The 72,089-nt window shown below is 34.9% G+C and overlaps 4 protein-coding genes and 1 pseudogene across 4 annotated transcripts; 4 read left to right on the forward strand and 1 right to left on the reverse strand.

Annotated features, from left to right (window-relative positions):
- Positions 1 to 32,283: 32,283 nt before the first annotated feature.
- Positions 32,284 to 38,040, forward strand: LOC114748602 (putative receptor-like protein kinase At4g00960; annotated as a pseudogene).
- Positions 38,041 to 44,203: 6,163 nt separating this feature from the next.
- Positions 44,204 to 46,099, forward strand: LOC114748603 (uncharacterized). The gene has a single exon (XM_028937043.1). The coding sequence runs from the start codon at positions 44,204 to 44,206 to the stop codon at positions 46,097 to 46,099; it is 1,896 nt and encodes a 631-aa protein (XP_028792876.1).
- A 4,419-nt stretch (positions 46,100 to 50,518) lies between these two features.
- LOC114748605 (uncharacterized) lies at positions 50,519 to 53,439 on the reverse strand. Its single transcript, XM_028937044.1, has 8 exons — positions 52,600 to 53,439; positions 52,318 to 52,509; positions 51,713 to 52,242; positions 51,448 to 51,616; positions 51,107 to 51,373; positions 50,911 to 51,014; positions 50,738 to 50,810; positions 50,519 to 50,656 (listed from the first exon to the last, which is right to left on the reverse strand). Exons 1-8 carry the CDS (start codon positions 53,437 to 53,439, stop codon positions 50,519 to 50,521), a joined length of 2,313 nt encoding a protein of 770 aa, XP_028792877.1.
- A 10,863-nt stretch (positions 53,440 to 64,302) lies between these two features.
- LOC114748606 (cysteine-rich repeat secretory protein 38-like) lies at positions 64,303 to 64,887 on the forward strand. The gene has a single exon (XM_028937045.1). It carries the CDS (start codon positions 64,303 to 64,305, stop codon positions 64,885 to 64,887), a length of 585 nt encoding a protein of 194 aa, XP_028792878.1.
- A 60-nt stretch (positions 64,888 to 64,947) lies between these two features.
- On the forward strand, positions 64,948 to 68,874 carry LOC114748607 (cysteine-rich receptor-like protein kinase 27). Its single transcript, XM_028937046.1, has 6 exons — positions 64,948 to 65,054; positions 65,587 to 65,591; positions 67,325 to 67,447; positions 67,536 to 67,672; positions 67,755 to 67,887; positions 68,615 to 68,874. The coding sequence occupies exons 1-6, from the start codon at positions 64,948 to 64,950 to the stop codon at positions 68,872 to 68,874; spliced, it is 765 nt and encodes a 254-aa protein (XP_028792879.1).
- Positions 68,875 to 72,089: the final 3,215 nt, after the last annotated feature.

The following is a 72,089-nucleotide window of genomic DNA, read 5'->3' on the forward strand; positions in this document are numbered from 1 at the left end:
CATGGCTATGGACGATCTCATAACTGTAGACCCCCACATGGGAAAGGGGCTCAGGCAATCATGGTCAAGGATGTCACTACCAAAATAATGATAGAGTTCAATGCTAGTTGTGCTGTAAGTTTGGTCACTCTGCTAAGACTTGTTATCACAGGTATGACAGGTCATATGATGACGGGTCAAATACTGCGAAATCCACTCCCTATCACTTTGCTTTCACAGCTACTCTAAGACTCTTAATGACTCAGATTGGCACATTGACAGTGGTTGCCCAACCCATGTCACCATAACATGAACCAGCTAGACAATCCTCGTTCTTACTCTGGTAAGTCACCCCTTTATGTGGTAATAGTAACACTGTAAAGGTGTCTCATATTGGTTCTAAGAATTTGTTGATAAATAATGGCACAAATTTGAAACTTAAGGATATCTACAAGCCCCTCATGTGATGAAAAACTTACTTGATGTTTGGAAGATTGCAAATGACAATGGTGTTTATGTTGAGTTTTATGCCTCTGTCTATTTTGTGAAGGACGAGAGGACAGGAAAATACTACTTCAAGTAACTCTTGAAGGAGGAGGACTTTACAAGTTGATTCGAACAATTGCAGCAAATAACAGTGCTTCATAGCATGATAATTGTATTTTTTTCTCTTCTTGTTGAGAATAAAGCTGGCTCTAGTGATGAACTAGAAGTATGGCATACGTGCTTAGGACATCCTTTGTATGGTATTTTTGTCTAAAGTTTTGCAACGCTGTAATTTTCCAGTTCCAAGTAGCAATAAAACCCCTTTTGTAAGGCTTGTCAATTTGGAAAAATGAAAAATTTGCCTTTCGACAGATCTGAATCACATGCAAAAAATCCTCTTGATCTTATACATTCTGATGTTTGGGGCTAGCACCTATTCATTTGATTAATGGCTTTGATTTTATGTTCATTTTATAGACGATTACAGTCGCTTTACATGGATATATCCTCTTAAAATAAAAGTGATGTGAAAGCTGCCTTTATCCATTTTAAAATATGGCAGAGACTATGTTTGAATGAAAAATTAAATCCCTGCAGAGTGATGGAGATGGAGAGTTTAAGAGCTTGGCTAATATTGTTAATGACTCAGGCATACAATTTCATTCTTCATGCCCATACATGTCTCCGCAAAATGGTCAAGCAGAACAAAAGCACAGTCATATAGTTGAATTTGGCCTTTCTATGTTAGCTCAAGTAAATATGGCTTTGAGGTACTAGTGGGAAGCCTTTCAAACTACTGTTTATCTCATTAACTTACTTCCTACACCTGTTCTTGCAAGAAAATCTCCTTTTTATACACTCTAGGTTCCAGATTATAGTAGATTAAAGATTCTCAGTTGTGCCTGTTACCCTTGTCTTAAACCATATAACAAGCACAAATTGGAGTTCCACACTACACGGTGTGTTTTCTTTGGCTACAGTGGTGTTCATAAAGGATTTAAGTACCTCTCTACACAGGAAAAATCTTTATTTCTCAGCATGTGGTATTTAATGAAAAGGACTTCCCTTTCAAGGATGGATTCCTTTATCACACACTCAGCCTACTGAAGTTCAAACCTTTTCAATTTCAACTTTCCCAACAAGTCTTCAACACTCACAACCCATCCATCATGCTTCTAATAACGAGTTATATACACCAAATCACTCTCTTGGGCTAACATTGTAGACCCACCTAAACCACAGGCAGAGACCACATTCTCTCAATCCAATACTGATGATTCTCTCCCAAGCAGTGTATTTATGTCATCTCCTCTGTCATCCTTGTCTTTCCTCAATCTACTGAACAACATACTGGCCATCAAATGGTCACACGTTCAAAAGTGGAGTTTTTCAAGCCTAAATATCCGTTTATGGTGTCCTTTCACACTCCTTAGTAGAAAATGATGAACCTACTAAAGCTTCTGATGCTTTGTAGATCCCACAATGGTATGAGGCTATGAAATTGATTATGATGCTGTCATTCAAAATGAAACTTGGGAACTTGGGTTTTCAAGAATAATATAATGCTAATGGGTCTCTTAACAAACGAAAGGCAAGACTTGTTGCAAAGGGATTCCACAAGACGCTGGTGTGAACGTTGGAGCTACCTTCATCCTGTTGCTAAAATCACAACCATCAGACTTGTTCTATCTATTGTTGTTTCTTTTAACTGGCCAATCAAGCAATTAGATATTAATAACGCCTTTCTTAATGGTTGGATTACATAGGATGTTTACATGGCTCAGCCGAAAGGATTTTTTGATCCCACAAAACCAAACCATGTTTATAAACTAAAAAAGGCATTGTATGGGCCCAAGCAAGCTCCAAGAGCTTGTTTCGAACAACTTCATAATGTGTTGCTCCAGTAGGGTTTCTACAACACTAAGAGTGATAATCTCTTTTCATTCTATGGCATTCAGACTATATCATTATTACTCTTATATATGTTGATGATATTTTGATTACCGGGCAACAATCTCTCTCACCTATATGAGTTTACATCAAGATTTCATGCAATTTTTAGTCTAAAGGACTTGGGTGATGCTCATTACTTCTTGGGTCTTGAGATACAGAGAGACTCAAACAAACTACACCTTAGTTATGCAAAATATGCAACAGACATTAAATTCACATGCTCTACTCGCACCGTGGAAGACCCAATGGTTACTGAAAGCTACTTCCAGTAGCTGAAGGAGAACATTTTACAGACCCAACTAAGTTTCAAAGTGGTATTGGAGCCTTGCAATACTTGACAAACACACACCCCGACATCTCTTACACTATTAACCATCTTAGCTAATTTCTTAGCAGTCCCACTATAGCACATTAGCAAGCTATAAAGTGGATTTTACGTTACATCAAAGGTACTGTTTTGCATGGGTTATGGTTGAGAAGATCAAAGCACCTTGACCTTGTGTCATACTCGATACAAATTGGGCTGCCTGCCCAAGTGATAGACTGTCTATGACTGGGTATTGTGTATACATTGGAGGATCCCTTGTCTCATGGTCATCCAAGAAGCAAAGCATCATTTCTCAATCAAGCCAGAGTCAAATATTGAGCATTGGCAAATTGGCAGCTGAGATTGCTTGACTTGAGTCCCTTTTAACAGAGTTGAAGTTCCCACTTAAACAAACTCTGATCATATGATTGTGATAATGTAAGTGTTGCGGCACTCGCTGAGAACCTGTTTACCGCTCTCGTACAAAGCATATTGAGATTGATATTCACTTTGTGTGAGATCAAGGGCTTGCTTATCAACTTTCTATACACTATGTTCCTACTCATGAACAGATAATTGACCTGCTCACTAAACCTCTCGGTCGCACTCAGTTTGTCTATCTACGTAACAAGCTCAGGGTATGTTTGGGACCCTCTCGCTTGAGGGCGGCTATTAGCAGATCACTAGATCTATCTCTCTTGGCCCAGTATAATAAAACTCGCATGCATAACAACATGATATCAAGACTGGTTCAAATTAGAATTATAGGATATTATATGATATATATCACATTGTAATCATGCAACAATAGTATCGCGAGATTATCTTAATGTATATATGATATTTATTGTAGCTCTCTCAATGAATAGATCATCACAAATTCATCTCAGTTTTATTTCTTTACTTTCTTTTTCTTTTTCTCAGTGCACTTTTGATCTATCTCAGTAAGATTGCTCAAACTGCTTGACATTAGCTATTTCAGAAGTTCCAAGTTGTTGGTCGTCTAAGATCGGTGGTAGGGTTATCAAACCCAACTGCAATATTAGGTATGAGAACACCTATTTCTACAATTCCCTTCCTGAGGATTTGTCACCATAATCACCGCCTTCTCCTCCTCCTATGAACTCTACATCAACAGCTATTAATCAATTGGTTGGTCTCATCAATTGTTAATATGTTGCACTTAGAATTTTCATTTTTAGATAATAAAATCATGTATATTAAGATATAACTTCCTTCCAGCTTTGATAATTGCAGGGTAAGCTCTATAATGGAGAAGTTTCTGTGAAAAGGTTGATAAAGCCCAATTTTTATATGTTTTATCCCACATTAATTCAGAATTTAAGTGATAATTTTAAGCTTAATTGGATTTTTATGCATAATTGATTAATTGGTTGATTTTTGGATTTTGCAGAAAATTGAGATTTTGGATAAAAATATAAATATTTTGTGATTTCCTTTTTTTTGACTTGGAAGTATTTTTCCTATTTCTTTCGCAACAAGTCTCATATTTTTTAGAAAGATATTTTTTAGAAAGTTTTGCACTTTCTTGCTTAATTTTTGTGCATATCTAATATTTAATTTTTGATATATATATTTTTATATTTGGATATAATCTACATTAATGGATGCACACTGAATTCTTATAGGTCAAGAAAGCATAGGAAATCCAATGGTGCAAGATTATTTCTTGGGATTCAAACATAATCCAATGGCTAATATCAAATGGGCCAATTAATTACTAATGGGCTTGAGCTTTGGATCCATAAAATTTTCTTTTTCCCATCAAAATAATCCCTCTAGACACGCCTAGCATCACTTTTCCTTCTGTATTCATATAATTTTAATGTCAAATCCCCTCCTTCAACAATATTCCTCTAGCCGTACCCCTCTCTCTCTCATTTTCATTGATTCCATTCCATATTCACCTAACAATTTCAATCAATTTCCTCTCCTTTCTCACTCCACAACGCCAAATTCCCATTTACACCTCATCATTCATGGCTATGGCATCTAACAACTTTGGAGGAGGGAACATTTTGATGGCAGCTTAAGCTTGCTTGGGAGACAACTTAGGAGGAGCATGGAAGAAGCTGGAGCCTTGGCTAACACTTGAAACCACAGGGAAGTGATTTCCATTTACTTTTTAATTCAAGGACTTGAAATTATTTAGTTTTAAATAATTTTAAGTTGTATTTTTGTTGAGACAATTTAGTTCTAGATTGTCATTTTTATTCTTAGATTGGATTGATATTTGGATCTTATTTGTGCTAAGATACTTGTTGGAATTTATGTTTAGAACCTTTGCATTGTTAATTGAATTTATAATTGAGTTTTCATTATAAATTTAATTATCAGTGTGGTTCAAATTGTAAAATTTGGGTTCTTTTGCCTCTTAATTGTTTAATTAAGTTGGTTGATTATCTGATCATTTAATTAGATAATTTCAAACATAATTTCTAGAATTAATTTGAATTATTTTCATTGGTTTTAATAAGTTTAATTAACCAACCTTACACTGTTATGAGTTCTCTAATGGTTTTAGGGTTTTTGAAGTTGAGGGTTTCCTTTATTTCAAGTAGGTAATTAATTTATTAATTCCACTCTCTTATCACCTCCCTTGGGTAATTAATTGATTAAGGTTGTGAAGGTTAAATTCATGCAAATCCTGAGTTGTCCTATCTACCGGACCTGAAGAGAAATTTCTGAATTTTTACTTGCTAATTCTCTTTGCTTTCTGATTAATTTCCTTTATTCATCATTTTTATTTTCCTTCTAAAAAAACACCCCCCAAAAATTGCATTGCATTCATTTAGTTTAATTTAATTTTCATATAGATTTTAGGACATTTGCATCTTGCATTTAGAATTAAAATTTTGCATTTTAGTTTAGGTCTATTTTATTACATTTTTCATCACCTAAATTTTTACCTAAAGAAACCCATAACTTGCTCCTTGAAAGTAATGACCTAGGTTAATCCTAAATACAAATTAATTAGGACCTAGTTTAATTGAGTGCTTTAACGACAGAGGCATCATCAATTTTGGCGCCGTTGCCGGGAGCAATGGTTAGACCTTAGGTTTGAGTTCTAGGTGATTTTGCATATTTTCTCTGCGCGTTTTTTTTTGTGCATTTTTTTTTCTTTTTCATTTCACTTTGATTTGTGATAACATCTTAGTGCATGACTAGATCCTCTAGTAAAGAATTGCTTGAATTTGACCTGAGATTAAGAGGACTTTTTATCAAAGATAGAGAGCTCAAGCTAGTAATCTTATAGGAAGTGATTCTTCTGTTAAGTTAATTGCTGATTCCTCTAACTCTTCTGATTCTGACAGTAGCATGGCTACCCCTACTAGGACTATCAAGGATTGGTTTCACCTGATTTGCTTTTTCAAAATTGGTGCATTAATTATCCTGATATTAACACTGATTTTGAGTTAAAGTCTGGATTGATTCACTTACTCCCAAAATTTAATGGTCTTGCAGGTGAGGATCCATACAATCACTTGAAGACTTTTCATATGATCTGTACTGCTATGAAGCCTACTGGTGTGTCTGAGGATCATATTAAGATGCGTGCCTTCCCACTTTCTTTGGAAAGTTCTGCAAAGAATTGTCTTCTTCGGTTACCTCCTGGATTCATTACTTCATAGGACCTGCTAAAAAAGTTATTTTGGGAAAAGTATTTCCCAGCATCTCGTACATCCTCCATCAGAAGGATATTTGTGGTTGCCAACAAATGTCTGGGAAATCCTTATATGAGTATTATGAGCGCTTTAAGTCATTGTTATCTAGTTGCCCTCACCACCAAAATTTCAGATACATTGCTGATTCAATATTTTCATGAAGGGCTCTGCCTCTTGAGAGAGATTTACTAGATTCTGCTGCTGGAGGTGCTCTTCTTGACTTGACTATTGAAGCTGCTTGGAGATTGATTGAAAAAAAAAGCTGAAAATACCCAACAATTTGGTACTAGGCAGCAAGTTAGAGTAAATGAAGTTGGATTGCATTCATCTTATTCTCAGTCTCACCTTGAGAGCAAAATTGATAAGTTAGCATCTGCTATGGAGAAAATAGTTGTATTTCAGATGAAAAACTCCCAGAATATGGCTCCATCTGTGGGATCTTCTTCCCCTTTCACCCTACAAGCTGACTCTATAGCTCTAATTGGGCCACTTTGCTCTATTTGTTTTCTAGCTACTCACACTACTGACTCTTGCCCTTACCTAAATGATGGAGTTGACTCATGTAATGCAATATACCACAGTAAGCCTATGACACAAGGGGCCAGAAATATGATCCTTATCAAATACATACAGTTCTGGATGGCGTGACCATCCAAATCTTAAATATGGAAGTGGCCAGCCTCAACAATCACAGTTCAATCAAGGTGTAAACTCTTCTAGTGTTAAAATGTTCCAACAAGTTAGGCAAACCGTGCCAAATTAACATGAGATTCAAAGTTAGAAGGCATGATGAAAATCCTGATTGATAAGTTTGAACAAAAGCATTTGCAACATAGCCAAGAGATTCAGAATCTTCAAACTCAGATTGGGCAGTTATCTAATACACTTAGTAACATGCAAAGTCAAGGCTCAAGAAAGCTACCATCTTAAGTAGTAGTTAACCCTAATATTGGCACTCGGCTGAATCCTAACATTGGTGGAGTTAATGCTATATCTCTCATAAGCGAAAATTCAATTACCTTCACAGATCCCATCACTAACTATGCTTCAAAGGATGAGGAAGCTATCATTAAAGATTCTTCCCCTGCTTCCATATCACATGATGAGTCCACTTTATCAAAACCACATGTGGCATAGCAAAAAGAGCAAGAAAAAAATGGGGAAGGGAAGAAAGTGAGTAAGTCTTACCTTTTCCTACAGGCGTGATGAGGGCTGAAAGGAAAAAGAAAGAATCTGAGATGTTTAAAAAGAGGTTTATGATATCTTCAAAAAAGTGGTGATCAATATTCCATTAGTTGATCTAGTTGCACAAGTGCCTAAGTATGCGAAGTTTTTGAAGGAGTTGTGTACCACCAAGAGAATGTTTAAGCATGACGGTAAGGTTGACTGAGGGGAAGTAGTCTCTTCTCTTTATCAGAGGCCAATGTGAGTAAAGTGCAAGGATCCTGGCCTCATACCCTTGCACCATTGGTAACATTGAGTTTTCAGATGCCTTGACAGATCTAGGAGCAGCCATCAATGTCATGCCAAAATCATTTTTACTTAACTTCAAGGTGTGGATCTTAAGCCTACAAATCTAATTGCTTCCCTTGCTGACAGACGCTGTGTAGTTCCAGAAGGAGTCTTGGAGGATGTCTTAGTGAAGGTAAAAGATCTCATATTTCCTGTAGACTTCTATGTTCTTGATATGGATGATGCTAGATTTAGGCAAAAGGGACATTCATCTTTGATTTGGGTAGGCCATTTCTTAAGATTGCCAGGGATATGATAGATGTGCATGCTGGTACTCTTACTATGGAATTTGCTGGTAAATTTATTAGATTTGATGTGCTTGACTCTATGAGACATCCACCTGATAGTTGTGGTAAGATTGATGTTAGTTTTGTTGACATTATTACTGATGCTCTGTCATAGATTTTAGAGATAGTATGATAAGTAGATCATGTGATATTGTTGACTTATGATTCTATCTCCTGTTCATGTTCTGGAATTAGTAGTTGTGATACTTTTACTGGTATAGATATTGCTGATATTGATGTTTTCAGTAATTTCATTGAGATTGTTAGACACTCTAGTATTGATTCTTCTGTACCTGTCCATAGACTTAGCACTTTCAGTTATTCCTCATCTAGTACTTCTATTGATTCATATGGCTTTCTCAGTTACTTAGTGTGATTGATGCTATAGATGCAACGATTCATCTTCATTACTTGATTATGAGCTATTAGCTTACATTGATCATGTTCCTAATATAGAGGTCTTTGATTTTGACCCCGATGTTACTTCTGACATGAGTGCCACTGATAGCACTTCTTTTGTGAATTGTGGTGTATTACCTAATTCTTTTGCTATTATTGTTCCTGCTAATGGTCCCAAGTTAGAAAAGTCTACTCTTCTGCTTGTGAGTCTTCGGTGCAGGTTTCTAGTTTGACTAACATTGATTTAAACCCCTCATACCTTCAACTAGGAAGCTCCCCTCTAGAGTAAAGCCACTTCCTATTCTCTGAATATCCTATTTGGGGAAATTATGCCATTGTGTGATGTGGCCATATGCTATGCCTGATGAGTAAATAGCTACATAGCTATTGAAAGAAATTACTCCTATGCTAGAGCTATTGAGAAATAGGATGATGCATCTGTCAGTGTAGATATTCTTAGAATTAGCCCTAATTGCATGTGCATGCACCGGATTTGTTAGAGGATGAATAGTGCCAAAGCTGTGCACAGAGGCGACTCCCCCTGATTCTTAATGTGTGTAAAGAAAGAGGTTTCTAAGGTTATTCTTCTGCAGTATAATCTATCCCTTTCTGATAGCGAGTGGGTTAGTCCGGTTCAGGTAGTTCCTCCGAAAAGACTTGTATTACTATTATCATATGATAAAGGTGAGCTTGTTCCAACTAGAGTCCATAATAGCTGGAGGGTATGTATTGATTATAGGAAGTTGAATTCTGTGACAGAAAAGATCATTACCCCTTTCCCTTTATAGATCAAATACTTGAAAGATTGGCTGGTAGATCCCATTATTGTTTTTTGGATGGTTTTTCGGGATATTTTCAAATTTCTATTGCACCTGAGGATCAGGATAAGACCACATTCACATGTCCATTTGGAACCTTTACATATAGACGCATGCCATTTGGATTATGTAATGCACCTGGTTTTCAGTCAGTTACATGGTCTCTATATTTTCTGATTTTCTTGAGCATTGCATAAAGTATTTATGGATGATTTTACTATCTATAGTGACTCTTTTGATGCATGCTTAGCTAGTTTAGATAGGGTTTTGGAAAGATGCATTGAATATAATTTTGTGCTGAATTTTGAAAAATGTCATTTTATGGTTAAAAAAGGCATTGTTTTAGGACATGTTGTTTCACGTGATGGCATTGAGGTTGACAAAGCCGAAATTGATATTATTTCAACTCTTCCATATCCCTCTTATGTGAAAGATGTGCGCTCTTTTCTTGGACATGCTAGATTTTACAGGCGATTCATTCAAGACTTTAGTAAAATTGCATTACCATTGTCTCATTTACCGTAGAAAGATGTGGGCTTTGTTTTTTATGATGCTTGCAGGTATGCTTGGGATGAGTTGAAAAAGCGACTCACTACACCTCCTATCATTCAGCCACCTAATTAGAGCCTTCCATTTGAGCTCTTGTGTGATGCTTTTGATTATGCATTGGGTACAATTCTTGCTCAGAGAATAGAAAAGCGACAACATATCATAACATATGCATCACGGACACTAGATGCCACCTTGGCTAATTACACAACACCACAGAGAAAGAGCTGTTTACAATTATGTTTGGGCTTGAAAAATTTTGTTCCTACATCCTCCACACAAAAGTAACTGTCTTTACAAATAATTCAGCTATCAAGTACTTGTTCAAGAAGCTAGACTCCAAACTCCTCCACTTGATTAGATGGGTAATGCTGATACAAAGTTTGATATAGAGATCCGTGATAAGAGCGATACAGAGAACATGGTAGCTACACTAAGTAGGATTGAGGCTCCTGTGGTAACATCTTCTTTACCCTTAGATTATTTTCCTGATAATAGACCTTGTTGGAGTTGATATGACTGTTCTGTAATATGCTGACATTGCTAATTATCTGGCTACATCTCTGTTCTCACAACTGATATAACTAAGCATCAATTAAACAAGTTTAAGAGTGATGCTAGGTTCTATATATGGGATGATCCCTACTTGTGGCACATTTGCAATGACCAGGTTATAAGCGACGCATTCCTAATAGTGAATTTGAATCTGTCTTGATGTTTTTCCACACCCTTGCTTGTGAGAGGGCACTTTAGTGCTAGGCGTACTGCTAGGAAGGTTTTGGAAAGTGGGTTATTCTCACCTACTTTATTCCATGATGCCCACGAGTTTTGTAAGAAGTGCTCTAGGTGCCAATTTGTTGGCAATATCTCTAGGAAGCATGAGATGCCTTAACAACCTCTATTGTTCTGTGAAGTTTTTGATGTTTGGGATATTGATTTCATGGGGCCTTTTCCTACTTTATTTCGGTTATGTTTACATTTTATTTGCTATGGATTATGTCTCTAAGTGGGTTGAGGCAATCCCCACTCGTACTAATGACTCTTCTGTAGTGGTTTCTTTTGTTAGGTCTCACATTTTCTGCAGGTTTGGAATCCCAAGAGCTATCATTAGCAATCAAGGTACTCATTTTTGCAACCGAAGTATGCAGAGCTTACTTATCAAGTATGGTGTGATGTATAAGATGGCTACTCCATACCACCCTCAGACAAATGTCAAGCGAACTCTCGAACAAAGAAATTAAGCTCATTCTTGAAAAGACAATGCAACCTAACAGAAAGGATTGGAGCAAGAGGTTGGATGATAACTCTGGGCATATCATATAGAATATAAAAGCCTGATTGGCATGTCTCCATATCGGATTGTCTTTGGTAAGGCTTGTTATTTCCAGTAGAGGTGGAGCACAAGGCATATTGGGCCATCAAAAGCTGCAATCTTGATCTTGTTAGTGCTAGTGCTGAAAGAAAGTTACAATTGCAAGAACTTGAAGAGCTTAAGAGAGAAGCATCTGAGAATGCTCGGATCTACGAGGACAAAACTAAGGCTATCCATGATAAGCTCATCTTGAGAAGGGAGTTTCACGTGGGACAAAAAGTTCTACTTTATGTCTCTAGACTTAAACTCATACCTAGTAAGCTCCGTTCTAGATGGGAGGGACCTTTCATTGTCACTAATATTTTTCCCTATGGAGCTGTAGAGATTAAGAGAGAGCCAACAAGAAGATGCTTCACAGTCAATGGTCATCGCTTGAAGCCTTACTATGAGGGATTCTCCACCCAAGACGTAAGATTATCACACTACGAGATGCCACGTAGCCCCGTTGTATTCCTTCCCTTCACTCTTTTTGCTGTGCATTGTCATATTATTAAGCTGGGCTGTGCTGGATACCACTTATTTTTGTGATTTGCCCTATGTGTTATGCATTGAGGATAATGCATTGTTTAAATATGGGGGAGGGATTTCATTCTTTTCATTCTTTTTCTTTTTTGTGTGTTTTTACTTTTTTTTTTAGTTTTCCTCTTTAAAAAAAAAAAAAAACAGGAAAAAAAAGTGTTTTGTTTTGAGTGTGAAGATTGCAAATTTGAAGTGATTCAAGTACGATACATTCTTAATTTGAAAAGTGATTGATCATGTCTTGAGTGGATAAACTAAGTGGCAATTGATTTGACTTAGGTGAGTTTAAGCTAGTAATCATGTACCTAGTGAGGTTTTGAGCATGATGCATTTCTTCTTTTCATGTGTGTATACTCCTATCTCTTTCCTCAATCTAGAACTTGACTTGAATCTTGTTTGAGACCATGTTTGTGCATTTGCATTCATAAAGATGATAAAGGCATTCATTTCCATTTTTCTAGCCAGATAAGCGAAAAACCTACCTTTTCATGCATTTATCCTTCGCTTACCCCTTTTTCATGCTTTATCCTTCGCTTAACCCCTTTTGAGCCTTCATCATTTTTTCCCCCTTAACCTATAGCCCAAAAAAAAATCCTACTTTTTCTGAATGTCTTAAGAGTTGAAGAGTACTAAATTACATGTGCTTGGGATGGAAGAACACATTTAGAGTCATGGTTTGGGTCAATTTGGAAAAAAAAACAAGAGAGAAAAAAAAAGAATATGTAATAAGATTCCGCTCCTTTAGTTTAAGCTTGTGCTTAGTAACCGGGGATCTTCATCACACTACTACAATGAAGGCCTTTTACTTCTGTTTTGCATGACTTTTTACTTCTGTTTTGCGGGAGACATGAAAAGAAGGGACATAAAAAGTACCCCCTTTTTTACTTCTGTTTCGAACAGAAGAGAATAATGGTATTATTTACATCTGTTTTTAAACAGAAGTAAAAAATCACTTTTTTTACTTCTGTTTCTCCAAAAACAGACATAAACTCACGTCTGTTTTGGTGTAAAACAAGGTTAAAAATATGATTTTTTTTTACTTCTATTTCGTAAAACAGACGTGAATGTGCTCTTTTTTAAAAAAAAAAATTCACTTCGTATATACCACTTCCCCTATAGCCATAATAGCCACTTTCCAGCAAGTTGAAATAGTATGAACCAGTCAATATTTTCAGCCAAGACATATCAACATCATACCTTCATCAATATATTGACATATTAACTAACTAGTAAAAAAGAAGAACAAATTGCAAAAGTCAAAATTGATAACCTATTATCCTTAAACATAAACTTGATCAATCCCTAGACCACATTTTTGAAGTAGTTGCTATGCCAAAGGTCTCGATGAAGTCAATATCATCAACAGTATATGAGCAGTCATTATCAAAAATCTGTAAATTGACAAATGAACAAATTTAAAATATGAAACAAATAAAATAAGTAACAATTCAATTTAAAATTCAACTATTACCTCATCAAATTTTGTAGTACATCTACTCTCAGTAATTTCAAACATATAACGGATAATGTAATATCCGCACTCTGTTGACCATCATTGCTTAGTACACTGCAAATCACATGGAAATGATAATCCAAGTTCATATATAAAATAACTGCCATCAATGAAAGAACTTCAATTCAAAGTACTCATGTTGGGATAGACCCAAGTTGTTGGGCCATTTTTGTTAGAACACTTCCCACCGGTTATATAATAAGTCTTTAAAGCCCTATAAGCAAATGAAAGCACAAGTTAAATAATTTATAGTGAAAACAAAATTATTAATTTACATTAAGCTACTTACGTGTTGAAAACACCCCTCATCTCAGTGCTTGGACGATGATCCAAGGGATCAAACTAGTAGATGACATTATCGATAGGACAAGAAACACACAAACTCCAATGACAACTGCATCATAGAGTAAGACTTATACATTATTGGATATCATAATAATTCTTAGCAATTTAAGTATGTATAAATAAATATAATTAAGCTCCTTGCCCTTCAATAATTGGTACCAAATAACAAGGTAATTTAGTGTCTCCAATCGTATTGCCCACATATTTGATTCTCATATCTAGTGGGTTGTTATTCTTGTAGACACTTGCAGGCATAATATCCCATACAAATTTCTCTTCTCCATTGATGACATGCATTTGTTATGGAAGAAGCTATCATTGAATTGAAATATTATTATATGTGCAAAGTAAGAAATTAGAAGTTTAAGTTAGAAATGAAAAAATAAACTTTCATGATTGCTAATTGAACCCATGCTATGTCCAACTCCTTCAAAGATAAGAATTCCCTGATACCTTTGTTGTCAAGTCCAAAGAAATATGATTTTTCTTCACCCACAATCCCTACAGGCATTTTTATGTTGACCTTGTTAATTGTTTTATATTCCTCATATAATTGTGCTAAGCAGGGATATCTATTAACATCTTTCTGGTCCTAATGAAACATCAAATAAACATAACAAGTATTATAAGTATTATGTTAAAAAAATTCACACAATATAGCATGACATTTTCTTACCATCACAGGTATTATCTCCTCATCAATAAGGTGTCTAGGCCAAAGAATGAAAGTTCCAATTGCCTAACCTAACTTCACAACTTAAGCAGTCAGAAATGGCACATCCGTACCTGTCTCTCCCTCTCGAACAGTCGTAACTATAATCCTCACTTGGTCCTCTTGAATTTGTTGGTGATGGATGGTGCTCCCTTGATTGTAGAGGAGAGCGTCAGCAACAACACGCATCCTTGGGACCTATAAACGAAGACAACAAGGTTGTCCAAAGTCCAGCATGGGACTACTAGGATCATGCTCTCCCAATACTCCCAGTGGATTACAACTATCTTTAGTGTTAGGAAAGACGGGGGAATCCTAAATGAGAGAAATACAAGTATTAAATTAAATAAGAAAAACATTGGTAAAACTCAATATCTATTTAAGTGAAATTGATTACAAACCTGGGGTGTGCATTTTTGTTGAAATGTCCCAATTTGCATGCTAAAGACCATATATTTCATCTCATCACGAAGCTCAGCCATAAGCTCTTGTCGAAGTGACTAGCGTAACTAGGCCTCAATCTTGACCTCTAGCTCAGATTGGAGCTCATTATGAACTTGGTCTCGAAGTTTAGCTATCATCTCATCAGTGGGTTGACTTTGTAGAGAAGCTTGTGAAGTTTGTCCAAAATATTGGGCAAGACCAATTGTCCTCCCTTCTCCTCTAACACGTCCGGGGTGATCAGATTTCCCAATCACCATTGCTAAAATGTCCATCCTTCCACTCGAACTAAATGAACCTTCGCTACTTTGCTCTTCAAGTATCTCCCATAACATTTTAAGTATGATAAAAATTAATGACAAAGTATAAATGAAATTAATGACAAATTATAAGGAATATTATCATAAGTTAAAGTTATTTGAATTATACAACTTACAATTTTTTTAGCAATCTCAACAACTGTTGGATTAATATACTGACCCTTCTTCATCCTTGCTTCCTTCCATTTTCTATGACGTGGAGGAAGAGGTGGGGTCTGAACAACGATACTTGGATCAGATTTTGCAGCTTCCTGCATTACCTTCAAGTCATGCTGCATGATCCTCTCCTTAGGCATCTTGTAACCTCCACGAGATAAATAGTGCGGATATAAATTTTTAGCTTGCCTTTCTTTATTCATTGCACTTAATTCCTGTGGAAAAGAAAACAAAGTAAATTGAGTAAGTGAAGTAAATTAAATCAAAATTAAATGTTTTATAAGGCAACGTACCTGAAATTTAGGATCATGTCATGATGCCACAAACCTCCTCCAATCATTTGGATCAAGGAAGGAGTATTTTTCACACGGATCATCATCTTTCTTAGGCCCTCGCACATACTGACTCGTGAGTGTGTGCTTGAAATCTTTCCAACACTGATGAACTTCCTGCAACAAATGCTTTTTTGTTTGCTCAGTACGAGGGATGTCATACGTTTGCTGCAAAGAAAAATATATATGTTTGAGTTAAAGATCTCAGTTATAACTATATTTACAAAAAAATAAATCAAATAAAATTAGAAAGTGATATACCAAAATATATTCCCAAATCCTATCCTTTGTTTCCTTGGAAATTGACTTCCAATTAGGCTATAGAATGTTAACTTTGCTTGGGGCAACAGAGCCTATATAGCTAATGAATCTGTCCTTCTCTTCACCAATTGGATTCATATTGACATCAAAATCTACATGCTTTTTCTAAATACGACCATGACGTACTACTAACTTTGGTAGCCTTGTACTACCTCTAACCTTCCTTCCTTCTGGCTCATTGACATCATCGCTGTCATAATCCTCCTCCATATCTCTATCACAATCCTCCTCCATATTTCTATTAAAATCCTGCTCCATGTGCCTGTTGAAAAACCAAAATTAGATAAATAAGTAAATTATAATGAAATGCATTAATATAAATAATATCAAGTATATTGCAATGAAATAAATGAAAGAAAATAACACAAGGTACATTGCAAAATTACAATACTTAATCTAACTTTATGCATTGTCCCATATCCCTTCACAATGATAATCTCTTGCAGCATATTCATCATTATCTACCAATTCTACTTCACTTAGTCTAGGCAGATTTGAAGCAAAAGGCGGTGTCTCATCAAGATTCATGGTTGGATCACTGTCCTTCTGCTTTTTACTTTAAAGGACAATAGATAATTTTTTATTTGCTGGATCAGTAACATAAAATACTTGTTTTGCTTGGCTGGGTAAAATGAACGGCTCATCTGCATAACCAACCCTACCAAGATCAACTAATGTAAATCCAAATTGTTGATCTATTTCAATACTATTATTTTTGACCCATTTACATTTGAAGACAGGAATCATGAAATTGGTGTAGTTTACCTCCCATATCTCTTCAATAACTCCATAATAAGCCATAGATGCCAATTTAGGGTTTTTATCTTTCAAACTCGAAAAATGCATCGCTTCAGCAACCACCATTACCCTACTATTCTACATAGTACTTTTGTCATCTCGAGCTTTTGGGTAGAAGAAATATCTATTTATGTCATATCCACTCCAAGTGATAACTTCAAAACAAGGACCCCAAGCTAACCATTTTATTGTATCAGACACATTGACCTCTCTCAAAACTTTTTCATTGAACCATATTATAAATGTTTTGTTATGCTCATTAGCTATCTGCATATCACTTTTCTTTTGATACTTTTCTTTTAAACTTTTTTTGTGATCATCTAAATACGACTGTACTTCTTCTATATTATTCAATATGTATAAGTGCGCTTGTAACACTTCTTCACAACCCATACTCTTTACCTTCAGCCCCCCTATTCCTTTACTTGTAACCTTTTCATGGCGAGATGGTGTCTTAGCTATAAATAGATATGTTTTGCAAAATTCCATAGCCTCTTCCACTACATACCTTTCAACAATTGATGCTTCAGGTCGATAAGGATTCTTAGAATAATCTTTTAAGACTTTCATGTATCTCTCAAATGGATACATCCATCTTAGAAAAACAGGGCCGCAAAGCCTTATCTCCCTCACTAAATGAATGATCAAATGCACCATGATATCAAAAAATACTGGAGCAAAATGTATTTCTAGTTGAGACAAAATAACATAACCCTCATTTTCCAATTCGTCCAATTTCTCTATATCAATGACTTTGCTACAAATAGCATTGAAGAAGATACATAATCTAGTTATAGTGCTCCTCACATCATCTCTCATTGTGCCTCAAATAGCCACTGGTAATAGTTGTTGCATCAGTACATGATAATCATAAGACTTCATTCCTATTAACTTCAAATCGTGCACTAAGACAAGCCTTTTCACGTTAGAAGAATACCCCTGGGGCACCTTGATGTCATGCAAACACCGACACAAGCTTGTTTTTTCGACTTGAGACAATGTGTAGGCTGCAGGTTCCATATAAGCCTGCTTACCACCCTCTCTTAATTGTGGATGTAAGCGCTCTCGTATTCCCATTTCAGCCAGATCAAGTCTTGCGTTAATTTCATCTTTAGTTTTTCCAGGTATGTGCAAAAGAGTACCGATAAGACTATCACACACATTTTTTTCCACAGGCATCACATCAATACTGTGTCTTATATCAAGACTATGCCAATATGGAAGATCAAAGAAAATAGACCTCTTTTTCCGTATGTTTTTCTCACTTGTACCTTTTTGAGTCTTACCGAAGATGACATTAATTCTTTCTACTCACTGGTAAACTTCCTCTCCAGTTAATGCATTTGGAGCCATGCCATGCTCTGGTGAGCCATTCAAAACCTTTTTCAATCACCAATATGGGTGGAACCGATCAAGAAACCTCCTGTGACTGAGATAAACTGTCTTCCTTCCGTGCTTAAGTTGGTGGAAGTATGTGTCTACTTCACATATAGGACATACTTTATGCCCCTTCACACTGTATCTTGATAGATTTCCATACGCAGGAAAGTCATTTATTGTTGTAAAGATCATTGCACGTAGCTTAAAGGACTCCTGCTTGTATGCATCAAACACATCCACGCCTTCTTCCCATAACATCTTCAAATCTTCAATTAAAGGTGCCAAGTAGATATCAATATTGTTTCCTGGTTGTTTCGGTCCTGAAATCATCATAGAAAGCATCATGTACTTGCGCTTCATACATAACCAGGAAGGTAGGTTGTAAATCACCAACAGTACTGGCCATGCACTATGTGTGCTATTAAGAGTACTGTAAGGGTTGATTCTATCTATACAAAGGCCAAGGCAAAGATTTCTTGGTTAAGACCAAATTTTGGAAATATTTAATCTATGTTCTGCCATTAAGGAGAATCAGCAAGGTGTTGAAGATAGCTTCCATATGATATTCTCTCATCAAAATGCCATCTTAACTTTTTTTGCTTCTATTGCATTAGAAAATAAGCACTTAAATCGTGGTATTATCAGAAGATACCATAACACCTTCAAAGGTTTCCCTTTCCTTGTTTCATCATCACCATCATAGTTACCAGCACAATCCATGTTCTTTTTCACTTTATATCATGAAGTTTTACATTTTGGGCACTCACGTAGACCAGCATACTCTTTTCTGTATAATACACAGTCATTAGGACTAGTGTGTATCTTTTCATAGCCCATACCCATCTGAGACAAGATTTTCTTTGTCTCATACACACGATTTAGAAGAACGTTATCAATTGGAAGCATATCACTAATCAATTGAAGCAACTCTGTGAAACTTTTGTCAGTCCACCCATTATTTGCTTTTAAACTGAACAATTTCAATACAATTGTCAATCGTGTATACTTAGAACACCCAGGGTACAAAGGCATCTCTGCATCACTCTTTAAGTTATCATTTGCATGTGATCGCGAAAAGAACTCTACCCTTACCTCATGAATCATATTGCTTATTCTGTCATTTATATCATCCATAACTTCCTCTTCTTCGAGTACTGAACTTGTTCCTACTTCACTATGCCATATCCATTTTGTATATCAAAGATTTATACCATCACAAAGCAGGTGATCCCTAATATCATCAACACTTAGTCGACTCTCATTTAAACACTTGACACAAGGGTAAAAATACATTCCGTTATTGCTAGGAGCAATCTTTTTAGCAAATTCAATAAATTGTTCTACTCCTTTCTCATATTCATCACTTGTTCTAAAAGCATTCATCCAACTATGATCCATTCCATTACTACCTAAGGAATTTTGAACAATTTAATTCCATTTAGCACAGTCCCAATAAACATAAACCAAATTCAAAACTAATGATATCAATTGAATCCGATTCATTCCAATTACAACATAAAACATCTCATAATAACTCTATCATCATGCCAATTCCTAAAATTTAAAAAGACATAAAAATTACTTTTACAAGTAGTGGAAATTTTACATATAACATAACAAAAATTCAAAGATTATGAGAACAAAGCTTTCCATTGACAACTAGTTAATGCATAACAATCTTTTTAATCTTCAAATCCATTATCCAATTAATAAACATCCAATTTTTAAAGCTTCCTCTTGAATGTAATCAACATTCTAATTCAATACATATAGAAAAATTCTTGTTTAGACATTTTGACAAACACTTTTTATGTATTAATTTTCAAACAAGTTAGTTAATAAGGATTTCAAACTTCAAATCCATTACCCAATCAATATAAACAAATTTCAACCTATCTAAATGTATTTTTCATTAATAATTTAATGTATACCCAATCCTTAATCTAAATTCAATACATATAGAAAACTATCTAAATGCAATCTCTCTTAGGCATTTTGACAAACACCTTATATGCATTATTTTTCTAACAAGTATTAACAAGGCTTGAAACCTCTAAATTTTCTACCCAATCAATATATACAAATTTAAAACTATCTAAACACAATTCTTCAATAAAAGTTTAAACAGAAATCTTAGAAACCAACTCAAAATTCCTCAAGTCACACAAACCGACGTACAACATATTAAACCCACAACACAACCGTTGAATGAACTTATCTTCACTGCAGGTTGAAACTATTCTGGCTTGCCTTCAAATCAGAGAGTATCACGGGCCTGGAGAGAGGAGGAGCACAGTGAGCTGCTGTACATGTGAACTTCACTGCTTCAGCCTTGAGCGAACGACGACGATCGCAGCTGATGCAACACGAAAATGGCAGCTGATGCAGAACGACGGCAATGGAAGGAGGGCTAGCTGCAGAATAACAACCTTGAGAGAGCTGAAATGAGAGGGAGAGTTTCAGAGTAGCTCACGGCTGCTACAGGTAGAAGACAAAAATGAGGAGAGAGCGAAAAATCAAAGTTCACGCGCGCTAGCTGCAGGCTGGTGATGGATATGAAGCTGATGAGTGCAATTTTTTTTAAAAAAATAAGCCACTTCACATCTGTTTCTCTAAAAACAGACATGAAGTGATGTCTGTTTAAAAACATAAACATGAGTTCACGTCTATTTGTGATGAACAGATGTGGCTTCACGTCTGTTTTCTCTAAACAAACGTGAACTCATGTCTGTTTTCATTAAACAGATGTGAAATCATGTTTATTCTTATTAAACAGACATTCACGTCAGTTTCGTGTAAACAGACATGAAGACTATATATTTCTCCTCTGTTTTACAAAACTGACATAAATGAGGGAGGTAAATAACACATTTTATTGGAGTGTCACCAATGTCGATCGTCGCGCCAAACAGCCAGTAAGGGCTATAAGCGTGCTAGTAGCATTTTAGTGCCAATGAGTTATCCATGCTTGAGTAACCAGGCCTTTGTATCACTAATATGAGGGTTCTCATCAAAAGAGCATATATATAACGGCCTGAGAAAGTTAAAAAAAGGGAGATGAAAAAAAAAAGAGAAAAGCAAAAAAAGAAGAAGAAGAATGACCCAATTCAAATTTAATTTAGTTTATTGCATTCCATTATACTTTTTCATTGATTCTCTTCATTTCCTAAGATGTTTACCTTTGTTTTCCCAAACACTCTATCCTTTCTTTCTTTACTTTAGCCCTATTACGACCTAATAAAAGTCCTTTTGATTTATGCTAGTAATTGCTTTATGATTAGTGGAGAATTTAGACTCTTGTCAAGCCTATGGAAAGAGAATTGGATAGGATGGTTTTGAGTGCAAACATAAGCCAATACACTTTTGAGTGATGAGTGACATACACATTAACCTTGGTGAGGGATTTCTAACTTAGATTCCCCTTTGTCAACTAAATTGCCATGATGTTTGTTTTCTTGACTCATGAGAAGATTACTTGGATAAGAGAGATATTGAATGCTTTGACTTACCTTTTGCTTGTGATTAGAACATTCACTTTTGTTTAATTTTCTTTTGTTTTTCTTATTGCTCTTTGGTCTTCATTTGCTTTGCCCCAGAGTGCAAAGGCTAAGTGTGGGGGAATCGATAAAGCCCAATTTTTATATATTTTATCCCATAGTAATTCAGGATTTAAGTGATAATTTTGAGCTTAATTGGATTTTTATGCATAATTGGATTAATTGGTTGATTTTTGGATTTTGCAAAAAAATTGAGATTTTGGATTAAAAATATAAATATTTTGTGATTTTCTTTTTTTGACTTGGAGGTAATTTTTCCTATTTCTTTGGAAACAAGTCTCATATTTTTAGAAAGATTATTTTTAGAAATTTTTGCACTTTCTTGCCTAATTTTTGTGCATATCTAATATTTAATTTTTGATATATATATTTTATATTTGAATACAATCTACATTAATAGATGCACTTAAATTCTTGTAGGTCAAGAAAGCATACTGGAAATCCAACGGTGCAAGATTGTTTCTTGGGATTTAAGCACAATCCAATGGCTAATATCAAGTGAGCCAATTAATTACTAATGGGCTTAAACTTTAGATCCATAAAAATTTCCTTTTCTCCCATCAAAATAATCCCTTCAGACACGCCTAGCATCACTTTTCCTTCTGCATTCATACAATTTTAACATCAAATCCCCTCCTTCAACAATATTCCTCTAGCCTCACGCCCTCTCTCATATTTCATTGATTCCATTCCATATTCACCTAACAATTTCAATCAATTTCCTCTCCTTTCTCACTACACGGCCAAATTCCCATTCACACCTCGTCATTCATGGCTATGGCATCTAACAACTTTAGAGGAGGGGGCATTTTGATGGCAGCTTAAGCTTGCTTGGGAGACAACTTGGGGGGAGCATGGAAGAGGCTTGAGCCTTGGGCTAAGACTTGAAGACCACAAGGGAGTGATGTTCCATTTATCTTTTTAATTCAAGGACTTGAAATTATTTAGTTTTAAATAATTTTAAGTTGTATTTTTGTTGAGATAATTTAGTTCTAGATTGTCATTTTTATTCTTGGATTGGATTGATATTTGGATCTTATTTGTGCAGAGATACTTGTTGGAATTTATGTTTAGAACCTTTGCATTGTTAATTGAATTTATAATTGAGTTTTCATTATAAATTTAATTATCAGTGTCGTTTGAATTGCAAAATTTGGGTTCTTTTGCCTCTTAATTGTTTAATTAAGTTGGTTGATTATCTGATTGTTTAATTGGATAATTTCAAACATAATTTTCATAATTAATTTGAATTATTTTCATTGGTTTTAATAAGCTTAATTAACTAACCTCACACTGTTATGAGTTCTCTAATGGTTTAAGGGTTTTTGAAATTGAGGGTTTCCTTTATTTCAAGTAGGTAATTAAGTTTATTAATTCCACTATCTTATCACCTCCCTTTGGTCTAATTAACTGATTAAGGTTATGAAGGTTAAATTCATGCAAATCCTGAGTTGTCCCATCTACCAGACCTGAAGAGAAATTTCTGAATTTTTACTTGCTAATTCTCTTTGCTTTCTGATTAATTTCCTTTATTCATCATTTTTATTTTCCTTCTTAAAAAACAGCCCCCCCAAAAATTGCATTGCATTCATTTAGTTTAATTTAATTTTCATATAGATTTTAGGACATTTGCATCTTGCATTTAGAATTAAAATTTTGCATTTTAGTTTAGGTCCATTTTATTACATTTTTCATCACCTAAATTTTTACCTAAAGAAACCCATAACTTGCTCCTTGGAAGTAATGACCTAGGTTGATCCTAAACTACAAATTAATTAAGACCTAGTTTAATTGAGTGCTTTAACGACAGAGGAATCATTAGAGGTTATCCATAAATTCTGCACAAGCAGACATAGAATTTAAAAATGAAGTAATGTTGGTGGCCGAGCTACAACACCGCAATTTGGTTAGACTCCTTGGCTTCTGTTTGGAAAGAGGAGAAAAACTACTCATATATGAATTTCTTTCTAATAAAAGTCTTAACTACAAGTTATTTGGTGGGTTATAAGTGCTTTAGCATAATTAATTTGTGCTCTTTATGATCTCTCTCTCATTAAAGTTTAGGTGAATAATCTGTAAAAGATCAAATGCTAGTTCTGATATAAAGGGCAAGAGACATTAAAGACACAAACTTGTAAGTTGTTTGTCGTAGGACAAGATATCATGTTGATTTTGATTTCACAACAAATTTTTATTTACCAATTCTAAGATCATGTCAACATGAAATTGTAAATCCATACTGCGGTGCTCAACTAAATTGGATGTTGCATCGCAAAATTATTGTAGATGTGGATTGTGGCCTTCTTTATCTTCATGAGAATTCTCAAAGCAAGTAATATTCTTTTAGATGAAGAGTTGAATCTCAAGATATCCAATTTTGGCACATTACTAGAAAAATAACATTTAACATCACAAAATAACGATGATTAAGAAGAAAAACACTATGGCAAAAAAGGTGGTGGCATTTTTGTAAATAAGTAGCCTGACGATTGATTTTTCGCGGCAGTTATTAAGAAAACCGCCTTGGACATTAAAAATACTTTCCATGGCGGTTTTCTTAATAATCGCCATGGAAAGTTTTAAAATAAACCGTGATGGGGTCCGGTTTTACTCATTTTCATAGTTTCGTATCAGTGCACCATAGTCCCCCTCTGTCCCACTAGCAACAAACTTCCATTACCGGCCATTCCCCCCCTTTCCCACCGTTTAAACTCCTCCATTTAGCTTGTGGTGTCTTGCCGCCGTCCACTGCCATTTGAACGCCCATCTTCTCGCATTTGAATCGTCTCTACTGAGTGAGTATCCTCTTCTTTTATTCTTTTCAATTTTCTTGGTTTCTTAGGTGTTTTGACAATAAAAATCTGTTGTATTTCAAATGTGTTTGTTAGTTTTACATTGTGGTTGGCTTGCATTGTTGATTTTACATTTTTTATGTGTTCGAAGTACTGATTGGTGGCATTTGGTATGAGAAAACCTCAATTTCTTCTTATATATGGTATTAGAAACATGTTTAAATGTTTGAAGTTGATTAGTTTTGAATTTTTTGATTTTTTAATAATTTTTTATATTTATTTCCAATTTTTGGTAATTTTTTTGTAATAAACTTGAGAATTTAATAATAAATAATTTGTTTAGTGTTTTGCGAATTTTTTTTTCGTTATGAACTTTGATTGATGATAAAGTGTTGCTTAAAATTTCACTACAAATGGATATCATTTGTATTCCAGTTTTACATTCAAAAATTTTAGCTTTAAGAATCTTTATTCATTGAATTGGTTTGAAATTAAATTTTTATTTTGTTTTATTTGTTATATTTTTTTTTCAAATTTATCCTATCTTTAATTTGTTTATTATATTGTTAAGTTGGTTTAGTTGATTGATTGATTGATTTGGTTATTTTTTAAATAATTTGGGATTTGTTATAGGAAAAATTAGAATGGAGGACTTAAAGGGAATAATATTTTTACAAAAATTTACTTCTTTAAATATATATGTGTTTTAATTTATTTTTACAAAAATTTAAATTTTATATACAAATCTATGTTTATTTTTTCTATAAATTTAAATTAGAAACAAGTGTTTGAAGAGAAATTATATTTAATTAATTTAATCTTTTTATAGAACTTTATGCATGGTGAAATATGTCATGAAGAATAGTTTTATTTTTGGTTAAAATAATTTTTGTTTAATTGTTTTACAAAACTTATTTATGTTTGTTTGATTTTATATTTTTATCAATATTTTCTTTCATTCACTATATATAACAATTTTTAAGAAATTACTTAATCTAATTTTTAAAAGTAATCTGATTTTAAAATTTTGAGTGCGTTTTGTTTCTAATTTGGTGTTTGCATATTTAATTGTTTATTTATGGTCCTTTTAAATAATTACAATTTTTAAGATTCTTTATAATAAATATAATTTTTTCTTGGTCCTTCACTCTAATTTTCCCTTTGTTATATATTTAAGGGGAATTTCTATCAAATTTTTTATTTTTAAAAAAGAGACATTCCCTTTAATTTGTAATTAAGTGTTAGTCAATTTTAATTTAATATTTAATTATTTTATTATTTCAATATTTGAATTAATGAGTTAGAATTGAGCTTAACAACTATGTTCATTGACTCTATAAACAATAGATCGTAGTTGGATGAAAGCTAAGAGAATTAACAAAGAATATGAGGATGGGTTGAAAGGTTTCTTGAGTTTGCTCAGAGAAATGCCCCTACTAAAAGAGATAGATTATACTATTGTCCTTGTGTCAAATGCTTAAACAATAGTTGGCGGAGTATTTCTGAGATAAAAGAGCATCTTATTTATGATAGGATAAATTTATGGTATACAAACTGGATATGGTATGGAGATATTAGAAAGACTACACTGTCTGAAAAGGAGAAGGTTGTGAATGAAGACTTTGGTGATAGAATTTTGGATATGTTTTGTGACATAAGGTCTGAATCCTCTACACAGTTCTCTCCCACTTTTGAAACTTTATGTAGTGATGCGAAGATGCCTTTATATCTATAGTGTAAAGATGATTACACAAGGTTGACAATCATGTTGAAATTGATGAACTTGAAGGCAAGAAATGGTTAGACTGATGCTAGTTTCACAGAATTGCTTGAACTGCTGAGTGATATTCTTCTAAAAGGGAATTCACTTCCAAAACGAATGTGCAAGGCAAAGAAAATTTTGTGTATGATGGGTTTGAAATATGAGAGGATATATGCATGCCCTAATGATTGTATATTATTCAGAAATGAGTATGAAGGGTTGAATAAGTGCCTTAAATGTGGGACTTCAAGATACAATTTAAGAAAGATGATGGTGATTATAATGAGATGACCAAAGGTTCTCCTTTGAAGGTTCTGTGGTATCTTCCAATAATATCACGATTTAAGCATCTATTTGCTAATGTCACAGAAGCAAAGAACTTGAGATGGCATGTCGATGAGAAAATATGTGTTGGAAAGCTTTGTCACCCAACAGATTCTCCTCAATGGAAAACAATAGATCAAAAATTTTCTCAATTCGGTTGCAAGGCAAGAAACCTTCAGCTAGGGCTTTATACAGACAGAATTAATCCATATGGTAATCTGAGTAGCACACACAATGCTTGGCCGATGCTCCTTATAATTTACAACTTGCCTCCTTGGTTATATATAAAAAGCAAGTATATCATACTATCTTTGATGATCTCGGGGCCAAAACAACCGAAAAATGATATCGATATGTATTTGGCACCTTTGATTGAGGACCTAAAGAAATTATGGGAGGAAAGTGTTGATATGTTTGATGCATATAAGCAAGAGACTTTTAATTTACATGCCATGACTTCACTACGATAAATGACTTTCTAACATATGAAAATTTGTCAGGATACAGTGTTAAGAGGTATAAAACATGTTTGATATGTGAAGAAGGCACCTATTACATGCAATTTAAACATGGCAGGAAGACGATCTACCTTAGTCACAGAAGGTTTCTTAGTCAGCACCACCCTTACCTTAGGCCAAAGAAGGCATTTAACGACTCACAAGAATATGAAATGGCTCCAATACTATTAACTAGAGAATAAGTTTATCAATAGGTAAAGGGAATTAATGTGGTGTTTGGTAAAAAGAAGAAGAAGACTGTTGGTGAGAGGAATATGTGGGGAAAGAAAAAGATCTATCTTTTTCAATCTTCCATATTGGCAAAGTCTTGATGTGAGGCATGGTCTAAATGTGATGCATATGGAGAAGAATGTGTGTGAGAGCCTTGTTAGTACACTTTTACATATAAGTGGAAAGACTAAGGATAGAATCAATGCAAGACTTAGAATAAGAAAACTCCATCCACAAGATAGAGATGGTAAGAGGGCTTATTTACATCCAGCTGCACACACATTATCAAAAGAAGAGAAAAGAAGTTTCTATGATTTTGTTAATAGCATTAAAGTGCCACACAGTTATTCTTTTAATTTGAGCAAATTTATTTCAATGCAAGATTTGAAGATAACGGGGATGAAATCTCATGATTGTCACATGTTGATGCAACAATTACTTCCACTTGCTATTTGAGGCATTATGAAAACCGATGTGACAAGTATTATTACAAGGCTTTGTAAAGGTTATGTGATCCTTTCCTAATTGAAAATACACTTTCCTCTATCATTTTGTTGACATTATGGTCCACTTGATAGCTCATCTTGTGTGAGAGATAAGAAATTGTGGCCCTGTATGTTTGAGGCGGATGTACCCATTTGAGAGATATATGAAAATCCTAAAAGGGTACTCTAAGAATTTTTATCAGCCTAAGACATCAATTGTTAAGAGATATGTAGCTAAGGAGGCAGTTGAGTTTTGTAACGCATATCTTGATAGTGTAAAGGCAGTTGGACTTCCTCAATCTCGACATGATCAAGGGAGAAGCAAGGGAACACGGGGTGTTATAGTGAGGTCTATGTCAAGAGAAATTGTAATGCAGGCACATCTATATATTTTAAACAACACGGATGAAGTTTTACCTTACTTGAATACTCACAAGAATATGCCGAAGAACTTGAATCTAAGAAAGAACAATATGCAACTGGCTAATGAACATAATAAGTCATTTGTAGAGTAATTCAGGCGAGGTCAATATACCTGATAACCACAATGTCTCAGACGAGAAAACAAATATATTTTGCACGTTATAAGGAAGGGTAAGTATATTATCGTATTTGAGATACACAAGTTGTATGTATAAGATTATAATTAACATGGTTTGTATTTTACAGTTATTTTTAGACCCTAATTGTTTGTGTCCTTTTTTATAACAAAGTCTACTAGTTTGATTCCCTTTGTGGAAGTCCATCCGAAGAACCAGAGATGTCATCGACACGTTAGTTTATGTTTACATATTTATTACATGTGAAGTTTATAAAAACATGCTCTAATATCATTTTTTTAATTATTGATGGGGTTTTTCATAGTTTCAATGTTGTGGCAAAGAAGCAAAATAAACAACTACCAATATGGATTCTCCCAAAAGCATGTTGTTTTAAGCTAAATATATACTTTTAAATCTTTTTCAATAATTAAAGTGAATGTTTATAATCAAAGTCTAATATTCAATTTTATATTCCATTTTGTTAGTACTATTGTCAACAAGGGAGTGTTGAATGCGAATATTATGTCATCCGCTACATAAATGACATCATTGAGACACGGGTGACTGAGAAATTAGACGAGGTAAAGATAAGTTATATTGCATATAATTCTTCAATTCTTTCCACATTTTTGGTGAAGTTGACTATGTTATTTTTGATTTACAGGTATTTCAAAATGCTGCCTCATATCACATGGATGAAATCAACTTGATGAGGGACACTTGTCAATAACATTGCTACAGAATTTTGAAAGTTAGAGAAATAGTTAGGTTATTCCTCAAAAAATTCATTGTTATAGTTTTTCTCTTAGTTTCCCCCCTATACATGTTTCTTAGTTCTATTATGCAGACAGAATTCACTTGTTACTATTCTTTGAAGAAACATATTCCCTTGTACTTTGCTTCTCTACTTTAAGCTTTGTGCGAAATTTCAATGCTTGTTGGATGTATATATTAACTAGTTTGTTGATTATTTGTTCATGTGCTCATCTTGAAATTGTTCTGCATATTTTACACTGCTTAGATTTATTTGGAGTTGTAAATTGCAAGGAGGTCAAAATAAATTCACACAGTATTTTAAAAAAAATTGAATTTTTAACAACGGTTATTTGAATAACTACCATTAAAATAATTTGCCACAGCGGTTATTAACTAAACCGCAACTTTCCATAGCGGTTTTCTACGGTGGTTTTTTACAGAACCGTCGTAGAAAGTCAATTTTTCATGGCGCTTGTTTTATTTACCTTTCAACGTCGACTGTATCCACTTCACCTCCAAAACTGTCGTGAAAAACCCTCAATAACTGCCGTTAAAAGCCTTTTTGCTGGCAGTGGCATGACAAAATTTTTTTTGGATCAAACTTAAAATAACACTAGTGGAATTGTTGGAATCTTGTAAGTATAGTAGCTAGATGTCAAACAAGTTGTCAATAAGAAAGAAACTTGGGGATCATTAATAAGATAAGAAGAACAGCTCATTTTTAATTAAAGTTGTTGATATCGATGACACGCTGTGGTTATAGGCATATGACTCTAGAGTATGTAATGTATGGCCAATTTTCAATTAAATCAGATGTCTTTAGCTTCAATGTGCTAATACTGGAGATTGTGAGTGGGAAGAAGAACAGCATCTTTGATGAAGATAATGTACAAAATTTGAGGCTTACCGGAGATGAACACTTTGGAGTATATATAGTTCATCTGAGGCAACAAGATCAGCTGAAACAGGAAGAAACTATGTTGAAGCCTCAATAAATAAAGCCTCCATAGCTGAGCTTCATCCTCGCTAAATTTGGCCTTCGCCGGAAGAAAACCAAATGAAAGCTTGCAGTTCAACTAGACTGTATCTATATATATTGGCATAACGTGTGAAGTCTATAGAGATTTGAATTACTACCTCAGGTATTTAATATAAGAGTTAGTTGGGATTAGATTTGATCTTCAATATAAGACCTTAACCTACTTTGTCCTCTTTGAATTTATAATTTTCCCTCTTAAAGTATCCATATTAATTGTACATATCAAGGAAGTTACTATCAAGAAATAGTTTTAATGTACATGACGAAGTATGGTAGTTTAGGAAAATCTTAATACATATTTATTATAAATTACTAATTTAATTAATTTTTATAACATCCATAAATTAATTATCTACATATACTATGGACAAGAGTTAATATTTATACGTGATGAACGTCTGGCTTCTCTTGCCCAGCGTATCAGCTTGAATACACTAGTGCTTGAATGCACTGCTACTATCGGGAGTTTGTTAGAGAAACCTTGATATAAATTTAATTCATATTCATGATCTTGACAACTTTCTGATTTCTGATTCATGGACTAAAGTCCACTGACGAGACGTTAAATATCGAAGTGGTAGGGAAAAAAAACAAAAGCCGTATTAATTAATTAATTAATTCAACCAAAGGGATTTTTTTAACTATCTTCTCTACCTTTTCACTTAATTAATTTTGTTGATACATATTTTTTACTAAATTTTTAACAAATATACATATAAAATTTACAACACCCAATTTACTGAATCATATGTTCTGTAACAAATTTACATTTATTCATATGCAAGTTTTCAAATGCACATCAACATTTTAGTAACTAAGAATAACAAAATCTGCAAGTATAATGGATTTCTCAATAGATTTATCAAAAATTTTCTTATCGATGAAGCTTTTATCCTGATATTTTTGATTAATTTAATGCTTTCTCTTATGAATCAATAAAAGGCCTCTGATTTGATGCATATTAAATTGTTTATGGTTTCTTTTCTAGGGAGATGAATTGGTTTGATATTCAATATTTTTTTTCATCAATTCCCTATTTTTATTCAATATATGTATAAATTTGCAAAAATAAATTACAAGTGATAAGCAAATTTTTTGCAGTTGTAACAGTTAAAAATAATAAAATTTACAAAAGTCTGCATGAATAAATGATATTTTGATCATCTAGCATCAAAACATCATTTCACTTTCGTCTAATACTGCAATTGAACTTCATAATCTTTTCGAGCTGAATTGAATGGAAATAAAATCACGTAAATTGTCCTGTAATGAAATTTTCCATGAAAAGTCATGCAGCTTTTGGCAAGATGACTCTCGTACGTCATGCCAGAAAGGTCTACAAGACATTTTCTCTTCCTCTTGTAAACTAGGCAAGCGTATTATTGCTTGACTAACGCATGTACTTATGCAATATGCACTATGAAACGGTTGACGAAAAGCGATCTGATATTTAATAAAGGAAAAAAGAAAAGAAGGAATCATTATATTTTATTTATAATGGGTTAATATAATTTTTGGCTCTTTAAATTTATTCTCATTTTAATTTTGATCTCTTCAATTTTAAACTCTCAATTTGGTCCCTTAAATTTCTTTTCATTTAAAATATTAATCTCTATAATATAATAAAAACCTGGATCATTTTGCCTCTAAAATGATCAAAACTTATTATTTAAAATTTGAGGAACTAAAATCAAAATGAGAAAAAATTTAAAGAACTAAAAATTATATTAATTTTCTTATTATTTATGGGTCAAAGTAATTAAGAAAAAGAACAAATTGGTACGTACATCTGACGTGCCGTAACTCAGGGTCTTTAACATTGGGGTCGGTCTTCAACCACTTCCATTGCATTCAACCTTCGCTAATGCAAAAAATTGACCAGCAGATGTCTCATTACTCGTTAGTCTCCGTTAGACGACATGCCTAACTTTGCAATTTACCCATAATAAGTCAAGTCAACTCTGTGGATGATATTGACATTATTAATGAGATTGATGAGTACTTTACAACAGAAACCTCACAGAGCGAAACGAGATAAGAAATCTATGAAGCAGAGCTAAAGGCTTTAGACTTTAAACCTTCTCCGAATGCTATAACACCTTGACAAAGTTCAATGGCCAGAGCTTACTTAGCATTGCTTCAATTTCTCTGTGTTCTTATCACTCAATTATTATGTGGAGCCAGCAGCCAACCAGAATTTCTGGATCATTATTGCAGCAACAGCAGCAACACAGCAAATATCACCTACCAGACCAACCTCAATACCCTTTTATCAAATCTCGGTTCTGACACACAAATAAATTATGGCTTCTACGATCTCTCTTATGGTAGTTATCCAAATACAATATATGCTGTTGGGTTATGCAAGGGAGATGTTATGTCAGACTTTTGCCGTAGCTGCCTCAAAAATTCATCAGTCCTGCTGCCAGAGCTCTGTCCAAATCAGAAGCAAGATATTGGGATGTACGATGAGTGCATGTTATCTTACTCAGACACTTCCATATTAGGCAATCGGGTGGATCCTATTGCTACATTCTATATGTGGAACGCAAACTTTGTGAAAAGTTGGGATCACTATAATCAGGTCCTTACTGGTTTGCTGCAAAATCTAAGTAGCAGAGCTGCATCTGGTAACTCGAGTCTAAAGTTTGCTGCAGGAAATGAAGAAGGACTTGACCTTCAAAATATATATGCTGTTGTTCAGTGCACACCTGGTTTGTACGAGTCAGAATGCAATATCTGCTTGCTTTGGGCCATCTCAAAAATTCCAGATTGCTGTAATGACAGGCCAGGTGGTAGGGTTATTACACCCATTTGTAACTTCAGATATGAAAGTAGCCGCTTCTATGCAATTACAGCTGATGTACCCTTATCAGCTCCGTCGCCGCTACCGTCTCCCCCTCCCCCTCCACTGCTTACACGTCCATCACTTCCATCCGCCAACACAATATCTTCATCACCTCCTCCATATGCAGATACAACATCCTCAGAAGGTACTTTTATTAGCAGTTAAACCCCCAAAACTTCCCCTTTGTTGAGAATTCACATTCCAGCCGAGAGGAATGGGTGGTTTTTAGCAGATAAGTAAGGCTTCAAAATCAATATGCTTTTCTATTATCTCTCTTAATGAACGGGGATTTTTCTTTTCCAGGATAGAAATCACAAACTGTAATTGCCATTGTTGTGCCAACTTCTGCATTTGTTGTGCTGCTTATCTGTGTTTGGATTTTTGTAAGAGTAAAAAACCAAGGAAGAAAATTTCCAAGTAAGTACACATTGATATGTTGCTAACAGCCTGACAATGCTGAGCGAAGTCAAAATTTATTAAATGTCTCGTGGCTTTTTCTAGGCGTTTGTTCCGTAGAACTTACATCTTTAATTAAACACCATCTAAGGTAATGGCTTATAAACATATTTTGCCCAGGTGACATTGAAGCTGATGATTCAATTGACGTCACTGAGTCAATACAGTTCGAATTTGACAGCATCAAAGTTGCTACAAATAACTTCTCTGATCAAAACAGGCTTGGACAAGGAGGATTTGGACTAGTTTACAAGGTAGATAGATATAACACTCACAGTATTATGAACATAGCACCCCCGGTCAAATTTTGATACTTGTCATCCAACTTTCAGGGCAAGCTCTCTAGCGGAGAAGAGGTTGCAGTAAAAAGGTTGTCTACGAATTCTGGGCAAGGGGACATTGAATTTAAGAATGAAGTGCAAGTAATGGTGTCACATCTTACTTATATAATATCTTAGAGTCCACTTAGAATCCTTTTAGACCACATTGGATGGTCTTGAGCTCCAAAATCTCATTTAGGACATTACTTTTCCGAAATTACTTTTCACTGTGCAAATTTCAGATTACAGGTCCAACTTTGATAAATCATAACCAATTCTAGAAAAAATCGTATGGAGGTGTTCCAAAATTCTACGGAAAGCTCTTTCAATGTTCTTTGAGGGAAAAATATTCAATTGAACTTATCCTCACCCAAAACGTACAGTTTATTGGATTAAAATTACTGTTCATTTGGTAAAATCTGGACTTTCCAGATTCTGTGCCTCAACTTTGAAAATTTGTATCTCCTTGTATACACACCCAATTGAGGTGATTTACCACTTATTTTAAAGCTTGGGATGTGTACTATAATTAGACCAAATTTCGTAGCTTAATTCATTCATATGATAGGTTAAACTGAAGCTCGAATCTAACTGCTCCAGGACCTACGTTTTATCCCTTAACTAACTTTTGCTTTAATTCTTTTTATTTCTTTGACATACATAACATGGGCTTAATCTTTCTCATTCATACTCATATACTTTCATTCATGCCATAAACATTCTAAGCACATACATTGAATTGATGGCATTCATAACATAATTTACAATATAGGAGAATTATACATTGAATAATAATATCATTCATTAACATCAATAATTCTTCACTTTCTTCTCCATGCTTCTCATGCCATTAGTGCCCATCATTGATTGACCTAAATGGTTGGTTAGGGAGGGGGTGAGACTCGGGAGAATCTCAGTAGCAAACAATACCATATTAATCATGCTAGATGAATGCTCATGCACTACATGCAACTTGTTTATTCTCTTGTTAATTAATGACATACTAGCATGCTCAAAGCTAACTTCTTGATGCATGGCCATGGAGACATAATCTACTCATCATGAATAGCAATTACAACAGCTAAAACATGTCACAATGACATTCAAATAACATGTACACAGCAACACGCAAGCATACAACATCAAGCAATGACAATAGGTAAGTTCACTACCTTACACCTCAAGCTTTCCTCTTACTTCTCCTTTGACTCCCTTGACTTTCCAACCATGTGGGCATTCGGTCAACATCACCAAATATGCCCTTAGATTTTTCAAGGTCCTAAACATAGTCATAATGATCATACAATCCATTAGAACCACTAGATTATATAAAGTTCAAGACTAGCTCTCTTGAACCTCAACCCTTTCTCTTACTTCTAGGGTCTTCTTTCTAACTTTTCTAGTATAAACCTCATCATTTCCCATCCTTAAGATCTATTTCTTGTCAATTAAGACCACTTTAGATGGCCTTAGATTCAAGAAGATCAAATCTAAAAATTTTGCTTCACGGGTACTGTTCACGCAGAAATTCCAGAATTTTTGCTCAACTTTGAAAATTCATAATTAATTATAGAAAAATCAAAATTGAGTGGTTCCAAGTCTCACTGAAAGCTCCTTAAGTTAGCTTTAGATGAAAAATAGTTTCAGGAACCAATTCTATGCTGAACAGTACCATAATTGTACAGAATTCGACACTCTTCCAAAAGTTAAACATTGTTTCCAGATTTCAAATCCTAACTTTGAAAAATCACCATAAATCGTACACATATCTAAATGAAGTATTCTGCCCATGGATTTAAAGCTTACAGAGTGTAATTTAATCATGCCAAATTTTAGAATCAGATACGAAGAGTAGCTTATTCGAAATAGGTATCAAATCATCACATACCTTGATGATTTCTTGAACTTAGGTGGACTTTCTCTCACTAGAAATAGCTCTTTCTCTCTCTAAATGCAAGAGCGGCAGAGTTTCCCCTATAGTTCCTGCCTTGGCCGAAATGTGAGGGTAGGGAATGCCTATTTATAGCCAAAAATTTGACTTGAATGGACCAAAATGCCCTTGGTAGCTAAAAGAAGGAGTAAGGGCAATCTTGGAAGTTCAAGTGGACTTTTGCATCATCATTGCATCATCTTCTTGCATCATGCTTACCTCATTCTTCTAAAAGGTGCCATGTGTTGTAAACATGGTGGAGGAGAAGGGAGATTAGATCTTAGCCGTTAGATCAAAACTTAATCCTTAAGTTTTCTCTGAATTTACTTGGCCCACGTTTCTCTGACTTTCTTTATGGCCTTCCGGAACTCAGAAAATTCTTCTATCAGCTCCATAAATTCTTTTTAATTCTAGAAAATATCTATAAATTTTTTCAGGCCATAACACTTCCTTTAAGCCTTGTATAAAATTCATTTACTAAAATACCCTTTTATAAGTATAATTGGCTCTTTAATTTATTAAAGCCATTCCATTGGCCTTTCGGTTGTGGGACTAATTTTATAAATTAGTATAATCTTTTAATCATTTAACCTCATTTTTGTATATATTTTTGAGGTCTCTTGCTATTTTAAATAATTACCTCAAATAGTGTACTCTTTATCGGCCATAACCTCATAAATTCTATTTAAGCTATCTCAGAGGTATTTTTGTCATTTCTTTTCACAGAATAGTCTTAGAATATTATTTCCTATTTTCTAGGATTTTTTTAAAATTTTCTGTATACTCTTCCATTTTTACCCATGTTGGTCATAACTGCCGGAATTTACAATTTAGTCCCTGTTTGGACTTAACTTCATACAATCCTCTCTTTGAGGTTTCTAACTTAACCTTTGGCCTATATCTAGTCTCTTTTCTCTCTCTGAGCCTTCGAGACTTTACTGGAGCCTCTAACTTGATTATACTTGAGCCCCTGAAAACTTTTACTTTGCAGTTTAGTCCCTACTACTGCTTTGACTTCCTTTCTCATCTTTAGGACTTCTGCTTAAATGGGGTCTGGTAACCTATACAATTGAGGCTATTTTTGATACTTCTAGGTCTAAAAGTTGGGATGTTACAAATGGCCAGGCTTCAACACCGAAATTTGGTTAGACTCCTCGGTTTTTGTTTGAAAGAAAAGGAACGGCTTCTAGTATATGAGCTTCTTCGTAATAGAAGTCTGGATCATTTTATATTTGATAAGTTAGACATTCTATTTCTACATGGAAAATGAAATTCATTACCCTTTGTTGCAAGAATAAATGAGCAAATACCTAACTCTACTTTATATGATTATGTCTTGAATTGAGATATAGATCCGATTAGACGTGCACAATTGAGATGGGAAACACGCTATAAAATTATAGTAGGAATTGCCCGAGGCCTTCTTTACCTTCATGAAGAATCTCAACAACGAATTATTCATTATGATCTTAAAGCGAGTAATATTCTCTTAGATACGGAGATGAATCCTAAGATTTCAGATTTTGGCATGGCAAAACTATTTGTTATTGATCAAACTCAAGCCAACACAAATAGAGTTGTGGGGACCTAGTAAGTACAAAAACATGTCATATATTAGTTTCTAAATTTCATACAACAAACAGAAGAAGAAATTGAATATAATAGTAAAGAGAAGTGTAACATATTGTATTTGATCACTTTGACATGTAGTGGGTAAATAGCATCAGAGTATGCAAGGCATGGAAGATTCTCAGCGAAGTCTGATGTCTTCAATTTTGGTGTACTAATTCTAGAAATTGTGAGTGGCCAGAAGAATGGGGGGTCATAATATTGAGAATGCAGAGCATCTACCAAGTTTGGTACGATTTCAGCCTTTTCACTATTTATTTCTCCTTGGCTTTGAAATTCTTGAGAGTTTAAGAAATTAATCATCGTCCGCATGAAACTTAGAAGTTTCGAGCTAATACTTACCAAAATTCAGCAATTTTGTTGCAGGCATGGAAAAGCTGGAGGAAAGGGATGGCCTCTAACATTATAGATTCCACGTTAAAAGATGGTTCAAGAAATGAAATAATGAGATGCCTTCACATTGGTTTACTGTGTGTTCAAGATAAAGCTGCTGACAGACCAACCTTGGCTTCCCTTGTGCTTATGCTCAACAGCCACTGTTTCTCACTTCAAGAACCCATGAAACCTGCATTTTTTATGAATGACACAAGTTTATCAGGCAGACAATCTGAGGATTACAGATATAGTAAATCTGCAAAATCATTACCAGTGAATGAGGCCTCAATAACTGATATATATCCTCGGTAATTTGACTTGTAGAGGTGATACTCTCAATCAATATAGCTAAATGCTTTAATCCACCCCCCCCCCCAAAAAAAGAGAATGATAGAGTTTTGTGATTTGCATAAACAGGTAAGGATGCGATGTATTTTAGTTCAAAAGTTCTCTGTATTGCAAGTAGAGAATTTCATGTCATGGGAACAATGCGGATAAAAACAGCATTGATTCTCATTATTCAAGGTTAGTTGACTTGCAGAAATTGTCGCTTTTTGTATGAATACTTATGCTTAATAGAATCTCACTTGTCTCAAGCATTAATTTTCAACAAACCTGGTAATTGTTATTTGTTCCGCAAGCTATCTGCATCCCATCAATTCAGAGTTATAGAAAATGTTTGGTAACGATTTATTATTTGTTGGAAGGCCATTTGAATCTGCCAAAGTCAATGAAGTGCTCATACAAACTGTCGATAGATATTGAGTTCCCCTGTGTTATATAATAGCAACTAAAATAATCTGGTTGGTTCATCGTATCTAAACAAAATATTGGCACCCAAGTTTCCTTTACTATTTTTTAAGCATAAAATTAAAACCTTGTATAAAATTAAAAGACTAAAAACATATCTTAGTCTAAATTTTTTTTGCGGTTCTTCTATATCCAATTGATAGCTGAAGGATTTAACTTTTTATTCTTGATTTGATATACGTTTTTCTATTTCCTTCCTTTCCAATAATATCTCTCACTCTCAACTTCGTTTCTTATATGGTGTTTTTTCTATCTTGTATTAATTTCATTTTTTCTTTCTTTATATATACCCACAAACATGCACAATTTTGAATTTTCATAAAAAATAATAAAATATCAACCATATACACTAAATTTAACAGTATATTCGTTGCGCCCCCAGTGTTCTGCAGAAAAATAGAGCAAGAAGACAACTGCAAACATGGTTAAGAAAGTAGAAACTTCGGCACCCTAAGCTCAAAGAAACTTCATTGCCGAGAAACCATTCAGTGCATGATGGTGACGATCCCTATCAAGTTTCCGGGAAAATTCTACAACAGAGAAGCTACTACACATTTCTCCATTGAAGTTGTTATGAAAGCTCATTTTTTTCCCACTAGTCATCTCTCTGGATGGCAATTTGTATAGTTTCTTTTACCCTCTTTTCTCTCCTTTCTCATCTTCTCTTTCTCCCCGCCTTCGATCCTCCCGATTTCCAACATAGCCACTGTTTCGATTCGGAAAGTCACCACACAAATAGAAGCACGTATCAAACTAACAAAAATCAGCAACTATGGCTTCGTCAATATCTCTAATGGCCAAAATGCTGACGGGTTAATGCGATTGGGCTCTGCAGAGGCGGGGTTAAGCAAGAAGAATGTCGAAGTTGCCTCATGAATGCCTCAATTCTTCTCCCAAAGTTGTGTCCAAATCAGAAGGGAGCAATGGGAAACTGTGGTACTCAACTCAAGAGTATTCGATATCAGAGACGGCGGAATCTGATTCTTCGTCCCATTTAACAGCAGCTATCAATCTTCTGTCTCTTATTCTCTCATATTGAGAATGCCAGGGAGGTAGTATCACATTACCCCTTTTATGATCCTGCAACTGATGGCTCACCAAAACCTTCTTCTCCAGCGTCAGCCTCTCGAGGTACGTACCAGTCAAATTATTCTGCGAAAATTTGGTCCCATAACTAGGTGATGAAGTTTGATGGAGAAATTGTGATGTAATTAGAAAATTTGTGAAAAATTATTCTCTTTTTTTATGCACATCTTACAAGAATATAGAGATCAGAGAAGCTTTGGGCTCTGCTTCTTTGAGTCGGCTTTCAACTCTCTGTTTCTCTGTAATCTTCATCTCCTCAAACGATAACTTTTTGGTGGGGCTTCCCTTTCCATATATGGGAGGACAGGATGCATATCTTAAAAGATACCAGCATGTCATATTAGGATTCAAGATTTAATGCGCTAGGGGATTTTTTCATGGAAACCTCTTTTCAGGAAAGATCAAGACATTACTAACAGGTTGTCGCTATAGTTGTGCCAATTCTTGCCTCTATTGTGCTGCTTTATATTGTTTGGATCTTTGTACGAGCAAGAATGAACCGAAGAAGATATAAATCAAAGTAAGTTTACATATTCTGTCATCGCAAACCATATAAATGCAAATCAAAACATTAAATTTCTTGCAGCTTTTGAAAAGAGATAGAAAGAAGAGGAAAGTAAGACCCACTTGACCAAAGTAAGTTGTTGTCGCTATGAAGCTTCTGGAGATGGGGTTCACCTTTTCTTTTATGCTTGTGCCTTCCATTTCTCCTGCTGGACGTCTGGGAATTAAAATCCATTATTCATTAGGATCCTATTTGGGAAGGAGAAGTAGAAAGAGAAAGAATTGAGTCACACTTTCCTCCCCTTTGTTTTCTGTATTTGATTTATTCACTCATACAAAACTTGATCTTGATACATTATGAACAATTATAAGCCCATTTAAATTCTATCTAAGGAACTAGCTTAAATTCTATTTTCTAGATGAATCTGAAAGTTGACAGTGCAATTGGACTTGCTGAGTCAATACAATGTGTACTTGAGACCACCAAAGCTGCACCTCATAAATTCTCAAATGAAACTAAGCTTCGACAAGGTGGATTTGGACAAGTTTACGGGGTAAAGAAAGAGATAAAACTCATGTTGAAGGGGCTGTTCGCGCGTACATTGATGCGTCCTGGTTGACTTCAGGGTGGGCTCTCCAATGGATAAGACATTAATTGCAGTCAAAAGATTGTCTAGGAATTCTGGGCAAAGGAGATATTGGGTTCAATAATGAGGTGTTATTGATGGGCCCAACTTCTGCATCAAAATTTAGATAGACTCATTGGTTTTTGCTTGAAACAAAATGAACGGCTCTTAACACGAGTTTCTTCCTCATAGAAGTCTTGATTACTTCATATTTGGTAAGTCTTGAACGAAAAATTCATTACTTCCTTGCTTTCTTGCATGACTAAATTTATGAATTTTTATGCTCCATCATCACTACACTTTAAACTACGTTATTTTAAGGGAAGATTGTCCATAAGTCCACATAAAAAAGATTAAATATAAAGAGGTCAAGTGAAATTCAATTTTTAACAAGTTATACAAGTTTGATTTGTAAATGACGCAATTTGACCCGTAAATGTACAAGTTTAACTTGTAAACATAAATTGTTGAGTTTGTCTTGTAAATACGAATTTGTTGTTGAGACCTTCTTACATTTAATTTTCTTACGTAAGAGCTATGGATAATTTTCCCTTATTTCAACTTGTATGCATAGATCCTACCAAGCGTTCACAATTAGATTGGGAAACTCACTACAAAATAATAGAAGGCATTGCCCAAGGTCTTCTTTACCTTTACGAGGAACCTCAATAGCGGATTATTTATCGTGATCTTAGGTCAAGTAACATTTTTAGATGCAGAAATAAACTTTAAGATATCTGATTTTGGCTTGGCACAGTTATTTGTCTTAGATCACACTCAAGTCAATACAAATAGAATAGCAGGAACACTGTCAGTATCAAATGATAGCATGAATACAAAAATGTTTATCCATAACAAACGAAAAAAAGGTTTAATATAGTTGTCAAGAGATATAGTGATGATTACATTGATGGTTCAGTTGTTGTGCGTTGATTCTTGAGATGATAAGTAGCCAAAAGAATGGAAGCTTTTACTACAAAGAGAACGTAGAGCATCTGCTAAGTGTTGTGCGCCTTTCACCTTATTGTCATGATTTCTCAACCTTCCATTAGAATTAGAAAATCAGTCATTATAAATTTATGCTCAAGGAATTGAAAAGCTTTGAACTGACCGAACACGCAGCTTCATGCAGGTATGGAAAAGCTGGATGAAAGACTGTCTTTAATATTGTAGATTCCACACTAAAATATGGTTCAAGAAATGAAATAATGAGATGCATTCACATTGGTGTGTCCGAGCATCTTGCAGACCAACCATGGCTTCAACTGTTCTCATATTTAGCAGCAATTCTTTCTGTCTTCCATCTCCAATTCAACTTGGATTTTAAATTAATTACAGAAGCTTCCCAGAAACCCAACATGGGGAGTATAGTTTTGATTCAACAAGCTCCGGAAAACAAGAAAGCAAATCCGTTGAAATATTATCAGCCAATGAAGTCTCCATAACTGATCTATATCCTCGATAAAGAAGGATATAGAAATGGTTGTCGGAGATGCTGTTCATCATTTTTCTAGAAATTTTACAGATCTGGATATAAGTATTGAGGATATTTATTTTTCTTTTATGTCTTTGGGAAATCTTCCTTCTACAACTGAATATATGTGGATATAAACGATGTTGTTATTCTGATTATTAAAAGGTTTTGTCGGAAAGCTTCATGAATCCAGATCATGCCAATTGCATCTTTGGCTGAAGTTTTCAAGCACTTTTTTGCCAACAATTTTCCAAACATATTTATGCTTCTATTTCATTTAATTCAATTATGAACTTTTTTTGTTGTTGATCAATTTATGAACTTTATTGATCTGTTAACATTGTCTTTCTTATGGTATTCCCGTTATTATATTTTTGGATTATATATAGAAGGCTAAAATATACTTTTAGTTATTTAATTTTATACAATATTTCATTTTAGCTCCTTAATTTTAAAAAATAAACTTTTAGTTTTCTAACTCTAAAACTGTTAATAAAAAAATGATGATATATATTGAGCCATTGAATGTTAATTAAAGGGAAAATGCCAGAAAAATGCACCTCCAACTCCAAAAGCCCAAAAACGTCCGCCGAATTTCAGTAATCCTGTTTTGGTACCAGCAGACCATTCTGGGATTATTTTCTTAAACAAAAAGACCAAACCGCCCTCACCCATTACAAAGCGTGGGCACCACATGGGCACCACAATAAACCGCACACCGAAGGAAGATAGGCGGGAAGGAAAGGAGAGAAACGTGCGTGTTCCAGCAGGTCGAAGGTGACGAAAACGTGGTGGTTCGAAAGGGTAAGTGTTTTTCTGGAATCATATGACTGTTTCATCCTCCATGCATGACTGTTGCGGTCTGTTTTCTTCATTTTGGTGGTCCTGCGTTCTGTATGTGGCGTTGAGGGTTCAGAGTAGGTAAGGGGCGGCATTACGTAAGGCATACGTTCTTCATATTGGGGTGTTGGTTTTTCCTTTTTTAGGTGTGAGAATGGTCATCAATCTGAACAAATGAGTTGATTAATGTTAGATAAGGTTAGGGTTCTGGCCAAGTTAGTTTTGTCAGCTTAAGAGGGAGACGATGCTGTAGCAATCGTAAGTTGATTCATCTGGAGGTATTGGTTGTTGTTTTTAACTTGTGGGAATGGAACGTATGAGTCGGGTAGTGAGTGATAGAGTTAGCTTAGTCTGGGACGGTGTTTATAATGATCTGTTTTTGGGGATAGCAGATGGTAGCTGAGGGAAATTGGAAGAAGCGCTGCGATGATCACGTATATAAGTAGGCTGAATATCCATAGTAATGAGGTTGTGAAGGGTGTTGTTAATAGTTAAAGTGGAGTTGTGAAACGATATATTGAAGTTGTTAACTTTGAAAGTAGCTGTGTTGGGTTTATGAAATATCCTTTTTACAGAGATGACATTGTGATGAAATATTTTCCTTGTTTGTTGCAGGGTATAATGCAGAATGAGTTGCAATATTGGGTCAACATATTCAAAGACACTTGCGTTGATTTTTCATCTTGGTGGAAACTTTGTTAATAATGTTGAAGGTGAAATGAGATACAATGGTGGGAGTGTGAGAGTTAGAACGATAAAACAGGGGATAAGATACGAAGAGTTGAGGTTAATGATATTGGAATGGTTTGATATAGATGTTAATATTTGTGACATGAAATATACAGTGAGCCTCGATGATAAGGCATTAGTAGATTTGGTTGATGATAGTGAAGTTGATAATCTTTTTCAGTATAATGACACTAGTGCACATGTGTATCTAGCATTGAAGGAGAGTACACCGGAAGTAATGGATGATCCACAAATGTGAGACTTGTTTTTTTATGGTTATTTTAGTTGTTATTTGTTATATTGTTGTTGTGAATTTGCTAACAAAAGTTGTAATTATGCATGCAGCATTGACAACTACTTGGGATTGTCACAACAAATGTGTTTTTTGTCAAGTAGGGAGAATAATATGGACGGAACAGTTTGTGATGAAAATGGGGGTGACTGTGTAAGAGAAGGCGGTGGGGGATGTCATGTGAGGCTAGTAAGTACAGTAGAGATTGCACCAACACCAATGCCCGAGATGAATGCTGTGAAGTGGAAGGAATTGTTGTTAGGAAAGAAGCAAACTTTTGCAAATGCCACAGAATTCAGAAAGGCAGTATATAAGTTTAGTATTGCAGAAAACTTCGAGTACAAATATGTAAAAAATTGTGAGGAATGTGTGCATGTGAAATGCAAAGTTGAAGGTTGTCCTTGGCGGATAATAGCAAGAGTAGCTGCGAAGAGAAGTCCTTTCCTCGTTGTAACTCGACTGAGTAATGAACATGTGCATAATGCCCAAGAGATGATGCAAGTTACACATGGTGGAAGAGCAGCCTTGACATCATCAATTATCATTGAGGAGGTAAGGGATCACACTGAAAAGCGTCCAAATGAAATAAGGAGGACCTTGGCAAGGGATTATGGTGTGAAGTTGACATATAAGCAAGCATATAGGGCTAAGGAAAAAGCATTAGAGGAAATACAAGGGAGGCCTGAACAGTCATACATGTTGATACCATGGATATGTCAACGATTGAAGGAAACCGATGAGAAGACGGTAGCTGAATGGGTAGCAACTGTTAACAATATATTTGAGCGTGTTTTCATAGCATATGGTTGTTGCATAGAGGGTTTTTTGTCTGGGGCAAGACATATACTGTACATAGATGGAACACATTTGAGTGGACCATATAGGGGAACACTGCTATCAGCCTCAGCATATGACGCGGACAATGAATTGTTACCATTCGCGTATGCTATTGTGAAAGGAGAGACTTATGAGGAGTGGGCATGGTTCTTAAACATGATAAAACAGATAGTTGGTGCAATCCAATTAATTATTGTGTCAGATCGTCACAATGCAATAATAGGAGCTGTTGGAGCAATATTTGGAGGTGACCGTCATGCATACTGTTATAGACACGTGAAGGAAAATTTCAGCTCTGAAATGAATAAATTATACAGAGGTAGGAGGAGAACTAGTGGTATTAGTAAGGAAGTTGGATTAAAGTTGCTTGATGACATTGCATATGCAAGGGTTAACGTTGAGTTTGATAAGGCAATGACAAGGATGGGAAATTTCAGTCCTCAGTTACTTCAGTGGCTTAACAATCATGGTGATATTCATAAGTGGGCAATGAGCAAGTTTGCATATAAACGGTGGGATAACATAACAACGAACATTGCTGAGTCATTCAATGCTTGGATTGTAAAGGAAAGGCAGCATAATGTTGCCCAACTTATTCATGAACATCGTGAGAAGGTTGCAAGGAAGATGTTCGCAGCAAGTGTGGCAATGAGGAACTGGAGAAATGGTGTGGGTCCAAACATTGATGGAAAAGTGATGGAAAATGTGGCTAGATCGATTCATATGCATGGTGAACCTTATGGAGGTGGTAGGGTCTGTGTACATACTTCGCGTGGAGCCTTATATGTCAATGTTCAGTCACATGAATGCACTTGTGCTGCATGGCAAATGACAGGGATTCCGTGTCCACACGCTTGTGCTGCAATAAGGGTGGTTCATGCAAATGTGTATGATTTTGTGGAGGACTGTTATAAAATAACATCCCAAGAGAAGATTTATGGGAACACCATGATTCCAGTAGTGACAATTGACAGGCCTAATCCTAATGATTATATGCTGCAAAATATGGGAAACCAAGTGTGGCTATACCCACCTACAACTAGTAGACCTTCGGGAAGGCCAAGAATTAGGAGGCGGGAATCCCAATTCCAAAACAGGAAGATTTACCACTGTGGACAGTGTCATGAACCTGGGCATAGTAAAAGAACATGCAGAAATCCAAACCCAAGTTAAAATTGGTAGTCCACGTGTGGGTTTATTTTGTAAAGGTTATTTTTTGTTGTGGCTTGTAAATATTTTGCAACTCTTCATATTTTTTTGGATGAAGGGTTGTGTCATGTGGGAAGTCGACATCGTAAGTCACACATAGTCAGTGAAATGTGTATTTTGATGTCAGTGACAAGAAAACATTAAGTGGGGATGAAATATTAATGTTAGCCTGTCACTGATTGTAAGTACTGTCAGGAAGGATCTGGTTATAGGAAAATACCTATATTGAAGTTGTTATTTCCTTTAACTGTGTTGTTAACAATGACAGAAGTTGCAAGACGAGTCCCCTTATTATTCATGTTTGATATTGTTGCCTTATATTTTATGTTTTTAAGTATGATCATCGTATATGAACTTCATTTGAACTGAGTTAAAAATATGGGTATTACTAATCATTTTGTTTTATGACAGTTGTTAAACTTTTACTCGAGTTGTTGAAACATTATTTAGTGGTTGTTATATGGTTTACTGAAGTTGTAATATGGTGGGTTTAGTCATTATTGGAAATGCTGTTGGGAACGCATATTGAAGTGGGTTTAGTCTGTAAACACGTTTCTAAAGAGGGCGTAAGCACGCCTGTATACCAGGTGGTAACAGGTATACCTGCGTTGTGATAACCTTATACTGACGTTGTTAAAAGGTTAACCGAAGTTGTGAAAAGGGTTTTTTCCCCCATCTTGAGGAAGCTGTTGTGAATACCGATACTAAAGTTGTAAAATTTTAAAATAATGTTGTTAAGGCATACACTGGAGTTGTGAAATTTCTCCCCGATCTTCAACACATTTCCAACGAGGGTGTGGGCGTGCAAGAGACCCGTTAGCTTACGGGTATACTTGAGTTGTGTAAAACCTATACTTAAGTTGTTAAACGCTTCACCGAAGTTGTAAAAGGGGGTATTTGTTTCCATCTTCAGAAAGCTGTTGTGAAAACCTATACTGAAGTTGTAAAATAGTATAATAATGTTGTTAATGCATACACTGGAGTTGTAAAATTTCTCCCCGATCTTCAACACGTTTCCAACGAGGGTGTGGGTGTGCAAGGGACCCGTTAGCTTACGGGTATACTTGAGTTGTGAAAAACCTATACTTAAGTTGTTAAACGCTTCACCGAAGTTGTAAAAGGGGGTATTTGTTTCCATCTTCAGAAAGCTGTTGTGAAAACCTATACTGAAGTTGTAAAATCATATAATAATGTTGTTAATGCATACACTGAAGTTGTAAAATTTCTCCCCGATCTTCAACACGTTTCCAACGAGGGTGTGGGTGTGCAAGGGACCCGTTAGCTTACGGGTATACTTGAGTTGTGAAAAACCTATACTTAAGTTGTTAAACGCTTCACCGAAGTTGTAAAAGGGGGTATTTGTTTCCATCTTCAGAAAGCTGTTGTGAAAACCTATACTGAAGTTGTAAAATCTTATAATAATGTTGGTAATGCATACACTGGAGTTGTAAAATTTCTCCCCGATCTTCAACACGTTTCCAACGAGGGTGTGGGTGTGCAAGGGACCCGTTAGCTTACGGGTATACTTGAGTTGTGAAAAACCTATACTTAAGTTGTTAAACGCTTCACCGAAGTTGTAAAAGGGGGTATTTGTTTCCATCTTCAGAAAGCTGTTGTGAAAACCTATACTGAAGTTGTAAAATAGTATAATAATGTTGTTAATGCATACACTGGAGTTGTAAAATTTCTCCCCGATCTTCAACACGTTTCCCACGAGGGTGTGGGTGTGCAAGGGACCCGTTAGCTTACGGGTATACTTGAGTTGTGAAAAACCTATACTTAAGTTGTTAAACGCTTCACCGAAGTTGTAAAAGGGGGTATTTGTTTCCATCTTCAGAAAGCTGTTGTGAAAACCTATACTGAAGTTGTAAAATCTTATAATAATGTTGTTAATGCATACACTGGAGTTGTAAAATTTCTCCCCGATCTTCAACACGTTTCCAACGAGGGTGTGGGTGTGCAAGGGACCCGTTAGCTTACGGGTATACTTGAGTTGTGAAAAACCTATACTTAAGTTGTTAAACGCTTCACCGAAGTTGTAAAAGGGGGTATTTGTTTCCATCTTCAGAAAGCTGTTGTGAAAACCTATACTGAAGTTGTAAAATCTTATAATAATGTTGCTAATGCATACACTGGAGTTGTAAAATTTCTCCCCGATCTTCAACACGTTTCCAACGAGGGTGTGGGTGTGCAAGGGACCCGTTAGCTTACGGGTATACTTGAGTTGTGAAAAACCTATACTTAAGTTGTTAAACGCTTCACCGAAGTTGTAAAAGGGGGTATTTGTTTCCATCTTCAGAAAGCTGTTGTGAAAACCTATACTGAAGTTGTAAAATAGTATAATAATGTTGTTAATGCATACACTGGAGTTGTAAAATTTCTCCCCGATCTTCCACACGTTTCCCACGAGGGTGTGGGTGTGCAAGGGACCCGTTAGCTTACGGGTATACTTGAGTTGTGAAAAACCTATACTTAAGTTGTTAAACGCTTCACCGAAGTTGTAAAAGGGGGTATTTGTTTCCATCTTCAGAAAGCTGTTGTGAAAACCTATACTGAAGTTGTAAAATCTTATAATAATGTTGCTAATGCATACACTGGAGTTGTAAAATTTCTCCCCGATCTTCAACACGTTTCCAACGAGGGTGTGGGTGTGCAAGGGACCCGTTAGCTTACGGGTATACTTGAGTTGTGAAAAACCTATACTTAAGTTGTTAAACGCTTCACCGAAGTTGTAAAAGGGGGTATTTGTTTCCATCTTCAGAAAGCTGTTGTGAAAACCTATACTGAAGTTGTAAAATCTTATAATAATGTTGTTAATGCATACACTGGAGTTGTAAAATTTCTCCCCGATCTTCAACACGTTTCCAACGAGGGTGTGGGTGTGCAAGGGACCCGTTAGCTTACGGGTATACTTGAGTTGTGAAAAACCTATACTTAAGTTGTTAAACGCTTCACCGAAGTTGTAAAAGGGGGTATTTGTTTCCATCTTCAGAAAGCTGTTGTGAAAACCTATACTGAAGTTGTAAAATAGTATAATAATGTTGTTAATGCATACACTGGAGTTGTAAAATTTCTCCCCGATCTTCAACACGTTTCCCACGAGGGTGTGGGTGTGCAAGGGACCCGTTAGCTTACGGGTATACTTGAGTTGTGAAAAACCTATACTTAAGTTGTTAAACGCTTCACCGAAGTTGTAAAAGGGGGTATTTGTTTCCATCTTCAGAAAGCTGTTGTGAAAACCTATACTGAAGTTGTAAAATCTTATAATAATGTTGTTAATGCATACACTGGAGTTGTAAAATTTCTCCCCGATCTTCAACACGTTTCCAACGAGGGTGTGGGTGTGCAAGGGACCCGTTAGCTTACGGGTATACTTGAGTTGTGAAAAACCTATACTTAAGTTGTTAAACGCTTCACCGAAGTTGTAAAAGGGGGTATTTGTTTCCATCTTCAGAAAGCTGTTGTGAAAACCTATACTAAAGTTGTAAAATCTTATAATAATGTTGCTAATGCATACACTGGAGTTGTAAAATTTCTCCCCGATCTTCAACACGTTTCCAACGAGGGTGTGGGTGTGCAAGGGACCCGTTAGCTTACGGGTATACTTGAGTTGTGAAAAACCTATACTTAAGTTGTTAAACGCTTCACCGAAGTTGTAAAAGGGGGTATTTGTTTCCATCTTCAGAAAGCTGTTGTGAAAACCTATACTGAAGTTGTAAAATCGTATAATAATGTTGTTAATGCATACACTGGAGTTGTAAAATTTCTCCCCGATCTTCAACACGTTTCCAACGAGGGTGTGGGTGTGCAAGGGACCCGTTAGCTTACGGGTATACTTGAGTTGTGAAAAACCTATACTTAAGTTGTTAAACGCTTCACCGAAGTTGTAAAAGGGGGTATTTGTTTCCATCTTCAGAAAGCTGTTGTGAAAACCTATACTGAAGTTGTAAAATAGTATAATAATGTTGTTAATGCATACACTGGAGTTGTAAAATTTCTCCCCGATCTTCAACACGTTTCCCACTTGGGTGTGGGCGTGCAAGGGACCCATTACTTAACGGGTATACATGAGTTGTGAAAAACCTATACTGAAGTTGTTAAAAGCTTCACTGAAGTTGTAAAAAGGGGTACTTGTTTTCATCTCGTGAATGCTGTTGTGAAAATCGATACACAAGTTGGAAACATATATAATGCTGCTGTTAAAATTTACCATAAAGTCTGACTACTAATGTCGCAAATGGTATGAACCCGTTGCTAACAAGACACAATTACTAATCTTGAAATCAGTCCTTCTGCCATGTACATAAATGTTCTCCCAAGTTAAATAACATGGAACTACATCAGAGTGTCACATAACATGTAAAAGGAACCTCCTACTAAGTACTATGACAAACGTCGTCTTTTGGTGGTTGTCTTGTTCTGCTGTTCTGAGAGGAGAGTTAAGGCTTCTTCACGACTTGAATTTTGCGGATGATTAACTAGCCACCACATTAGCTCACGCCTAAACTCAGCTACATGATTCTGCATATAAGACAGGTCCATATGTTAATGTTCACCGTACCTGGCAAATAATTAATCATTAATTATAGACAACTTTCATACCTCATTGAAGTCAAATGTCACATCCGGGACCCATTTGCTTAGCCAGATCAACACATGAACACCACAATCTCTCCTATACATCCAATGGGAAATAAAACATTTAAGTTAGTATGTCTGCTTCTGCAATTCACATCTTAAACTAGAAAACAATGTCAACAGTCAACACAACATACAAGTTGTTCTGTTGTGGAACAGGTGCAAAAATAATATCAGTCTTAGGCTTCTTCCCAACAAGTTGAGGTCTGACTAATGCAATTATATCATAAAAGTTGTCTCTCTGCAAACCAACAACAGAAATCCAAAATATGAGATAAAAAGGTGGAAACATTGGGCACTTGTGATACACAGATACATTAGTTTAGTCCTTACACATGCATGAAGATGAAACATCCTTTTTTCTTCCAATGAATCCTTCTTCTTGGTCTTCTTTGGCATATCATTAGGCAGCCTCATGGAGTCCAGGACATACAAATGCATTGTTTTTAGCTCCAACACAAAGCAAAACCAGTGAGACTCAACAATTGCGGGTCCAAATATTAAATCACAGTCACCTAGGTTGTACCCGATATGCTGTGGCAAAATAGCACGTTTGTTCTCTGATGCTCGCCACTGAGAAGGGTTACCAAGCATTTTCATCTACAAAACAACATATTAGTTTAATCATCACAACCTGTAATTGTCAAACAAACCGTACACACCACAGGGCTCACCATGAACTCAGCATCAAAAATGTGTCGCCTCACTTGTCCTCCCTCACCTGCCTCTGCCATTAATGCCCTACCGACCATTGTTATTAGAGGGCTACTCACTCTTTCGATTCCACCTATCGTGCGCAATTGATCCCGATCAATTTGTTCATCACACATTGTAACCATAATCCTGCAATGTATACATCATATGTAAGTAAAACAACAATAACAAAACAAGATGAAAAAAATTTCCTGCTTTCAATGTTCCATGCACGGCATATCTTACTTCTGACCCTCCTCCCGTGAACACATACGAGAGACAATGTTGAAAAACTTGTCTTTCTCAGTTATCACTCTCTTTCTCCTCTTAACAGGCTTCAACATGGAAATCCATGGAGAAGTTACTTGACGACTTGGAATGATTGTTCTCTTTGATGGCCTTTGGTCTTCTCCCTTGTCAGTCTCTTCATCTGATGACTCCACCCCTTTATCTCCTTCATCATCACCTTTCTCACTGTCTCCTTCCTCTCCATCCTCATCACCTTCATCACTACCTCTTTCCTGATCATGGGCTTCACCTTCAGCAGTATCTCCATCACTATAACCTTTGTCACTACCTCCCTCTTCACCTTTACCATCAGATGGAAGAATCACTGCCTCATCGCGTGTGTTGTCAACAAGGTCCCTCAGATTTGAACTTGGCATCCCCTGTAGATGGAGCTGCACCTTCATAAGCTCCTCTGCAAATTGGTTACTAAGCCTTTTATGGCTTTCCTCAAGTGCATCCATCATCCTTCGATGCACTTGCTTCAATTCCTGCTAACACATTTGCTAAACAGTTAAACTCTTTACATATTAATGAATTTTATACATACAAAACTATAAACATACCGGTCGTAGATGAGCAACACTTATTGTATCTTCGACCACTTTTGTAGACTTCCCTTTGTACAATAGGCCTATGTTACTCTTTGACTCTTTGTTGACCAATTCCTTTATTCTCTTATCCGTCCAATATGCAATAGCATTTGTTGGGTCATGGTTAGTAGCTTTTGACAATGGGAATTTCTCACCCAAATATAGCTGCAACCACAATCATAGAACACACCGCATTAGCCAATTGAATTAAACAGTTACATTAACATTGAACAACATGTTTTGCTCTAAACATACCACCAAGAAGTACAGGCAGCCACCCACAGTGCAGCACGGATCCCTCTCCTTCCTGAACAAATTCACATAATCTTCCATTTCCTTGTAGAGGTCATTCATGATGTACGTTGCCCAATCATACTGTTCATATCCATTCATAGTTGCACATACCACCCTTAATAACTTCTCACCAACTCTTGCACTTGAAGTTGGAGCTAGAAATGTGCCAAGTGTGACCAACATAAATAATAGTTCAAAATGCTCATCATCCGTCCCACTTTTTATGTCAGCTAATATCTTGCTATAAACAACATTTAAATACTTTCTCCTCAGCTTCTTATATGTGTCATGATTTTCATCAACATCTCCTTTTACCTCTTCCCCAGTATGGGGCACACCAAGCAATGTTCCCACATCGTTTGCCTCAACTTCTTCTGTCCTCCCCCTTAATCGGAACTGATGTGTTGCTGGATCGTACGATTGAATGAAAGCTACAATTAACTCACGTGGGAGTTTGTCAATTTCCACATCCAACAACTTAGAGAATCCTATGTTCTCTATCCTTTGTCTTAAACTTTCATCACTCTTAACAAATTCCGCCAGTGACATGAATTGACGAACAGAGCAACGGGTGAACATTTTCCATACTCTCTTACTCTTCTTCTTCTCCGGCCTCATTTGTTTGGCCCTTTCACTATATATTTTCTTCTCCTTAATAGAGAGCCTTGCCCATGCCTCTTTCGCCTTGTTAGTTCTATCTACTACACCCTTGAATTTTTTCCCTTGAGCAAATTCCTCTCTAAATAAGACATACCCATTCCTTGGCCCTTTTGAAGTTGATGTCTCTCCCTCCAACACCATTTTTTCTGCACATTACACATTAATACAAGCATGTCAGAAAACAATTAGGAACTTCTGATTAACAACATCTATATAGTTATTTATAACTTCGGTATGGCTATTCACAACAGCATTTTGAAGAAAACAAACCCCTTTTCCTGACTTCGGTTAGAACTTAACACCTCCAGTGTAGGGATTAACAACATCTATATAAGTATTTACAACTTCAGTATGACTATTCACAACAACATTTTGTTGCAAACACAGACCCCTTTTTCCGACTTTGGTTAGAACTTAACAGCTCCAGTGTAGGGATTAACGACATCTATATAAGTATTTACAACTTCATTATGGCTATTCACAACAGCATTTTCAAGAAAACACAACCCCTTTTTCCAACTTCGGAGTTACTATTTTACAACTCCGGTGTAGGTATTAACAACATATATATAGATGTTTACAACTTCAGTATGGCTATTCACAACAGTATTTTCAAGCAAACAGAGACCCCTTTTTCCAACTTCGGTTACAACTTTACAACTCCAGTGTAGGGATTAACGACATCTATATACATATTTACAACTTAAGTATGACTATTCACAACAACATTTTGAAGAAAACAAACCCCCTTTTTCGACTTCGGTTAGAACTTAACACCTCCAGTGTAGGGATTAACAACATCTATATAAGTATTTACAACTTCAGTATGGCTATTCACAGCAGCATTTTGAAGAAAACACAGACCCCTTTTTCCAACTTCGGGGTTACTAGTTTACAACTTCGGTGTAGGTATTAACAACATCTATATACATGTTTACAGCTTTAGTATGACTATTCACAACAGTATTTTCAACAAAACACAGACCCCTTTTCCCAACTTCGGTTACAACTTTACAACCCTTGTGTACGGATTAACAACATCTATATATACTTTTACAACTTCAGTATGGCTATTCACAACAGCATTTCCAAGAAAACAAACCCTTTTCTCCAACTTCGGTTACCATTTTACAACTCCAGTGTAGGGATTAACAACATCTATATAAGTATTTACAACTTCAGTATGGCTATTCACAGCAGCATTTTGAAGAAAACACAGACCCCTTTTTCCAACTTCGGGGTTACTATTTTACAACTTCGGTGTAGGTATTAACAACATCTATATACATGTTTACAGCTTCAGTATGACTATTCACAACAGTATTTTCAACAAAACACAGACCCCTTTTTCCAACTTCGGTTACAACTTTACAACCCTTGTGTACGGCTTAACAACATCTACATATACTTTTACAACTTCAGTATGGCTATTCACAACAGCATTTTCAAGAAAACACAAACCCTTTTCTCCAACTTCGGTTACAATTTTACAACTCCAGTGTAGGGATTAACAACATATATATATTTACATGACAGTGGGTACATTCACCTTTTTTTCAAATAATTATTTTAAGTTTGGCGCCCTCTACACCCTTATACACACTCCCCCACACCATCACTGTGATTCATACCTTAAATCAAACTATACAATTATACTAATATGCATTTAACTTAGGCTAATAGATGAAAGACAATTATTGTCCATAGAGATAACAGTGTCATCGATGTTAATTAAGCTGACAGGAATAGCTTGGTGGCTGGGCTGGAGGAGTGGGAAATGTGAATGAAAAGAACAAAAAGGTAGAGATAAAGTAGTGATGAAACAGTGAAATCATTAACAAGAAAAGAAAAGGTACGGGGCTGTGGGCTGTGTATGTGGTCCACACTCCTGAAAGTATATCAGTCATCATATGGTGAAATGCAAGCAATCTAGTGGGTCCTCCACTTTCTGCACATTCACTTTGTCATTTTCATCTCCAGAAACTGCCCACTCCCTCTCACACACATTCGATCGACATCTTAAAAGTAGTAGCAATATCAAATATATAACTTGAACAAACACAGAGAAGGAAGAAATGTTAACAAACTTACCTCTGTCTCACCGCAAATTCCTCCTTTTCTCTCTTCCTCACCTTCGATCGATTGCCGCAATGTAGCCGTTCCGTCGTTCTTTTCCTTTCTCTTCTTCGACGGTGACCACCAAACGCTCTTCCTTCGTCTCTTCTCTCTTCTTCGACGCCGGTAGTAGCTTCCTCCTCCGCTCTCTTCTCCTCTCTTCTTCGCTCCGTCGGCTGCAACAGGGGTCGAGAATGAGAGAGTCGAAAAACCGCCTCTGTTCCCACCTTTTGTTTAAAATAACACTGAGGGCGGTTTGGTCTTTTTGTCTAAGAAAATAATCCCAGAATGGTCTGCTGGTACCAAAACGGAATTACTGAAATTCGGCGGACGTTTTTGGGCTTTTGGAGTTGGAGGTGCATTTTTCTGGCATTTTCCCTTAATTAAACACAATTAAATGTTAACATATTAAGTTTAATTTTTAAAATAATTATAATTGTTACAAAAATATCATTTAAGAATGATAATTTTAGAATTAAAAGACTAAAAATATAATTTTTAAACCAAAAATATAATTTTTAAAGTTAAGAGGCTAAACTGAAATTTTATATAAAATTAAAGGACTAAATATATATATTTTAGCTTATATATAATTAGTTAATTAATTAATTACAGTGCATAACAATTATTTGGGGTTTTGGGTAACTGTCAAAACTGTCAAAAGAAATTAATTGAATAAATTATTAATGAATCTTTTATCCATTTTTAAAACCTGCATTTTGTCCAATTTTTAACATCATTAAAAAAACATTCTGTTAAAAATTTTAATGGAAATGGATTTTGGGCTTTTGGGTTTGTTTTGAGCTTGTGGCCCAAGATCAGCCTTAGAGTATTGAAATGGTACATGCCATGATAATAGCTCTTCAAGGTTTAATTGTCCATTCAAAGGTTTTAGATTGTTTTAGGTATAAAATTAAAAATTGACGAAGAGAATTGATTGTTTCACTTCAAGGAGTAAAAAGGAATTAGCATCATTCATCCCTTGTATATCATAATCTTTAATTTACCTCGTTGATAACCTCTCAAAATTTCTACTGAATTAAGCTGATTTAACATTCTTTTATTGGGTTTATAAGTCAATTTTGCAGGAAACAAAGCCTGAGGAGAGTAAAGAATGAGAAAGAGCTGAAAAGAAGCATCCGTCGCGGCCTATGGAAGAAAACGCCGCGACGGATCACACAGAAAGGGAGACTGCGCCTCTGTGAAATCCGCCGCGGCGCCCTGCTGCATCCGCCGCGACGCCCAAGCTACCTCAGAAGCAACCTGTTCGGTGAAATCCGCCGCGGCTCCTTTCTAAATCCGCCGCGGCTCCTGAGTCACACTACCATTCTGTAAAAGGCGCCGCGGCGCCTGGCCTCTCGCAGCTGTGCGTTTTACTTCCTAACTTAAAAAATTAGGGCATATAGAGTGAGACACGGGGGTTTTCAAGGAGAGTTCGACTTTTGGAGCAATTTTGGAGGCTAGCTCTGCTAGGGTTTGGAGTTTTGGACGCTTGGAACTTTTGGGCTTGAAGCTAGAAGAGATTCAAAGCTTGTATCTTAAATTTTCTAGGTTTCCTTCTTCTTCCCTTCTTGTTTCTGCTATGACTACTAGATATTCCTATAGTTGTAGTTCTTTACTTGCCATGTATAGCTAAATCCGTTTTTCTAGGGTTATTTTGATCTATTGTATGGATTGAGACTTGGGTTTTACTATCTCTTTAGTGTTAATGATAATATTCAGTTGTTTTTACTTTGAGCTTAATGCTTCCTATTGTCTGGCCATCATTTGGATTGATTGGTTGATTAGTTTAACTTGAGAAAGTTAAACTAATTCATGAACTTAGGTAAAAACATGCTAGTCCAGAAATTTATTTGAGTGAATAGATGGTTTGTCGATTGATCAGAGATGTATTTGTTGACCTAGCATAGATGAAATGGGTTTTGATTTTTAAAGAGCAACCTTTTCAAACAAATGCAAGAGATTGCTGTGTTTTAATAGTGTTTGCAACATTTGGTTTTGACTTGAGAAAGCTTAATCAATTCTATAAACCCAGGCTAACTGAATTTACTGTGAAACACTATTTGAGAAGTAATTAATCCAGTTTCATGAAATACTTTAGTGAAGAATAACCCTAGTCTATTAATTGTTTCAAGGTCGATTCGATTTTATACTGCTTTAAACCATTGTTTTCTTAACTTTCATTTCACAAACTCTCTTACAACAATTATTTCACTTAACCTAATCAAATACACAATTATGATTATTCAACCCATCTAGCCTTAGTCTCTGAGGGAACGATACTTTTTATATTACTTACGACCCGTCCACTTGCGGTCAAGTTATTTGGTGAACACTCGTCTCATATGTGTTTTTAATGAAAATATGTTAGGTTATGATTCAAAAAGTACTCAAAAAAGCTTTCTCAATTCAACAAGTATTTAATTTCATTAATTTCTCAATCCCATGTTGCAATTAATAAAACCGAATTTACATAAGCCACATGAATCCAGAGAACCTAATCCTTTTATTAGTGGCCAATCAATAAAAAGCATTAAGCAAAGAGTAAAATAAATATATATATCATTGATCACAAAAGAGATGAGTGATCAAGAGTTAATCTATACAAATATTCAAACTAATCTTAGAGTAAATTGTTTAGCTACTCACAGTTAACCACAAGCCATAAATACAGAAAGAAAATTATAGCCCTAATAGATTATAAGAGAGGAAAGGGAAAAATAGGGGGGGAAAACACCAAGAAGAAGGGCCCCCAAATCTCTTCCATAGATCAATTTCTTGCTCCAAGCCCATTAAGCACATAAAATCTTATCACAGCAGCTTCCAAGTATAATCAAGAGGTTTAGAACTAGTGAAAACATCACTTCCTTTTATTTATACAGCATATGGAGTTCTAGGGATGCGTGTTGTTTTCAAAATGCAGAATTTTGATAAATCTCTGTTAGTTGCAACCAAGAAAAGCCAAGATTTTTCCTGGCTATGGCCAATTAGTGTATGCCCTTTTGTTGGCTGAGGCTAATAAATCATTGTTTTGGTCTTTTCTTTATTTGATTTTTGCATTATGTTATAGTTTTCTAAGGATGTGTTTAGATTAACGGTAGCAAAATTTACTTCTATTCTATCTGATTTTTTCAAACGTGAGTTAGAATAAAAGTCAATTAATGTAATATGATTTATGTTTGAATTGACATTTATAAAAAGTCAATTTAAAAAGTTGAAACTTATTTGGATTGATAATTAAAAAGTAAGTTTAGATGTAAAATGATTAAAAAGGGCATGAGTTTTATATAAGACTCAATTAATTAATTTAAAAATATTAAGGATATACATAAATATTTTAGAAAGATCACGTAACATATAATATAATTAAGTAATTTATTTAGCTTTTTAAATCTATTTAAATAATATTATTAAAATATTTATCATTAAAGTTTGCAATTTTATTTTTTAAAAACTAATTTAATTATATAATATTATTAGATTTATTAAAATCTAAACCCTAAACAATATAAATTAAAAAGATAATAAATAATATAAATGTGTTGCTTGCTGTTGGCAGGAAAAAAAATAAACGTGTTGGCCTACATAGGGGTTGCTTACATAGGGACACGAAGGTAAAAAAAATTATTGGGTCTCACTCATTGCAACGCGGCTAAAGGCAAAAGCAAGAAAAAGTTGCATTGAATAAAGGGAAAATTTCAATCTAGAACTGATGTAGCAAATTTACCCTCAAAACAATCTGAAACTTAACTGCAGGACCTGGGGGGAAAGTGAAATTAATTGGACAAAGAAAAAGATGCAAATATTCCTGTCAACTTTTGGTCCTGAAATTGAACAGAAAAGGACCGAAAATCAAGATAAACTTTCATCATACTCTTTCCTCTCTCACACTAAAATCTCTCTCGCATGTTCTTTCCTTTCGCATCTCAAAACTCACCATCTGTCTACTAGTTGTGACACTCTGAAAGGTCACAGAAATCGTCCAAAGGAGATTCATTGTCGTTCGTTGTACTGGTTTTGTCACTCTCAAAACTTGTATATGGATCTGTTATTAGGTGTGAATGGATCTGTTATTTTTCAAACATGAAAAGTCTCTATTTTGTGAGGTACTTGATTGTTGCTTGTTATAGTAATAGTGGATATTTTGTCTGGCATATTTGTAAGTCTAAGAATCCTGTTACTTGAATAGGTGCTGTGAAAGCTAAATCTATAGAAAAATGATAATTTGATGTTGCTAAAATATGTATTTGTATTATAAATTTGTAAATTCGAGTTGCCTAGGAAAATGGCAATTCGTGTTGTGAAAACTTGTATATCTGTTGCTAATTCACAAATTTCTGATGTAAACATATACAGTTAGGATATTAACAACAACAAGTAGTAACTTTACAGCATGATGTTCTAGAATTTTGCCTGTCATAGGCAAGGATGGTGCAAGAGCATAGAGCATGGCAAGTGGAGAAACACCTGAACCAAGTTCTGGAATATGAAGTCAGTTACTGTTGCAAAATTACTTCAACAAATAAAGACGCAGCAGAAAAGAAAGTGATAACATGGCAAATTGTTAAATTTTCCATTTGACATGTAATTTAAGCTATTTGGAACTATGTTAAAAGTTATGAATAGAGAATTTAAATAATTTTCTTTTTGGGGAATATATATTATGAGCATGTTGCGAGTTAATTAATTGTAATCTTTAGTCTTTTTCTACCAATTTGCAAGTATGTGATGTATTATTCACAACTGGAATTAAAAAATATGCAACAAGGATAAGTTGATTTATTATAAAAACCCGTCCATTTACAAATAAGCTAATATAACTAAAACGCTGAACATAATAATATAACAAGTCTGGAGAGATTGTTCACAAGTAAAATTAGGAAATTTGCAACACGAATATGCACACTGACATTAAGAACTCGTCTATTTATAAATAAAGTAATATGATTTAAAAAATCAGACATGTTGATTCACAAGTCTGGGAGGACTTATTTGAACTGAAATTATAAAATTTGCAAGATACATACGTATATTAACAATAATAATATGTCCATTCACAAGTGATAGTTGAATTGAAGAAGTTGAACATGATTAACAAGTCTAGGAAGGCCTATTTGCAACTAAAATTATGAAATTTGCAACATGTATATGTATATTAACAACAGCGTGTCTATTTGCAAGCGAGCTGGTTGAATTAAAAAGGTTGAACAATTCACAAGTTTGGGAGGATTTATTTGCAACTGAAATTAGGGAATTTGCAACAAGAATACATATATTAATGACAAGAATACGGCCATTTGCAGGTGAACTAACTAAATTGACAAATTGATCACAAGTTTGAGAGGGAGTGTTCATTCTTAACTAGAAATAGAGAATTTACAATAGAAATACGTATATTGACAATAATAACACGTCTATTTGTAAGTGAGCTAGTTGAATTAACAAATCAAACATAAGTCCACGAGCAAGTGTTCATTGACAACCAGAATAAGAAAATTTGCAATAAAAATACATGTGTTACCAATAGTTACATCTCTTCCATTCATAAGTGGAGTATTTCAAATAAAAAGTTTATGCACAAGTCTGAATGTTTCATTCATAACTGGAATTAGGCAATTTGTAATAGGGATACATGTATTAACAACAGAAATACATCTATTTATAAGTGGACAAAGTTTTTCATACACTTACATTGTTGTCAGCGAATTTCAATGCAGTCTAGTACCATTATGATATTTTTCAACTATCACATCATTATACATTATAGATTCCAATCCACCACCAAAAATATTAAATGGGTTGTCATAGCTACTTTCCCAACCAATCCAAAAATACATATCGAGATTCGTTCATGTGCAAAAACAGCTCTATATTAAACCAGAAAAGACTATTTTCAACAATAAAGTCACACAAGGGGCAAGTCTTTCTAGTATGACTGGCTTTACCACATCTTAAGCAATGATATACTTTTTTCTGCTAGAATTGGGATTCAATCCTCCTAGTTTTAAGCCTTCCAGGATGGCGAGTAGTCAATGGTGGTTGCAAGTTCTTCACAAATGCACCTCCCACATAGGAGATGCAATTAATTGTTTTCCACTACTGTTAGCCTTTTGTTATCTGTAGCTGCATATCATTCAAAAACAATTTCAATTAACTTTTAATAATTAAACACAATATATATTTGTAACAGAAATTTGCGAATTAGCAATAGAAATACAAGTTTTCTTAGTACGAAATTGCTATTTTCCTAAACAACTCGAATTTGTAAATTTATAATATAAATACATATTTTAGCAACATCAAATTACTATTTTTCTGCAGATTTAGCTTTCACAGCACCTATTCAAGCAACAGGATCCTCAGACTTACAAATATACTAGACAAAATACCCACTATTACTATAACAAGCAACAATCAAGTATCTTATAGAACAGAGATTTTTTATATTCAAAAAATAACATATCCATTCAAGTCTAATAACAGATCCATATATGATTTTTGATAGTGAGAGAACCAGTACAACAAACGACAATGAATCTCCTTTGGATGATTTCTGTGACTTTTCAGAGTGCCACAACTAGTAGACAGATGATGAGTTTTGATATGCGAAAGGAAAGAGCATGTGAGAAAGATTTCAGTGTGAGAGAGGGAAGAGTAGGATGAAATTTTATCCTAAATTTCAGTCCTTTTCTGTTCAATCTCAGGAGCAAAAGTTAACAGAGATATTTGCATCTTTTTCTTTGTCCAATTAATTTCACTTCCCCCTAGGTCCTATAGTAAAATTTCATATTTTTTGGGGGGTTGATTGGAATAAATTTGCTACAGCGGTCCTAGATTGAAATTTTTCCTTGAATAAAAGTCCCACACAATCTTTTTTCCCCCAAATAACTCTCCAACCCATGTTTCACACTTTCCAAGATATGTTTTGTAGGCTAAATGATAATCCAAACATAGCCTAAGTATCTTTCCAACTTACTGAGCAATAATATCTACTTCAAATGGCTTCATAAATAATTGGGAGAATTATAATGAAGTCTCAAAGAAAGAAAATAATTACAAAACAAGTCTTAAAAGTTATTATTTTCGACTATGAAATTTGTCATTACAGACTGTTTAGGTTGTTATTAAGACTTTTTAGTAATTATTTTTTTCTTAGAACCTGATTGTAATTATCCCCAAATAATTGTAATTACAAGCTTCAAACCACCTATCAAAACAAAACAATTTATGAAAACCAAAATCGATAAACTAGAGGCAAAATATTCATAATTAGTTAAAAATTGACAGCTTTTACCCAAATATCAACTATACACATTTTCCTATCATAATTACTATTCACAAAAAAATAATAACCAAAAAAACATGCTGAAATAAAATGAATTTTATAAGGTTAATTACCGACATGTGCACGTATACAAACGTCAATGCCAGACTCAAGCTTGGGATCCAATTCCATCAACAAATCCATCATTTGTTATTGTTGTGTTGCCACTTGGCGAGAGCAGAATCTATTATTTAGCTTTTCAAAAGTAAAGCTCAATAATAGACACTAAAATTACTTTTTGGTACGGAGTTTTGAAATTGAGGGATAAGAATTAAAATTGGGGTTGAAAACATATGTTACAAGGATACTTAGCATGAATGATTTCTTATCACATGGGATTAAGCAATCCCATATAGATAGGATTGGAGAATACCACCTCCCCTCAAGGTATTCCCCAATCCCACATATATAGGTTTTGTCTAATCCCAAGTATTATATAATTATTCATACTAAATACCCTTTTAATATAGTTTTATATTTTTAATCTCAAATTCTATTTCTTATTTTTAATACTTCGTACTAAACGGTACCTAAAAATCCATGATAGCTTAATGTAATGTGCATGCCCCGCTTTTGAGAAAAAAGCCCACCAGAATATAATCTGTTGAATTATTTTCTTTCTTTGACTGGAGACTTTGGAATGAAGTAATTCACGAGCTTGCCTAATGAGATCAAGCTTCATCATGGATGATGAAATTAAAGCATATACTGTACAAAACCGAACTCAGTGAAGCTACTTGATAGAGATAGATGGCCAGAAAAAGGAAGAGAATTTTTTTTCCTTGTACTGATGTTTAGAAATAGAAATAACATTAAAAAAAATGATGAATTAGTCATATGAAGATAGACTTTCATATTCTTCTTCTCAACGTCCTCGCATTCTTCTCCAATTTTTTTCTGAATCAAAATAACACGCAAGGGAAAGGAATGGATCCTCTCTCCTTTTTGTTTCACACTATTGAATTAAAATTTTGATGGCACAGATGTAACATCTTATAAAAATATTATTATAATTTTACATGCATTAATATATAAATAAATTTCGGCTGTTAAAATTCGATTTGAACGGACAATTATTGTAAAATAGATTCTTTTAACTTTTTTTTAACTACAGTTTTGTTTAGATCAAATTTGGACACTTTAAACTTACTAGTTACTAATGCATTTTTCAAGTGTAATTATAATAATACTTTTATAAAATGTTAAAATGAAGGGTGAAATAATATCTTTTTATTAACATGATTATGGTTGAAAATATAATATCCTTCTCCCCTCTTATCTAATTTCGTAAAACAAAACATAAAAAAGATGTTCTGACTTTTTTTGCCGTTTTTCAAAATAAATTTTAACTTCTTTATTTTCAACACAACCAAAAATACATTTTCAAACATGTTTTTATTTTTTATTTTGTTTGGTTTAGTTTTTTAAAACAAAAACCAGTTTTGAAAACTGAAAGCCAAACAAGCTTTATATATCTAAACAAGCTTTATATATCTCCTTACGTTGAGACTCTTCCATTTCATACCCTGACTAACAGTCTCCTCAGCCAACTTACGGACCACCCAATGGCTATTGATTCTGTGAGACCCACTTCCTTTCATACTCTTCTTCTCCATTCTCATTTCTATGATTATTGCTTCACTTCCTTTGGAACCTATGCGCCAAACAGCACCTACCAGTTCAACCTCCACATCCTCCTATCAAAAATCACTTCAAACCCTAACGTCCATTACGGCTTCGACAATCTCTCTTACGGTCAATCCCCAGACACAGTCAACGCAATCGGACTCTACGGAGCAGACGTTACTCCGACCACCTGCCGTGACTGCCTCAGAAACTCCACCACCGTCACGCATTCCTGTTATAATTACAGCACCGCAATTTCAATACACGACGAGTGCCTATTGTTCTACTCAGGATATGTAATATTCGGTATCGTCCCGACTCGGGATTTCACCATCTACAATAGGAGCGTAAGGGATAATATAACAAATTGGGATCATTATAAGCTAGTTGTGAATGGCTTACTTGGGAGTCTGAGTCGGAAAGCAGCGTCCGGTGACTCTCGCAGGAAATTCGCCTTCGGGAATACTGAAGCAGGATCGGGGGGAGGAAGATATACAGCGTTGTTCAGTGCATGCCTGATTTGAATGAGTCAGAGTGTCGTAATTGCTTGGACGGGGCTATCTCGAAAATTCCAGAATGTTGTAATGGTAGCGAAGGAGGCAGAGTTTTTAAACGGAGCTGCAATATCAGATTTGAGAGTTACAGATTCTATGAAGCTACGGCTGACGTGCCGACTTCAGTATCAGCACCGGCAACGGCACCGGCACTGCTAGTTTCTCCTCGTTCCGTCAATATGACGTTGTCACAGGGCACTTTTCAGCTTTTCTTAAATTAAGAGTTTCTCATTGTTTTTTTTTTTTTTTTATAATTTTCACTCTTAATTTATCTTGATTAAAAATTGCTATTTCCATAAAAATATGCAAAGACATAAATACCATCCAATCCTCATCCATAGGGGAATGAGGGAATGATGCTTGACACCTATATAGTAATAACTTCAGTTTGTGATTAGAAAATGTCAAAATTTCAGTTAAGGACTTCTAATCCTCAATAATGATGCCAAACTCCATAACTACTCTTCACAAAATATTCCATGTATAATTTTTCTAAAAAAATTAATTAGAAATTATTATATAAATATCAATTTGCAGAAGACTGTATGTAAATCTTTTCAATAAATATTTTCAAAATGTTTTGTTAACTTTTAAAAACTTGACACTAATATGTGAAAAATCATCAACTATATTCTTAAAAATTTGTAATACCTAATTCGTTTAAAACAGGTCGGGTATGACATTATGACATTTGAATATATTCAATTAATAAGATTTGAATAATATTTTGGTTGAGATTTGTGCATATTGAATTAAATGAGGAGCATTATTATTAAATGGGATCTCAATTAGAGGTTTAAATGAAGAAATTAATAATTAATTTGGAATTTGAATAATATCTTAATTGGGATTTAAATATATTGAATTAAATAAAAAATATCATAATTAAATAGTATGTCAATTAAGGGTTAGATGGAAAAATAAATAAATAAATTTATATTTTTATATGTTCCTCCTAATTTCAGAAACTCTTAGATAGAAAAATAAATAAATAAATTTAAACTTTTATATGTTCCTCCTAATTTCAGAAACTCTATTTCAAATTTCATTTGAATGAATAAAAAAATCACACTTTTGTAAGCAGTGAATCTTGAGTTACCTTAGATAATACAATTTATTGAAATTTAAAATTTAATCAAATATTCTAGTCGGTGCATCGTACGGAGGAGAAATTTCTAGTTTAGAAAGAATAGATGAAAATTTAAATTTATTTATTTATTTCTCTATTTAAGCCTCTAATTGATATGCTATTTAATTATGATGCTCCACATTTAATGCAATATATTCAAATCCTAATTAAAATATTATTCAAATTCAAAATTAATTATTAATTTCTTCATTTGAGCCTCCAATTGAAATTTTATTTATTTATAATGTTTCCCATTTAATTCAAGATATTCCAATTTCAATCAATATATAATTCAAGTTTCATTAACTGAATATACTTAGATTCAATAATATCATGCCTATCCATTTTTAAACGAATTGGCTATTACAAGTTTTCAAGTTGATAGTTGATATCATACCAGACTCATTTTTAAACAAATTGAGTATTATAAATTTTCAAGTTGGCAGTTGATTGTTGCAACAATTTGACACTTATCATTCCCAATTTATTATTAACTAATTTTCCATAAAATTCAGCATGGTGCATATCCACAATTCACTATAGACTATAAAATAATTTGCAACTAATTTTCTAAAAATTCAGCATGGTGCATTTTAGGGGAGAATGTAATTACGTGATTTTATAAGAATAAGAGGCAGAGGTTTTTGTACTGAAATCTTAAATCTTTTTAATCTCAAACTAAAATTAATCTGAAGTATTGGTCTTACACTCTCATCAGGACCAAAAAACAAAGAAAGAAAAAAAAAGTGCCACGTGAAGGGTCCTGAGTTTAAAAAATTGATTAATACCAAAATTTAATCAAACTATAAGTACTAACATTAATATTACTCCTTAGAAAAATTGTAGTAGTAGCGTTTTTGTCCTACAGAGTAGTTGGGCTTTACACATCCAACATGATTGTTTCTATGGGCTTTATGATTTGGTCTTGTACTTTTGTTTTGTGTTGTCATTTTCTTTTCCCCTGTAAGCTTTTTTGGTTCTGCTCTTACTCCTTAGAAAAATTGTAGTAGTAGCGTTTTTGTCCTACAGAGTAGTTGGGCTTTACACATCCAACATGATTGTTTCTATGGGCTTTATGATTTGGGCTTGTGTTTTTGTTTTGTGTTGTCATTTTCTTTTCCCCTGTTAGCTTTTGTGGTTCTGCTCTTTTTTGGTTCTACTGGAATGCATTTCCCCGGTCCAAAAAAAATAAAAATAAAAACATCCAACAAGTTTCATTATAAATCTTTTTCTATTAATTATTGTTGTCTGGTTAATGAACATGATCTTCTTTCTTAGGAAAACACAGTAAGTCACGAGTTGTCATTGAGATAATTGCGCCTATAGTTGGCTTTGTGGTACTGCTTAGCCTCGTTGGGGTTTATGCTGCAAAAGGAAGGAAGCTGAGGACAGCTATTCAAAGTAAGTGCACATGTATCCAATCAATATGGAAGCCATGAAAAATCCACTGACATAATTAACACGACGAGCTTGAATTCCTCTGTACCAGGTGAACTTGAAGCTAACGATAATGAAATTAAGCCTGCTGAATCAATACAGTTCAACTTTAGAACCATCAAAGTCGCTACAAATTCCTTCTCTGATGGAAATAAGCTTGGGCAAGGTGGATTTGGACCTGTTTATAAGGTAAGGATATAACAATGTCATGTTAAATAAATATCAGTTCCGAGTCTAATTACAATAAACGTTGGTTCTTAGTCAACTTCAGGGCAAGCTATCCAATGGACAAAATATTGCTGTCAAAAGGTTGTCTGGGGTTTCTGGGCAGGGAGATACTGAATTCAAGAATGAAGTGCTATTAATGGCTAAGCTTCAACACCGAAATTTAGTTCAGCTGTTTGGTTTTTGCTTGGAAAAGAACGAACGACTCCTTATCTATGAACTTCTTCCTAATGGAAGCCTTGATTATTTCATATTTCGTGGGAAATTCTCTTTAAACAAAAATCACCTCACTTTTTGTTGTGTGAATAAATGAGGAACTAAGTTTGAGTGAAAAGAAATTAAAACAAAACAAAGCAAAGCTTTCTCAATTTAACTAAAACAAATATTAAAAAAGCCAACTTAGAGTCACTAATCCTTTGCTAGCTTCTTAAACCTCATTTCACTAAATTAATTAATTTTAATGTCAATTTTGTTAATATAGAGTTCAATTAGCTACAAATGCCTATCAGTCCACTTACAACCCTCTCTTAAATTAACTATGTAATATCTCATACAATTATCTAAGAAGCTAAACAATTCAATCTCAGTCATCAACAATTATATGGGGTAATTAGGTGTATTTCTATTCTAATCCAAATTAGATTATCAGCTAATCCCATATTATTTAATCTAAAAGCTTAATCAAAATCTCTTTTGTCAAGAAAAATTTTAATTCTCAAATTAATAATTAATGGTAGCCAGTCATCAAATAGAAAATTAAAGCAAGAGTAAGTAATTAAAATTTAATATTAAGCATCCTCAATTCAGTGAAGTGAAATAGAGCTCAATCCACTAACAAGTTCATAGTTTCTCTAAGCAGTAAAACACACTAGCCACACATGACTTCGAGCAATCTCAATTCAACAGCAACAAATTCAAAACAAGATGACATACTGGAATGGAAGAAGAACATAAACAGTGGAATGAATGAACTGGATGATGGAATAATGGAAAACGAATTGAATGTGAACGGAATGAGAAGAACCCAAAGCCCCAACAATGCAGTCTCTCCCTTCTCTCGCCAGAAAACCGCCTCTGTTCTGCTCCTCTTCAGCTATTCCGTCGAGCTTTCTCTAAGAAGGAAAGGGAGAACATCAGCTTGCTCACCTTCGGTCTCGATTCACTAGCTCAGTCCGTTGAACTCGTCCAATGTCCCGAGAAGAAGAGAAAGAAGAGTGAATGGCCGTCCCTCTAGTCCAGAACCAGTGTCGGCTACCCCTTCTCGTCTTTGATCTCCTCTGCTGAACCTGTAGACCTGAGCCCCCAAACCCGCGGACGAAGAAGATCGACGGAGATGATGGACAGTCCGCAAAATGCCGACTCCTCCTTTCGAACCAGAACCATCTACCAGAACAGTGTCCACCTCTCCCCCTTCTGTCCGTTTGGGGCCTTCCTCCAAGACGATCATGAACAGTCATAGCTAGGTCTCCAATGTAGGGTGTGTTTGCATTCACGTTTGGACACCAAAACTTGCGATTCAAATGGCAAACGGTGCTTTTTCAAAAAATGTAGGGTATATTTGGATTGGCGTTGGACAAAACTGACTTCTAGTCCAACTAACTTTTCTAACTGAAGTTAAAGTAAAAGTCAATTATGGTATGTTTGGATAGGTGCTTTTAAAAAGTCAATTGAAAAAGTAAAAGTTGTTTGGATGAATATAAAAGTTAGTTCAGTTGTAAAATGACTGAAAAGGGCATATACTATATTGAATAATAGTGTTTGATATTTTTAATATGATAATTGTTAAAAAAAATCTAAAATTATTATGATAAAATAAAAATAATTTATTTGTGAGATTATAAAATAAAAATATATGTCACCAAGAAAAATTTAAAAACACATTATAGATAATTAATTAAATATATATAATGGACAAACATGAACATAAATTAAAATTCATTTCGTCTCTAATTAGAGTAATGAAATTACATAAGTAATTAGATCGTACTTAATAGACAAACATGAACATAAATCAAATGAAAATTCATTTGGTCTCTAATTAAAGTAAATAAAATGACATAACTAATTAGATCATAAGCTTTGCACAATTTGGTCTCTAATTGAGTCACGAACACGATTCATTTGTGCAGTAGATGTTAAACTTGACGAGGATGCCTCACCAGCTGGATGATTATTGTCTTCATCTATTGTACTTCAATGCTCAACTTGTATAAAGCGGTCATCAGTTGGAGAATTTTTCCTGATAAAATTATGGATAGCCATTGTTGCACAAACTATGCGGACTTGTGCTTGAAACTTGAATCTGGGCATGTCTCTTAAGATTGCAAACCTATTCTTCCAAACTCCAAAAGTTCTTTCAATAGTGCATCTCAAACTTGAATGATAATAATTGAAGGCCTCATTCTCATTTCTAAATCCTGGCAACGATTAAAGTCTGGAAGGTGATAGCGCTCACGTCTGTACGGGCTAAGGTATCCCACTTGTGATGAATAGCTAGTATCAACCAAATAAAATTTGCCTAGAAAATCATCAACCAAATAATGCAATTGAAGTTTAATTTTAAAATAATTGATTTGAAATTTACAGAAATATACCTTCAGGTGGATGAGGAAAATTCATGGATGGAGTTGAAATAGCAGATTGAAAGACACAAACATCATGTGCACTACCTTCCCAGCCTGCCAACACGAACGTGAAGCACATATCCCAATCACATACGGCCATGACATTTTGACTTGGAAATCCCTTCCTCCCAATATATTTGTCTTGCCTAGCTTGACTAACTTGACATTTTATATGGATGCCATCAATTGCGCCGATTGCATCCTTAAAAAATGGAAAGTATCGTGGATCATTTGCTATTTTTGGGTGGCAATAGGAGAATGCAGGATCAATAGGCCTGATATTTTCTCGAGATAAATTGAGGCAAGCATCCAACGCTCTATGAAAATGCTGACTGACAGTTTCTCCTGAACGCTGAAACCTTTCTTGAATCATCCTATTACACTGATCATGCGCAATTGTATTCAAGAACATGGCAACAGATTCATGGACACCTATGTACTTAGAATTTTGCAACCCATGTTCAACCAATTTAGAACATAACCGATAGAGTATCTCTATTTCCATTCGAAACATTTCCTTAGACCGTCCTTCATGCCCGTGCAAAAGTTCTTGAACCCATAAATAACCTGCTTGTTCGCTAGTTCTGCATGGCTGTTTGCATAGAAAAGGTGTCACATACAGACCCATTAACCCACTTAATTGTGATAATTGTGTTGTGTGTTCATATAAGGCGGGAAGTAATTGAGACCCTTCGTCGTCCCAACCCTCGCCCCAACTATCTGTTGAATCAGACATGGATTATGTTACCTGTGAATAGTTAAATACTAAATGTGAGTACTATTTTCACAAAAAAAGAAGAGAAAAGGTAAGTGATAAATAGCCATTAAATTGTAACATAACAATTATACATAGTCATGAAACACAACATTAAACGTAGTCATGAAACACACAACATTAAACAAATTCATGAAACACACATAATCATTAAATACATTGTCATGACACACAATAACCAAATACATTAAGATAGATAAACAGAAATCACAATAAGTCACTAGGCACAACTCAAGGATTCTTGGGTGCGGCATATGGTGGCGGATTTGCAGCATTGTGCTTCAACCAAGCCACTAATACCTCCCGATTTTCTCTCAAACCAACATATATGTCCCTGAATGTCTTGTTTGCCAGCAGATTACAACAGATGACACATAGATGAGTGTCACTGACAATTTCAGGCGTACTTAACAGATCAGTGGTAAGCTCAATAGTGTTATCACTATTGGAGATTTTGTTTATTGCCTCTGCTGTACTAATTGAAGCCTTCTCAATCGAACTCACTGAATCTGCTATTCTTCTTGTCGCTGACATCTTTTGCTTCTTGTACTTGTCCAACCCTTCACCTCTCTTCCTCTTCCCTTAACTCCCTGAAGCACTAGGTATAGTGGGTGCAGTGTTCGATGTGTTTGCAGTTAAATTGATGCTGTCCAAAAAGTTCGAAACTCCTACACGGCGTCCAGTGTCATCTTCACTATCCCCTGAACCTTCTTGCCTATCCCCTGAACCTTCTTGCCAATCCATTGTTGGTTGGTAGTCATTTGGCTGATCACCCCTCTATGGTGCAGGCTCAGTCCAAGATGGTGCCTACATATCATCTCCTGATGCCATAGTGTCCTTGAATATAGTTTCCAATTCAGTACAAAACCTTAACCCATAGTGCCTAAACTTTTCATATGCTGGATTTTCCTACAAAGTCAAAAGTAAACTATAGTTAAATTGATTCCAAAAGTATAATACTACTTATAAATTAACATAAGCT

This window comes from Neltuma alba, unplaced genomic scaffold (assembly GCF_004799145.2).
Source record: "Neltuma alba isolate B1F8T4 unplaced genomic scaffold, ASM479914v2 tig00005754_pilon, whole genome shotgun sequence".
In the NCBI taxonomy this organism is placed as follows: Eukaryota; Viridiplantae; Streptophyta; class Magnoliopsida; order Fabales; family Fabaceae; genus Neltuma; species Neltuma alba.

Coding starts and splice junctions, on each gene's coding strand:
- LOC114748603 (XM_028937043.1), top strand. CDS start 44,204: ATGGACGGAACAGTTTGTGATGAAAATGGGGGTGACTGTGTAAGAGAA.
- LOC114748605 (XM_028937044.1), bottom strand. CDS start 53,439: ATGGTGTTGGAGGGAGAGACATCAACTTCAAAAGGGCCAAGGAATGGG. Junction 51,374..51,447: donor TTTTTGATGCTGAGTTCATG/GTGAGCCCTGTG, acceptor GTTGTTTTGTAG/ATGAAAATGCTTGGTAACCC. Junction 50,811..50,910: donor GTTCCACAACAGAACAACTT/GTATGTTGTGTT, acceptor TTGGATGTATAG/GAGAGATTGTGGTGTTCATG.
- LOC114748606 (XM_028937045.1), top strand. CDS start 64,303: ATGGCTATTGATTCTGTGAGACCCACTTCCTTTCATACTCTTCTTCTC.
- LOC114748607 (XM_028937046.1), top strand. CDS start 64,948: ATGGTAGCGAAGGAGGCAGAGTTTTTAAACGGAGCTGCAATATCAGAT. Junction 67,448..67,535: donor GCTGAGGACAGCTATTCAAA/GTAAGTGCACAT, acceptor CCTCTGTACCAG/GTGAACTTGAAGCTAACGAT. Junction 67,673..67,754: donor GATTTGGACCTGTTTATAAG/GTAAGGATATAA, acceptor AGTCAACTTCAG/GGCAAGCTATCCAATGGACA.